The following is a 72,089-nucleotide window of genomic DNA, read 5'->3' as shown; positions in this document are numbered from 1 at the left end:
TGCCTCACCATTGCTAGGGCAATTATGGGGTCAAGGCTAGACTACTGCAATGCCCTTCTCTTTGGGACCTCCAACAAAAACATTGCTAAATTGCAGCTAGTCCAAAACAACGCACTGAGGGCAGCCACAGGTACCGCAAGAAGAGACCATATCTCCGAAATCAGAAGACAGGCACACTGGCTCCCTGTCAAAGAGAGATTTGTCTTCAAAACTCTCGCCCTCACCCACAAATGCCTTCACGAACTTGCCCCTCCATACCTGACACACAGAATCACCAAGCGCACTGCCACAAGACCCTTAAGAGCGCGCTATGCCAATACGATTGTCACGCCCACGATGCGTAAGGTGCGCGCTGGTGGCTCCAGCTTCCCCACCCAGGCAGCCATGCACTGGAACGCGCTCCCGCCCCATTTAAGATTGATCGAGTCACACCAAGCTTTTCGCAAAGCCATCAAAACCAGGCTCTTTGTTTAAATTGCCTCTCGCTCCACTATGAATATGCAAATGTCAGTTCCTCCCTCTGTGCTTGTTCCTGTGTAACTATGCGACCTTCGGTCACCTGTCTGTAAATCATAAATCCTTCATTTTCTGTAACAGCGCCTCGATGCCTTATGGGCTGCAAGCGCGCTTTACAAATGCAAATAAAAAAATAAAAAAATAAATAAACTGCAGAAGACATAGATAGCCTAGAACACTTCAAGTGATAAAATTGAAGGCAGATATGTTGCTACATGAACTTCCAAAGAACTGTGCTTCGACCTGCAGAGATCGATCCCTTAAACCTTTGGGTCTGAACTGGCTGGTGGTCAGCACATTTGGAAGGCCGGCATGAGGAAAGTTGTTGACCTTGGTGCAAAATGTCTATGGGAGAGGTAGGGAGATTTGGATGAATGTCAAGAGACAACTCTATCTAAGAGCTATGAGGAGTGTCGGAAGACCAATGCCCTTGTAATCCCCAGCATTGCAGTGTATGAAGGAGTGTTTTCAGGTCCTATGAACCACTCAGATCTCTTTCTGTTGAGGCAGATGTATAAATCACATGTATTGTACTGTACTTGTACTGCATTTGGCATTTATAGAGTGCCTTTTACCATTGCTATAGTCTCAAAGTGCTGGTAGTGGGAATGCCCTTGGTGGCCTGAAGTCCAGAGTGTTGGAGATCATGCAGTAGGATTGGAATGCATGTGTGCATTTGGCCACGATAAGGCTTAGCAGACGTGGCCATGCACTGGTAGAAGCAACTCATGAAGATCAGGCATGTGGAGGGGGGCTGAGATGGATCAGGAGATGGCATCAGTGCTAGAGACTTGATCTGTTTCCAGCATGCCCGAATATATTGTGAGTCGATAGTGGCTAAATTGCAAAGATCGACTATGGAAGTAAGTAGGGGGGAAGGAGTTGTCTCATCGGAGCCTCATATAACAATTTTCCAGATGCTGTTGGCCCGCCTTTTTCCCATGCTGGAAGAATGGGGTGCATTTTGTTGACTTGGGCATCATACGGGCGGGGTCCTAAAAGGGGGTTTCCAGATGTCATGTTTTTCCTGGGACACTCAGCTCCCCCTCTACCCACCCTAAGGTCACCGGTGCTGGATGGGCATCTGGGTCAGCCTAATTTTGTACTATGTACTCCAATAGTTACACTGATGACCTGCACCCAGGTGTCCTTTGGGTTCATGTCTAGCTTTGCGAAACTGTCACCCTGAGAAGATGTGGCCGGAATTTAAATTTCTAAGAGATCCTTCTCTTGGACTTGCATTCCCAAGGATCTGGGGTGCTCTCGATGTTTCTCTACCCCTTTTGTATCCACCAAACGGGGCACTGTGAGGACATGGAAAAATCTGGCAGTTCTTGCTTTCTTAGGTTTGTCTGATTTTTTTATTCTTTGTTTTTCTCACTGCATGGGACTCCACGTCCTGCTTCTCATTTTTGTTCCTTTTACTTTTGGCTTTCCCCCTCCTGCGTTGATTTCAGCACTCCACTTCTACTAGTTCTTCGTCGGTTGGAGCCGCTTCAGAGGTGGGTTTAGGCTGCAGAACTGGTGATTCAGTTGGGGGGACCAAACATTCCTCCTGTGCGGTTTGTGCCAGCCTTCTAAACTCCTCTAATGTGGAGTCAGAGAGAGGAGTATCATCGAGTATCGTGCCAAGTCTATCTTCCACAGGCTCTAAAACTCCCTCCTCTGCCTGGGAGAAGGTAATGATTCCATTGGCTAGTAACTGTGACACTCCTACCCAGATCTTTTCCCTCTCAACCTTTGCTTCCGAAATTGATTGCCTCCTAAGTAGAGGATACCTCTTTGGATTGCCTCATGGCCCACTCCTTCAGGATCTTTAAGGAAGGCAGTATTGTCGTATTTATGGCATTCCCAGGACCCCATTGAAGATTTGCATGCGCCCACTTCCTTAGTGAGTTCCATTAAAATTCCTGAGTGAGCCTGGACTTCCGATTTCAAAAGTTCAAACACATTTACCAACAAATTTAGTACAAACGGACAGGGTTGTATCACTCGGTGCTGGCTCACTCGAGTTAACCCCTGCATTATTCCTAGAACCCTGTTCCTGATCCTCCTGCCTTAGAAATTATACAGGCATTACAGGCTGATCTGAGCTAGGACTCCCCAGTGGGGATCTGATTAGTGTGCTCACTGCTGCTGAGGCTTGTCTCCCCACCTGGGGAAAAACGTCCCCCAGATTGCTATGTCGCGCCAACTAGTCCACCAGCCGGGATGAGGTATCACCCCCTAATAGCACCATGGGATCTAAGTCTCCCATACTCTGGCACTTTCTTAAAGGGAAGAAGTCACTAGTTTTCTGCTTGATGTTAGTGGCTCTGTGTGTGTACTCCGGGCCAATAACCATTAATTGGCCTGGGTCAACCACATTTGTTGGGGTCCTTCTGACATTTTGGGCTACATTGTCGTACTCCTGAGCATGAACTTCAACATATGTCATGTTGGCTTGTTTCAAACTTCCGGATTTTGCAGTTTGCGGGGTCTGCGGCTGTTGCCATTCCGTCACTCCTCCCTTCAATATTGTGCACTCAATCACGGGGACTCGCAAGTCATTCACCAATGCACCACTGCAGAGGTGGTAGTAATTAGAGGGCATTGAGCCCCGATGTTGCGTGTCAATAAGGCAGCGTGTTGTTATTAATTCTATATTTTTGCAACACTCCGGCGGTGTTTTTTAACCAGGGATAATGTTGACATCCCAGGCCACCCGCCAATATTTCACTCCTACCAATGGGAATGACAGTCTCGTGTAATGTCCCAAAAATATGCAATTATGCAGTTATGAAGGAAGAAGGAGGAAGCACAAGGGGTTGATGGGAAGGTTTGGCTTACGTATATAGTAAGCAAGTCAATTCACTGATATGTTAAGCACCGAGGACTTGCACTTACTATTTCCTGCCCGTCATGGGCTCCAATCTCCCGTTCTCCAGCAGGTTCCACATGTCTAGTGCTGCCGTTCAAAGCCTCCTGGCCACGGTGCACCAGCACACTGCAAAACACTCCTCGACACTTTGTGTTCGCTCTGCGGAGGGGATGAGGTTTTAATGATGTTCCACACACCCAGCTCCAGCAGAGGGTAGAGCGGGACAACACACTGCAGGACCTCCACACTGCAACACACCCCTCAACACTCTCACATTAGTGGAAAATGCACCGAGATTGAAATCTCACAGTAATGGGAAAATGCACCCATATTCAGAACAAACCGTAGTGAAAAAAAAACACCTAGTTTTAAAACTCACAGTAATGGGAAAATGCTCCTAGATTCAGACCTCACAGTAGTGGGAAAATGCACCTAGATTCAGAACTCACAGTGGTGGTAAAAAGCACCTATATTTAAAACTCACTCAGATTCTACAGTGTAATGAAAAACCACATAGATGCAAACGTTGGCAGTGTAATAAAATACCAGTTACACAGTTAGGCTAGATGCAAGTAGATATAGGATAATTTGCTATTTAGAGAGGTGGGGTTTTACTGGAATGCAGTAACTATTGTACTCCTCACCCACACCACACTAACCTTATCATTCGCTGTATGTTGTCTGCTTCAGGCGTCCCAGGCAAACAGGGGCAAACACAGGGTGGAGCTGCTTAGTAGGGAGCTGTCCTTTGCCTTGAGGCCCTTGGCATAGCTGCCCTGGGACCTCCAGCTATGAGGGCTTCCTGATGGCCCTGCAGCCAATCAGGGAGGGTGGGAGGCAAGAAACAGGACAAGGAGGGAAACGCAGTAAGGACGTGGGGGAATTACCTGTTTTAAAGCACACTTCAGAATTAAAGCACACGCAGTGCTGAATTAAATAAATAATATGAGTCGAAAGACGGCAGCCTGCTTTAAAAGCACACGCGGTACTGAATTAAATAAATAATTTGAGTCGGGAGGCAGCAGCCTAGTTTAAATGGGCTTCACCGGTTTGGATTTTGCTGCAGTCCATTTTGGTGCTGGAAAGGACAGATAGAGGGCCTGCCTCGGCAGGTGCTTAATGCCATGTCAATCAACTAGCATTGTAAATCTAATTACTCTAAGTCCATACATTATCTTCAGTGACAGAGAGGATATCTTTACCTCTCCTAAAGAAATGGAGTGCTGTACAACAAAGGGTTCTATTGGAAGCCAGGGCGGGTCCACATGGCCAAGACAATAAGCCTCGATCTCCACTGCCAAGCATGCATTTTAGTGGAGCAACAAACATTTGGCAAATTGGGCTTTAGCCCCACCTGAAATATTGAGTTACTTTGACTGGACCTGTCTGTCCTCTAAAGCTCTGCCAGGACAGGACTGGACATGACACATCGACAAATGATGATTGGGCCTACACTGTTATCAAAGGCCCAGTAATATAGAGCATTTCATTGCTAGCAACTACATTCATGTGCATCCATTTTCATGCAACGAGAATCGTAATGGGTCTTTAGCTCTTGCATGTCAGGAGTGTTATTGGAAAGGTAAGAGGGACAAGAGACACCTCAGTCTCCCAGCAGGCATTAAAGAGCTCATCCTAACTCCAAGATGGCTCACGGCACAGTGTAGACGTGCTGACGGCGCTCCCCGGACCCCAGGTGGAAAAAGGTGCCCACCACCCCCCCAGCGGGCCAGTAAAAAGCACGAAAAGGAGCCCCACAGCGTGCAATAGGAGAACCCATCCACGAGCAGAAGAGCTCCCCGGCAGACCGAGGCAGCCCCGGGCAAAGAAGCAGAGGAGGGGAAATCCGCCCAACAAAGGGCATCAGAGGTGTGGTTTGAGGACGTCTACTGAGGGCGAGGGAAGGACCCGCGGCCCGAGTGCCATCGGGAAGCGGACGGGCTCCCCCGGAGAAGAGCTAAGAAGGGACGGCGCCCCAGGAGACAGACAGACGTCGCACAGCAGCCCCAGCCAAGAGGAGAGAAGCAGGAACGGGAGCAGCAGACCTCGGCTGAGAGCAGGAGGGCCGCTGCGCCTGTGACCAGGAGGGTGAGCAGTCCAGAGAAGCAACAGAGGGAGAGTCGTCTGCCCCAGGAATCAGAGGAGCCAAGGAGCCAAAGCTGTGTTGGGGGAGGCGGACCCCTGGCACCAAGAAAAAGCCCATGATGAGAAGAAGGGACCGGCTGGGTCCCCCCCCTCGTGCTGATGGGAGTACTGCCCTGAGACCGGAGGGCCTGGAAGAGTTGTCGGTGAGGAGACGGTGAGTGGAGAGGCCCTGGGGGCAGCGCACAGAGGTGGAGGAGCCTCTGGCTGTGGAGGGCTTGGAGGACCGGTAAGGCCCTGCGAGGCAGGATGAGGGAAGCGCACAGGGGGACCACAAAGGTGCCCACCTCCTCCCCCCAAGTACTGAAAAGCAGGCCACAGAGCCTGCCAGGGCCCTACGGTGAGACACAGGAAGCGAAGGCCACCGCAGAATGGGGGGGGGCCCAGGGACAGAACGCCAAGGACACGGGGACCCTTCTCCACACAATTATAGACACAGCAAAGACCTCCCAGGAGGTAACCATCAGCCCACGTAGGAGAAAGAAGGTGGGGGAGAAGCAAGATACCCGGGGCCCCTACGCCACCGAGCTCCCATGTGCGGCGAACCACTCCACATCAGCTAGGCTCTCAATAGAGCCTGCCACAGGACATACCTGGGGAGGCAAGGGGGTGCAACCCCAGCAAGGAAGAACGAGAAGTGGCACCCGGGGCTTAAGGGGAACCAAGAGAGAGAGCCCAGGGCACACCGACGGAGTCTGGAGGTGGAGGAAACCCTTCTCTGATGGCGAAGGGACACCAACACACGCCCCAGAACCAGGCATGGGAGAACAAGGAAAACACCTGTGAAGGAGCCCACATGGAGGACCACACCAACAGACCCCGGGGAACAATGTCTACAAAAACCAAGGGGAGAGTTGGTAAGGTGGCACAAACCACGGAAGACGCACCAGGCACCCTCCCAAATATATGGCCAATGCAGGACACTAGGGACATGGCCAAACACAATCAGGAAGAAATGAACGGCCGCAGCACCTCGGAGGACGTGGATGCATCAGCCCTCATGTGAAGGCAGGACTTCAGGGTAGAAATGCTTGCACTGCAGAGTAGCCTGGCAAAGACATTCCAAGACAAATTTCAACTCATGAGGTCAGATCTAAACTCAGCCTTAGGGGAAATAAGACAGGACATAAGACAGTTGGGCGAAAGAACGGATCTCCTGGAAAAAGGCCTGCAAGCCAGGCCCGGCTCCAGGAATTTTCATCTGGGTGGGCCAGAGTTGTGATCAGGGGGGCCCACATTCCATTGGGTGTGGGTCTAGGAGTACCCTAAACAAAGTGCTGGCGTTGATTCAGATTTCCCAGATCCGTGATCCAGCAAACAATGTCTTCCCAGATCTGCAAAAATATGTTTGCACCCCTCTATAAAAAACAGTACATAGCAAAAGAGAAGCAATGAAAATAGTACTGTAATATCAATCTACCTATCTTCCCTTCCCATCTGCTCCCCCCTTTCTGTTATATCTGATCCTCCTTCACCTTTCATCATCCAGTCACCTTCCTTCAGCTGCCCTAACCACCGTTCCCATTTACCTCCCCTCCCACCCATTCACACCAGCACCCAGCACACCATTCCTTGCCTGGTTTAGGAGAATTATTGAGGGTGATGCCTCCTCTTCCTCCTCTGAGAGGGCTGAGCAGTGAGGCCCACAGTCTTTGTACCATCTGAGATGGTGTCCACCTAACAATACCTTCCTGAGCACTGTGGCTACTCCCAGCATTCCCCGGAAGAGATGCTTGTGCTCCCTCCATCTTGTTGTGAAAGATAGATCCCCCCGGCCCCTCAGAATACTGAAGCAAGGAATAGGCGATTTTGTTTCCTACAAAATTACATTTTCTTTCAAACGTCAGTTATTTTCAAAAACAGAACATACAATGTCCAATCAACACAGGTAGGCTTTTGATCTTAAGAATATTTCGAGCACAACATATACTCCAATAACATAAACATGTATATACAATCCTCCCTTTACCCACCCATTCCACAACCTCCTTCCCCCCTCCTTTCCAACTGAAACACTACAGTAGTCCCATTCTGAATGTCTCCCATCAATGGTTCATGTCCCAAATTCCATGTTAAACACAAAATGTTATTTAATTGAGTTGAGAGTGCACGGGAGTGCTTGGTGCTGCATCAGGAGGCAGACAGTGCTATTTGAGGGGTTTGCGGCCTTCTGGTATCGCTCCTGGTGGGGCGTGACCCTGTACATCATTGTCTGTTACATACTGTTAACACACTGGTTATAATATGCAATTGTCCATGATGACTCTTTGTTTGATGTGTTTACTTTGATTTGCTAGTGAATGGCACAATCTTATTCAATAAATGTGGCCTGGATATTTTCAAAGTTACATGTGAGTGTCCTAATGCGTGTGCTGTCCATCTATTAAACCATGAGTGAGGCTTTTTGGAATAGCTTATAATGCGAACTGAATCATTTCGAGGGGCACCTAATTTTAACAGGTAAGGCATAGTGAAATTAAAAGTATGCCAAGGATCACACACTTTGATCAAGTGGTAAAGCCATAATTTGAGCCTAGCCTGAAATTTAGATACTTGACCACACATCTTCTGAGCTCAAGTTGGTACAAATATGTGTTGAAGTTTGGCTTTGAATACCTAAAATAATACAAAATGTTATACAGATCACTTTAAAAAAATGCACAAGTCACATGATAAACCAACCTGTATTCATCATTGTAGAAACATGTTGATGAAAAGATTAAGGGGGGAATTATGTTTTGAATCCAAAATTGCAAAGAGTTATTTTCCTGTTTGCACTTTTTTGCAAAAGGGGCCATTCATTAATTTTAATTGTTTCCACCAAGTACTGGAAAAGTAAAGAGTAAAACATAGGCAAAAATTGCCTTTGCTCCTTACTTTACCATTACGTGTCTGGAAAAGTGTAAATCACTTCCACAATTAAGGATTATGGGAGCCATCCACAATGTATTCCTTTGGACTCTGCCCGCTTTTACTAGGTGTAAACGTCAGACAGATCCCATAGGAATCCATTGGTTTTCCCCAATGTAAAAATACATGCTGGTGGAACACCAATCGGATTTGGCAGGGGGACCTTGTTAAGTCTGATCTGCTCTCCAACTTCGCCTGTCAAATCATACAAAATCCAGCAGCTCATAAAATGTGGATCTAAATGCATTTCGCACCACTTCGTCCACACCGCTTGACCTGGAAAATTATCCCCTATGACTGTAGCTTTATTTTCCCCATCCTGAATGCAAACCTACAAGCTCCAGCATAGCAATTAATGAGAATTTACAAAACTACTCATACAGACTCAAAGTGAAATGAAACGCATGACAAAGTTACTGTTTCACACAGCTTGTTATGTATCCCCTTACATACTAATCACCCAACAATCTCACTTAAATAGCTTCTTAAAACCCTATATAACGTTTTTTAAGTGCTACAGCAATGGTCACTGCCTTTTACCTTTTCTCATCTCTGATCACTTCCTGTTGTAAATAATCTGCCTCTGAGACTCTCACTGGTAGGGCCTGTTTAGCCCTCCTGTTCTTATTCGAGGGGAGGGAGTAGAGCAGGGGGGCGGGGGGTTGGCATTGGCATTTGTCCCTTGTCCAATTTTTAAATCCACCTCTGATTGCACTCTTAAGAAAATATTTAAATACTGCTTTTTAGTTATAAAAGATATACACTTTTTATTCTTTGTCCGTAACATTATAGAAAACTCACTTCTTTTTTGTTATTTTACAGGTGTTCATGTTTCATTTCCAGAACTGCCTAAACACCCAGCACCCAAGATTTACATCATACTTTCCAAACAAATCCCACAACACACATGACCTATTTTGTTTACATGTAAACTCTGTAAATGTACTCAAACATAATGAGGTTATCAAGTCAGTGCTTATCAGTTTGAATCATGAAACGTTCGGTCAGAGTAGACTAGCCTTCCAAACAAAGATACATTCTATTTAGGTCAGAGCCCCACTGGTAAGTATGCATGAGAAGATTTGAAACTGGTCAATAGTTGCCAACCTAGCCTTATCATTTTCAGGTAGGGCCTTGTTGGACCAGCTCAGTGAGGTGCAGCTTGATTCCCTAGGCATAGCAAGCAAGACACCCACATCTGGGCATATACACGTTCACTTAGGGAGACACACTCAAGGCAATATGCACTGGCAGAGCCAACAGCTTGGGCTTTTGATTAGGCATGGATAGGCATTTGCCAGGTACTGCCATGAGGGTACCACCTGGCCATAAGAAAAAAAAGCTGGGAAATGCTGTCAGTAACTGGGCATATGATGGCAAATGTCTGCTAATACCTATACGAAAGCCAAAACTGCAGACTTTGTGATTGCTTTTTAAGACAAGACTTCAGTGCAAGTCACAGAGGCATTGACAAATATATTGTTTATAAAATCAACTGGCTGAAGACACACATTAAGATAATTTTACTACAACAGTAGCTCATTTACAGAGGCAATTAAGTAATTAAACAGTCAAAAGAATGCTTAGATATAACACTGACAGGCCCTGTACATCAACATGTTTGTTGTTACTTTGTGACAGAGCTTGCTCAAAGAGTTCTGCAAAGGTTAGGTTTTGGTGGTGAGGCATTGACATAGCCATGGCTAGTCATTAGGTGGGTAGGTGACCAGACACACCCATAGGATATGTGTTTCTCCTCACAGTTTATTGCCATGTAATCTGTGTTCCACAGCATGAGTTCTGTTGGTACCTAATAGGTAAAAAGTCTCTGAATCAATCAGAACCACCGCCATTGCTCTGGCCAGCCTTCCATACCATTGTTTGCATATCAGCCTTGGCCCTGTCACTAATGTCAGAAGCCCTTCCCAAACTGCTAAACCACAGAGCCTAAACATTAATGTGGTTGCTTGTGTTCCAGTGCAGATGCAATACGTCTTAGCAATTGAGATTAAACTGCACCTTTTGGTGGCAGCACCAAAAGTCATTTGCTAATGGCTTGTCCCCTTCTCTAATCGCACAGACATACTACAGAATTATGGCATGGAATGTTGCGCAGAGCAACAGTAGTGGTAATGTTTAATTCAAAGCATTGCATCTATCACTTTTTGATTTGACTATACTCTCACCTCCAGAATTACATTTTTGTTACTACCAACCTTATCTTTTCCCTTATACTCAAGTAGTTAATGCAGCAGAATATATACTTTGAATGTCATTTGTAAGGCCCCCCGTCAGTTGACGCACCTTCTGCAGGAATCTGTGTTAAAGCAACTTTACCTGTCATTTATTGTTTGATCTAGTTAACCATTTTATTAAGCATGATGTGTAAAACCACTATATTCCCACAAAAAAAACAACATACTTTAAATTACAGAATCCAAAATTTTGATTTTAGGTTTCAGAAAATGGTTGTAGGCACCCTGCTTGAATAAGTGTGCTACCTCACTAAGAGGTGAGAATGGCTGTGGGACATACATCATTGTCTAGGATAAAAAAAAACAATTCCTGGCCAGGCCTCCTGCAATTCAGCCTCTCAGAATGATGTCTCTGAGGTTGCTGCTGAATGTTTAGACGCAGGGGTGCACAAATGATTTTGCCAGATGGCCGAATGTACCCTACATGCTGCCTATAGTGGGCCGAAAACTACATGCGGGAGGAGAGGCAATTATTATTAAACACATGGAAAAAAATACATTTTTAGGTGTGCCGGTCTTTGTGTATTTCAAACGTACATTTTGTAATACAGATTTTCCATTTTTATAATTAATTTATTTCATAAGGATATATTGGCAATAGTGGACAAAGTAGACAAATCATTCAGGAGAAAAAACACTGCGCTCAAACATTTCACGCATTATGCCGCTTTAGATTTCAAGGCACAAGCTCATTATTTTGGACTGCTATTTGGACTGCTATACTTTGCTGTTTGAGTTGGCCATACTCTTGGGAGTATGGCCTTCGTTGAGTCAGGTTTCCACAAAAGGCAAAGGAGGTACATCTCTTAACTATGCCTAATTTAGCTTTATGATTGGGTTCACTCTTGCATGTGACACTATGCCCCATGGCCCCCACCTTCCAACCAAACACTATGCCCAATGGCCCCCACACCGCAACCAGACACTATGCCCCATGGCCACCCCCCCCAACCAAACACTATGCCCCATGGCCCCCACCCCCAACCAAACACTATGCCCCATGGCCATAATCCCACAACTAAAAACTGTCCCCCATGGCCCACACCTCCACACTATGCCCCACGGCCACCCCCCCACCCAAACTCTGCCACATGGCTCCCACCCCAAACCAACCACTATGCCCCATGGCTCCCACCTCCCAACCAGACACGATGCCCCATGGCCCCCACCCCCAACTGAACACTATGTCCCATGGCCACAACTAAAAACTGTGCCCCATGGCCTGCACCCCCACACTATGCCCCATGGGCACCACCCCTCCAACCAAACTCTGCCACATGGCCCCCACACCCAACCAAACATTATGCCCCATGGCTCCCGCCCACCAACCAGACACTATGCCCCATGGCCACCCCCACAAACACACTATGCCCCATGGCCTCCAACCAAACAGTATGCCCCATGGCCAGAATCCCAAAGCTAAAAACTGTGCCACATGGCCCGCACCCCCACACTATGCTCCATGCCCACCACCCACAACCAAACACTACGCCCCATGGCTCCCACACCCAACCAGACACTATGCCCCCCACCCCCAAATGAACACAAAGCTCCATGGCCACAATCCCACAGCTAAAAACTGTGCAACATGGCCCGCACCCCCACACTATGCCCCATGGCCACCACCCACAACCAAACACTATGCCCCATGGCTCCCACACCCAACAGACACTATGCCCCATGGCCCCCAACCCCAAATAAACACTATGCCCTATGGCCACAATCCCACAATTAAGAACTGTGCCCCATGGCCCACACCGCCACACTATGCCCCATGGCCACCACCCCCCAACCAAACACTATGCCACATTGGCCCCACCCCCCAACCAAACACTATGCCCAATGGCCCCCACCACCAACAAAACTCTATGCCCAATGGACCCCACCCTGCAACCAAACACTATGCCCATGGCCACAATCCCACAACTAAAAACTATGCTCCATGGCCTGCACCCCCACACTATGCCCCATGGCCACCGCCCCCAACCAAACCATATGCCCCACACCCCCCAAACAACATAATGACCAGTGGATTGCATCAGCGCAAGAGCCTTTTCACAAAGACAGTGAGCTAAATAGAATTGGGATCAACAAATGACTGTCTGCATCCCGGTTTCACTACAAACCAAAGTGTGTGATCCTGGGCAAATCATGCAATCGTACTGTGCCTTATCTGCAGTGATTCACTTCATAGCTTATGTTAGCATATCATGCTGTTATAAAAAACAAATCCTAATGACTATAGATTTGCTGCATCTATAATAACAGTGCAATTTAGGTATTTTGCACCACAAAGTTATTTGCTGTTAGGGAGAATTTTCTGTTTAGGCTGAATTTCCTAACCTAGTGAGTCCCCCAGCAGCTTTGCTGGATTTCTGGAGTTTGTTTTTTCCATCCTGCCAAGAGTGTGACCCTTTTCCTCTCACTCTTGGACATGTATGTGTGTGATTCCTTTGAGTTGTCAATGTGTTCGATGGGCTATGGGGTCTTTTACTCCATAGGGTCTCATAAGTTTTTCTATGTGTGTCACTCCGCACCCTACGTGTCGTGACACGGGGGCACCCTAGCTGGTCCCCCCACCATAGACTCCATACCCGGGGACTGACTACCGTCTCCCCGGGCATGTAAAGTCACCATTGGCTTTACTAGACCTTCGATTACTCCTGGATCTGTTACTCGAGGGGGCACTGTCCCGTCCCTCCTCGTCGAGTTTTGGCTGGTGGCAGTGGAAACTACTTGTTATGTTCGACCCCGAGCATAACCGCATGGGATCCGTCCCATTGTTGAAGATTGATACTGTTTTTTGTTAATCTCCAACGTACCACTGATCTACTTATCTTAAATAGGTTTATCGAGTGGTATTTACTGCCAGAACTCGGGTTGTAAAATGGCGTCTGTGTTTTTCTCTGTGACTCCTAAACCAAAGGTTGAGCCCTTTGTTCCACTTTTGGCGGGCCTCTGGACAGAAACCCTCCAAAGTGGCGCCATTCTGTCTGGGTTACCTCAGGGGTGTGGGAGGGGGTTTAGGCACCCTGGACCGAGTTGCCTTGCCAACTCAGGTTGCACTCTGGAGTGATTGGCCCAGGTGGTGAGCCTTCCCGCTCACCACTTAGCATGTATTGATTGACAAGCTAGGCTGAATGAATGGGGGACGTCTGCATAAAAGCAGGGCTTTTGGGACTGGATCTTCAGAACGTCGCCACTGGACCTAAAGGATCCAACGAGGGTAACGCTGAGCCGACCTGCACGACGACACCTCCGGTGGAGCCCTGCGGAACCGTCTCACAATCTCCCGACGACAGAAGAGATCTCCCTGCCGGAGAGGCTCTTTCCCTGGCTGGTGGGAACAACCAGTCTTCTTCTTCTTAGTGCTTTTTGATCGCCCTGGACGCAGTGGTCGAATTGCCCGTGCAGAGCACCCGGCAACCGGATAGCCACTACTCCGGCATCGTGATCGAAAGGTGGTGCCTTGTGACGAAGCCCTCCGCGGCTGGTTTCTTCCCTGGTGGTGCACCGGACATCTTCTCTTCGACGACGAGAGCATCTCTTCTCTTGGCCAAGACCCGTCGTGCATCCACCACCAGGAACAACTGCCCCCGCTGGAGTGGTCTTCCACAACAAGGTACCGTAACCGCCTGGCTTCCCTTATCGATCGGTTCGTGTGAGGTATCTGATTCCTCTCCGTTCCGTTGGGTTGCCTCCAAGCTTTATTCACTCTTTGTTCTGAACTGGTTCAACCTGTCGCTAACCAAACTGCTAACTGAGACTTGAACGCATCACCCATAGAGACTTTCCAGGACATCGTGCCTTACCTCTCACCGAGTGGGCCTGGCCACCGAACTGTAGGATCTAGTGTGATTAATGCCTTCTGGCCTTGCATTTTTACCTGCTTCAGTACGAACCGTGTTGACTTCATTACCTGCCTATCTCTTCTCTCCCTTCCTCACTAAATATTCGAGTGTCATCTGGGTTGAGGTATACACCTCTGTCTGAAAATAAGTGGTACCGTAAAACCCGGAGTTGTCGATATTGTGTTTCGGGGGATTGAGCTTTATTCCATTCTGCAGAGTAATTGTATTTTGATTTGTTTGCCGTGGTTCGCTTTAGTACTTTCCGTAGATGTTCTGTTATTAATAAATAACTTGCTACCTTTATACTAAAGCCTGGTTGCGTGTTTACTCGTTTTGCTGCGAAGAATTACCCTATCTTGTATGCTCCCTATGCTGACCAACTTTTCTTGAGAGAAGTCTGACTGCTCAGCCACAGCTACCAATTGAATCTGTGTGGTGCAGACTGCTACCAAGTGGGTTCATCGCAACACCTGTAGTCCTAAATCTTTTGCAGTGGTCCCAGAGGGAGCTGCACAGGTTTCCGCCTAACACTGGTGTACAGCGGTGGGATTAGTATCGAGTATACAGTTTAGAGTGTTTTTCGACGCTGTAGGACGACTAACCACAAAACGTTACAAAAGCAACTTTCAAAAAACATGTCTACGATGGAAATTTACAGCCAAGAGTCTTTGTCAGATAAAAATACTGAGAGTCTGAGAGCTCTCTGTAGACAAGAGAATCTTCCTGTAAAAGGCAAGAAGTTAGAACTGATAGAGAGATTGCTGGCGAACCAAAGTCTGGGTACTGGTTCAGAGGAACCAAACTCTCCAGCAACTGTAGATAACAGTAATGGTGTTGATCTGAATCGTAATTCTGATGATAGCGATGAAGAGGCTGACGAGGACGGCGAGGCTAACGAAACTGTCTCACCTGTTCCTCTACCTGCCTTACCAACTGTGCCTACGGGGCCAATACCAGGTCCCACGAGTAATTCTGCTTATTTTGAACTTGAAAAAATGAAGCTCGAATTAGAATATAAACGGTTCTTGGCTCAAGCTGAACGAAACCAAGAGCTCGAGTTCAGACGAATGAATGCCCTGGCTGAGCAGAAACAAGCTGAGTTAAGACTCAGGGAAATAGAGCTTAATCATGAGTTACAAATGAAAAAGTTGTCTATGGAAAATGCTTCTCTCTCCTCTGGTTCCTCTAGGAGCTCCAGTCCCAAAAGACCCCGGATGCCGAAGGAATTAGTGGGTATGTACGAACCGAGATTGGATGTGTTGGATTGGTTGAAACTGTTTGAATACAATCATGGGCTCCAGGACATCACCGGGAATGCGTTGCTTCCCTGGTTGTTCTCTAGGCTTCCTCCTGTTGCGACTGATGTGGTAATGGAATTGGGGGAGGTGGATAAGACGGATTACGAAAGTGTGAAACTAGCGTTGATAGCTAGATTCGGGAAGACCCCTTCCCAGTATCTTAAGAGGTTTAGAACCCTCAAAAAGCATGATGGTACCCCTTGGGCTACCTGGGTGAGTGAAGGGTTGAAAAACTTAGAGGGATGGATTAAGGGTTACAAAGTTAACACTTACGAGGGTATGCGAAATCTTTTTATGTTGGAGTCGATTTATGATGCCTGTTCTCCCGAGCTCAGACAGCACTTGGCTGATTCGAAGGAATTAGATTCCAGGACGCTAGCTAAGGCTGCTGACTTGTGGGTTGCCAACCGGGCTACTCACAAGGATTCTGGGGCAACTCAGAAAAAGGACGAGGGAAAACAGCCTAAAAAAGACTCAAAGGAGAATTCGAATAACTCACATTCCAAAGAGGGCCCCAAACAAAAGCAGAAGGGTAAGCCACCGGGAAAACCACAGCAGAAGAGTATGTCTTCTGGTGCCAAACCGGAAGGAGGTCAGAACAAGCCACCATTCCAGAAAGTATTCGGGAAATGCTTTGTTTGTGGCTCGACTGATCACGTGAAAGGAGATCCCAGATGTAAGGGTAAACCTTCAGGGGTCCAGCTTGTCTCCTTAGCCTTCGCTCCAGAGGAGGAAGTCCAAATGGCAAGTGGAAACTTTCTACTGCCAGCTGACGAACCCATTGGAGTCTCAGCCAGCGTTTCTTTAGTATCTTTGGGGTTGTGGGAACAACAGAATTTAGATGTCTATAATTCTATCCCCGATAATACTAAAGAGTATTATAAGGACAGTGTCCAGGTAAATGGTCAGGAGACGCCTGCCATTAGGGACACTGGGGCCAGCATAACTGTGGTGGATAAATCGTTTTTTCAGGCTGAGGATGTTGCTAAGGCACCCAAACGCCTCACCAAGTTAGCTGGAGGGCCTGTGCAGATGCTTCCCCAATTACCAGTTCTCATCCAGTGTAACGACATGACTGTAAAGATACCTGTCAGCATACAGAGTGAGGTACCAGGACGCGTACTGTTGGGTAACGATTTGAAAACTCTCGGAGTTGTATCGCATACTCCCAGACCTCCTAGTAAACGGTTACAGGAGCTAACCAGACCTGCAAGAGAGAGGACCCTGCGCGGAACTCTCGGGGAGATGATGAAGAAAGAAATCACTCCTGCTCCATTGGAAATGGCGGCCGCTGTCTCTAGGAACACAGAAGTAAAAGGGAAACCTAAAACTTCTAAACCGAAACCAACAGCCCACATTCCAATGCAGCCGACACGGACTTCCCCGCGGTTGTCCAACGTCACACCCGTAACTCCACCTCCAGCTGAGGCTGAGGGGGAAGTACAACCCTGTATGGTAGAATTAGACTCTGAAGAAGAGCTAATGGAAGGCCAAGAACTCATTGGAGATCTGGATCCTGTTGACCATCCTGAGCTGCAGTCGTTACTGGCAGAAGGTGGACCCAGCAGGGCGGACTTCAGTAAGGGACAGAGAGAATGTCCAACTCTGGAAGGTCTTCGCCGTCAGGCAGAAACTCAGGCTGAAGGGCAAGAGCCTGGGAAACATAGGTTGCACTGGGAAGATGGCCTCTTCTATAGTGAACCGACCGAGTCTGCACCTGGAGACTACAAACGCCTTGTAGTACCCCAAGAGAACAGACCACAGTTCTTGCAGTTAGCCCACGAGATTCCTTTGGCTGGTCACTTGAGTTTCAAGAAGACTAAGGAAAGGCTCTCGCTCTACTTCTATTGGCCAAAGATGGGGGCCGAAGTAGAAAAACACTGCAGAAGCTGCCATACCTGCCAGATCTCTGGTAAGGTTGGGTCCAAGAATGTGGCACCGTTAGTGCCTCTTCCCGTTGTGGGAGTCCCATTTGAGAGAGTAGGGATTGATATCGTTGGTCCCCTTGATCCTCCAACCTCATCAGGCAACAGGTTTATACTTGTTGTAGTAGACCATGCTACTAGGTATCCTGAGGCAATTCCTATGAGGACTGTTACAGCTCCGGCTGTGGCTAAGGCCCTCCTTGGTATTTTTACTAGGGTCGGATTTCCTAAGGAAGTTATCTCTGACAGGGGGTCAAATTTTATGTCCCACTACATGAAAGCCATGTGGAAAACCTGCGGGGTAACTTACAAGTTCTCAACGGCTTACCACCCACAAACCAATGGGTTGGTAGAACGGTTCAACCGAACCATGAAGAGCATGATAGGTGCTCTAGAAGAACCCCTTAAACGTAAGTGGGACCTTCTATTGCCATGCCTTCTTTTTGCTTATAGAGAAGTCCCTCAGGAGGGAGTAGGCTACTCTCCCTTCGAACTGCTCTATGGTCATCCCGTCAGAGGTCCATTGGCCCTGATTAAGGAGGGGTTGGAGAGTGCTCCTTCCCCCAAGCCAGTCAGAGTGACTGACTACGTGATAGGTCTCCGGAGGAGAATGTCGCACCTGATGACAGAAGCAAGCGATAACTTGAAAGCTGGACAAGCATTGGTCAAGCACTGGCACGATCAAAAGGCTAACATGGTTGAGTTCGCTCAAAACCAGCATGTTCTTGTTATGATCCCCACAAGGCAGAGGGCCTTGCAAGATAAATGGATGGGACCCTACCGAGTAGTGGGTAAGCTCAGCGAGGTTAACTATCTGGTGGACTTGGGCAACCCCAAGGAGGCTCCGACAGTCTTTCACACCAACCGACTTAAAGCGTATGTCTCACGACCTGATGTAGGAGCGTTGCTTCTAGCATCGGCCGAGGAAGAAGAAGAGAGTGAAGCTCTTCCGGATCTCCTCAGAGGCTTACCTTTAGATGAAAAAATTGAAGGAGTAAATCTCTCCTCCAATCTGACACCCGAGCAACAAGAAGAGTGCAAGTCTATGTTGAATCAGTTTGCCTCTCTGTTCTCGCTCTCACCAGGCTTGACCCCTTGGGGCCAGCACGAGATACTCACTGGTGACTGTCTGCCTGTCAAAAGCAGAGGATATCGCATGTCAGAAAACGTAAGAACCCACATCAAAGGCGAGGTCAGCAAGATGCTTGATCTCGGGGTAATAGAGCCCTCTACTAGTCCATGGTCTAGCCCAGTTGTGTTAGTACCAAAGGCCGGATCTAAAGAACTGAGATTCTGCGTGGATTATAGAGCTCTTAACGCAGTCACCACGACTGATGCCCACCCTTTGCCAAGGACAGATGAGTTGGTGGATAATCTTGGCGCCTCCAAGTTCCTCAGCACATTTGACTTGACGTCAGGCTATTGGCAAATAGCCCTGACCAACCATGCCAAGGAGAAAACTGCATTTTCTACCCCCGTTGGGTTATACCAGTTTACGGTAATGCCTTTCGGACTAAAAAATGCACCTGCTACGTTTCAACGGATGGTAAACCAGGTTCTAACCGGGATGGAGGACTTCTGCATGGCATACTTGGATGACATAGCAGTGTTCAGCAATTCCTGGGATGAACATGTAACCCACCTGAGAGATGTTTTGCAGGCTCTTGGACGAGCCAATCTGACCATAAAGGCGAGTAAATGCCAAATTGGACAGAGTAAGGTAGTCTACCTTGGGCATGAGGTAGGCGGTGGAGAAATAAGGCCTTTGCTCAGTAAGATTGAAGCTGTGCAAAATTGGACAACACCGACTACTCAGACTCAGGTGAGAGCCTTCCTAGGCCTCACCGGGTATTACAGGAATTTCATAGAGAACTATGGGACCATAGCTTCTCCACTGAATGTCATCTCCTCGCCCAAATTCCCTAAAAAGGTTAAATGGAACGAGGAGTGCAATCAGGCTTTTGAAAACCTGAAAAAGGCTCTTTGCCAAGCCCCAGTACTCAGAGCTCCTGATTACCGCCAACACTTCATTGTGCAGACAGACGCTTCCAATGTAGGGATAGGTGCCGTACTCAGTCAACTGGATGGGAAAGGTAGGGAGCACCCCGTTTGCTACATCAGCCGCAAGCTGAAGGATCCTGAAACAAGGTGGGCAACAATCGAAAGAGAATGCTTTGCTATCGTGTGGGCTCTGAAGAAGTTTAGGCCGTACTTGTATGGTTCTACTTTTGTTATTCAGACTGACCACCAACCCTTGAGATGGTTAATGCAAATGAAAGGGGAAAACCCGAAACTACTGAGATGGTCGATCTGCCTGCAAGGGTTCGATTCCACCATTGCGCACAGGTCAATGTGTCACCACCAAAATGCTGATGGTCTCTCTAGGATGTATATCATCGACTAGAGGTATGAGATTCATCCAGGAGTGGATTAAATCCTCCTGTCCCTTAGTCTGGGGGGGGCGAGTGTTAGGGAGAATTCTCTGTTTAAGCTGAATTTCCTAACCTAGTGAGTCCCCCAGCAGCTTTGCTGGATTTCTGGAGTTTGTTTTTTCCATCCTGCCAAGAGTGTGACCCTTTTCCTCTCACTCTTGGACATGTATGTGTGTGATTCCTTTGAGTTGTCAATGTGTACGATGGGCTATGGGGTCTTTTACTCCATAGGGTCTCATAAGTTGTTCTATGTGTGTCACTCCGCACCCTACGTGTCGTGACACGGGGGCACCCTAGCTGGTCCCCCCACCATAGACTCCATACCCGGGGACTGACTACCGTCTCCCCGGGCATGTAAAGTCACCATTGGCTTTACTAGACCTAAATTTGCTAACAGAACTAGTACCAACCATCTTATTATGGACGTGCTAGTAGGGGTAATTCGATTACTCCTGGATCTGTTACTCGAGGGGGCACTGTCCCGTCCCTCCTCGTCGAGTTTTGGCTGGTGGCAGTGGAAACTACTTGTTATGTTCGACCCCGAGCATAACCCCATGGGATCCGTCCCATTGTTGAAGATTGATACTGTTTTTTGTTAATCTCCAACGTACCACCGATCTACTTATCTTAAATAGGTTTATCGAGTGGTATTTTCTGCCAGAACTCGGGTTGTAAAATGGCGTCTGTGTTTTTCTCTGTGACTCCTAAACCAAAGGTTGAGCCCTTTGTTCCACTTTTGGCGGGCCTCTGGACAGAGACCCTCCAAAGTGGTGCCATTCTGTCTGGGTTACCTCAGGGGTGTGGGAGGGGGTTTAGGCACCCTGGACCGAGTTGCCTTGCCAACTCAGGTCGCACTCTGGAGTGATTGGCCCAGGTGGTGAGCCTTCCCGCTCACCACTTAGCATGTATTGATTGACAAGCTAGGCTGAATGAATGGGGGACGTCTGCATAAAAGCAGGGCTTTTGGGACTGGATCTTCAGAACGTCGCCACTGGACCTAAAGGATCCGACGAGGGTAACGCTGAGCCGACGTGCACGACGACACCTCCGGTGGAGCCCTGCGGAACCGTCTCACAATCTCCCGACAACAGAAGAGATCTCCCTGCCGGAGAGGCTCTTTCCCTGGCTGGTGGGAACAACCAGTCTTCTTCTTCTTAGTGCTTTTTGATCGCCCTGGACGCAGTGGTCGAATTGCCCGTGCAGAGCACCCGGCAACCGGATAGCCACTACTCCGGCATCGTGATCGAAAGGTGGTGCCTTGTGACGAAGCCCTCCGCGGCTGGTTTCTTCCCTGGTGGTGCACCGGACATCTTCTCTTCGACGACGAGAGCATCTCTTCTCTTGGCCAAGACCCGTCGTGCATCCACCACCAGGAACAACTGCCCCCGCTGGAGTGGTCTTCCACAACAAGGTACCGTAACCGCCTGGCTTCCCTTATCGATCGGTTCGTGTGAGGTATCTGATTCCTCTCCGTTCCGTTGGGTTGCCTCCAAGCTTTATTCACTCTTTGTTCTGAACTGGTTCAACCTGTCGCTAACCAAACTGCTAACTGAGACTTGAACGCATCACCCATAGAGACTTTCCAGGACATCGTGCCTTACCTCTCACCGAGTGGGCCTGGCCACCGAACTGTAGGATCTAGTGTGATTAATGCCTTCTGGCCTTGCATTTTTACCTGCTTCAGTACAAACCGTGTTGACTTCATTACCTGCCTATCTCTTCTCTCCCTTCCTCACTAAATATTCGAGTGTCATCTGGGTTGAGGTATACACCTCTGTCTGAAAATAAGTGGTGCCGTAAAACCCGGAGTTGTCGATATTGTGTTTCGGGGGATTGAGCTTTATTCCATTCTGCAGAGTAATTGTATTTTGATTTGTTTGCCGTGGTTCGCTTTAGTACTTTCCGTAGATGTTCTGTTATTAATAAATAACTTGCTACCTTTATACTAAAGCCTGGTTGCGTGTTTACTCGTTTTGCTGCGAAGAATTACCCTATCTTGTATGCTCCCTATACTGACCAACTTTTCTTGAGAGAAGTCTGACTGCTCAGCCACAGCTACCAATTGAATCTGTGTGGTGTAGACTGCTACCAAGTGGGTTCATCGCAACACCTGTAGTCCTAAATCTTTTGCAGTGGTCCCAGAGGGAGCTGCACAGGTTTCCGCCTAACACTGGTGTACAGCGGTGGGATTAGTATCGAGTATACAGTTTAGAGTGTTTTTCGACGCTGTAGGACGACTAACCACAAAACGTTACAAAAGCAACTTTCAAAAAACATGTCTACGATGGAAATTTACAACCAAGAGTCTTTGTCAGATAAAAATACTGAGAGTCTGCGAGCTCTCTGTAGACAAGAGAATCTTCCTGTAAAAGGCAAGAAGTTAGAACTGATAGAGAGATTGCTGGCGAACCAAAGTCTGGGTACTGGTTCAGAGGAACCAAACTCTCCAGCAACTGTAGATAACAGTAATGGTGTTGATCTGAATCGTAATTCTGATGATAGCGATGAAGAGGCTGACGAGGACGGCGAGGCTAACGAAACTGTCTCACCTGTTCCTCTACCTGCCTTACCAACTGTGCCTACGGGGCCAATACCAGGTCCCACGAGTAATTCTGCTTATTTTGAACTTGAAAAAATGAAGCTCGAATTAGAATATAAACGGTTCTTGGCTCAAGCTGAACGAAACCAAGAGCTCGAGTTCAGACGAATGAATGCCCAGGCTGAGCAGAAACAAGCTGAGTTAAGACTCAGGGAAATAGAGCTTAATCATGAGTTACAAATGAAAAAGTTGTCTATGGAAAATGCTTCTCTCTCCTCTGGTTCCTCTAGGAGCCCCAGTCCCAAAAGACCCCGGATGCCGAAGGAATTAGTGGGTATGTACGAACCGAGATTGGATGTGTTGGATTGGTTGAAACTGTTTGAATACAATCATGGGCTCCAGGACATCACCGGGAATGCGTTGCTTCCCTGGTTGTTCTCTAGGCTTCCTCCTGTTGCGACTGATGTGGTAATGGAATTGGGGGAGGTGGATAAGACGGATTACGAAAGTGTGAAACTAGCGTTGATAGCTAGATTCGGGAAGACCCCTTCCCAGTATCTTAAGAGGTTTAGAACCCTCGAAAAGCATGATGGTACCCCTTGGGCTACCTGAGTGAGTGAAGGGTTGAAAAACTTAGAGGGATGGATTAAGGGTTACAAAGTTAACACTTACAAGGGTATGCGAAATCTTTTTATGTTGGAGTCGATTTATGATGCCTGTTCTCCCGAGCTCAGACAGCACTTGGCTGATTCGAAGGAATTAGATTCCAGGACGCTAGCTAAGGCTGCTGACTTGTGGGTTGCCAACCGGGCTACTCACAAGGATTCTGGGGCAACTCAGAAAAAGGACGAGGGAAAACAGCCTAAAAAAGACTCAAAGGAGAATTCGAATAACTCACATTCCAAAGAGGGCCCCAAACAAAACCAGAAGGGTAAGCCACCGGGAAAACCACAGCAGAAGAGTATGTCTTCTGGTGCCAAACCGGAAGGAGGTCAGAACAAGCCACCATTCCAGAAAGCATTCGGGAAATGCTTTGTTTGTGGCTCGACTGATCACGTGAAAGGAGATCCCAGATGTAAGGGTAAACCTTCAGGGGTCCAGCTTGTCTCCTTAGCCTTCGCTCCAGAGGAGGAAGTCCAAATGGCAAGTGGAAACTTTCTACTGCTAGCTGACGAACCCATTGGAGTCTCAGCCAGCGTTTCTTTAGTATCTTTGGGGTTGTGGGAACAACAGAATTTAGATGTCTATAATTCTATCCCCGATAATACTAAAGAGTATTATAAGGACAGTGTCCAGGTAAATGGTCAGGAGACGCCTGCCATTAGGGACACTGGGGCCAGCATAACTGTGGTGGATAAATCGTTTTTTCAGGCTGAGGATGTTGCTAAGGCACCCAAACGCCTCACCAAGTTAGCTGGAGGGCCTGTGCAGATGCTTCCCCAATTACCAGTTCTCATCCAGTGTAACGACATGACTGTAAAGATACCTGTCAGCATACAGAGTGAGGTACCAGGACGCGTACTGTTGGGTAACGATTTGAAAACTCTCGGAGTTGTATCGCATACTCCCAGACCTCCTAGTAAACGGTTACAGGAGCTAACCAGACCTGCAAGAGAGGACCCTGCGCGGAACTCTCGGGGAGATGATGAAGAAAGAAATCACTCCTGCTCCATTGGAAATGGCGGCCGCTGTCTCTAGGAACACAGAAGTAAAAGGGAAACCTAAAACTTCTAAACCGAAACCAACAGCCCACATTCCAATGCAGCTGACACGGACTTCCCCGCGGTTGTCCAACGTCACACCCGTAACTCCACCTCCAGCTGAGGCTGAGGGGGAAGTACAACCCTGTATGGTAGAATTAGACTCTGAAGAAGAGCTAATGGAAGGCCAAGAACTCATTGGAGATCTGGATCCTGTTGACCATCCTGAGCTGCAGTCGTTACTGGCAGAAGGTGGACCCAGCAGGGCGGACTTCAGTAAGGGACAGAGAGAATGTCCAACTCTGGAAGGTCTTCGCCGTCAGGCAGAAACTCAGGCTGAAGGGCAAGAGCCTGGGAAACATAGGTTGCACTGGGAAGATGGCCTCTTCTATAGTGAACCGACCAAGTCTGCACCTGGAGACTACAAACGCCTTGTAGTACCCCAAGAGAACAGACCACAGTTCTTGCAGTTAGCCCACGAGATTCCTTTGGCTGGTCACTTGAGTTTCAAGAAGACTAAGGAAAGGCTCTCGCTCTACTTCTATTGGCCAAAGATGGGGGCCGAAGTAGAAAAACACTGCAGAAGCTGCCATACCTGCCAGATCTCTGGTAAGGTTGGGTCCAAGAATGTGGCACCGTTAGTGCCTCTTCCCGTTGTGGGAGTCCCATTTGAGAGAGTAGGGATTGATATCGTTGGTCCCCTTGATCCTCCAACCTCCTCAGGCAACAGGTTTATACTTGTTGTAGTAGACCATGCTACTAGGTATCCTGAGGCAATTCCTATGAGGACTGTTACAGCTCCGGCTGTGGCTAAGGCCCTCCTTGGTATTTTTACTAGGGTCGGATTTCCTAAGGAAGTTATCTCTGACAGGGGGTCAAATTTTATGTCCCACTACATGAAAGCCATGTGGAAAACCTGCGGGGTAACTTACAAGTTCTCAACGGCTTACCACCCACAAATCAATGGGTTGGTAGAACGGTTCAACCGAACCATGAAGATCATGATAGGTGCTCTAGAAGAACCCCTTAAACGTAAGTGGGACCTTCTATTGCCATGCCTTCTTTTTGCTTATAGAGAAGTCCCTCAGGAGGGAGTAGGCTACTCTCCCTTCGAACTGCTCTATGGTCATCCCGTCAGAGGTCCATTGGCCCTGATTAAGGAGGGGTTGGAGAGTGCTCCTTCCCCCAAGCCAGTCAGAGTGACTGACTACGTGATAGGTCTCCGGAGGAGAATGTCGCACCTGATGACAGAAGCAAGCGATAACTTGAAAGCTGGACAAGCATTGGTCAAGCACTGGCACGATCAAAAGGCTAACATGGTTGAGTTCGCTCAAAACCAGCTTGTTCTTGTTATGATCCCCACAAGGCAGAGGGCCTTGCAAGATAAATGGATGGGACCCTACCGAGTAGTGGGTAAGCTCAGCGAGGTTAACTATCTGGTGGACTTGGGCAACCCCAAGGAGGCTCCGACAGTCTTTCACACCAACCGACTTAAAGCGTATGTCTCACGACCTGATGTAGGAGCGTTGCTTCTAGCATCGGCCGAGGAAGAAGAAGAGAGTGAAGCTCTTCCGGATCTCCTCAGAGGCTTACCTTTAGATGAAAAAATTGAAGGAGTAAATCTCTCCTCCAATCTGACACCCGAGCAACAAGAAGAGTGCAAGTCTATGTTGAATCAGTTTGCCTCTCTGTTCTCGCTCTCACCAGGCTTGACCCCTTGGGGCCAGCACGAGATACTCACTGGTGACTGTCTGCCTGTCAAAAGCAGAGGATATCGCATGTCAGAAAACGTAAGAACCCACATCAAAGGCGAGGTCAGCAAGATGCTTGATCTCGGGGTAATAGAGCCCTCTACTAGTCCATGGTCTAGCCCAGTTGTGTTAGTACCAAAGGCCGGATCTAAAGAACTGAGATTCTGCGTGGATTATAGAGCTCTTAACGCAGTCACCACGACTGATGCCCACCCTTTGCCAAGGACAGATGAGTTGGTGGATAAACTTGGCGCCGCCAAGTTCCTCAGCACATTTGACTTGACGTCAGGCTATTGGCAAATAGCCCTGACCAACCATGCCAAGGAGAAAACTGCATTTTCTACCCCCGTTGGGTTATACCAGTTTACGGTAATGCCTTTCGGACTAAAAAATGCACCTGCTACGTTTCAACGGATGGTAAACCAGGTTCTAACCGGGATGGAGGACTTCTGCATGGCATACTTGGATGACATAGCAGTGTTCAGCAATTCCTGGGACGAACATGTAACCCACCTGAGAGATGTTTTGCAGGCTCTTGGACGAGCCAATCTGACCATAAAGGCGAGTAAATGCCAAATTGGACAGAGTAAGGTAGTCTACCTTGGGCATGAGGTAGGCGGTGGAGAAATAAGGCCTTTGCTCAGTAAGATTGAAGCTGTGCAAAATTGGACAACACCGACTACTCAGACTCAGGTGAGAGCCTTCCTAGGCCTCACCGGGTATTACAGGAATTTCATAGAGAACTATGGGACCATAGCTTCTCCACTGAATGTCATCTCCTCGCCCAAATTCCCTAAAAAGGTTAAATGGAACGAGGAGTGCAATCAGGCTTTTGAAAACCTGAAAAAGGCTCTTTGCCAAGCCCCAGTACTCAGAGCTCCTGATTACCGCCAACACTTCATTGTGCAGACAGACGCTTCCAATGTAGGGATAGGTGCCGTACTCAGTCAACTGGATGGGAAAGGTAGGGAGCACCCCGTTTGCTACATCAGCCGCAAGCTGAAGGATCCTGAAACAAGGTGGGCAACAATCGAAAGAGAATGCTTTGCTATCGTGTGGGCTCTGAAGAAGTTTAGGCCGTACTTGTATGGTTCTACTTTTGTTATTCAGACTGACCACCAACCCTTGAGATGGTTAATGCAAATGAAAGGGGAAAACCCGAAACTACTGAGATGGTCGATCTGCCTGCAAGGGTTCGATTTCACCATTGAGCACAGGTCAGGGTGTCACCACCAAAATGCTGATGGTCTCTCTAGGATGTATATCATCGACTAGAGGTATGAGATTCATCCAGGAGTGGATTAAATCCTCCTGTCCCTTAGTCTGGGGGGGGGCGAGTGTTAGGGAGAATTCTCTGTTTAAGCTGAATTTCCTAACCTAGTGAGTCCCCCAGCAGCTTTGCTGGATTTCTGGAGTTTGTTTTTTCCATCCTGCCAAGAGTGTGACCCTTTTCCTCTCACTCTTGGACATGTATGTGTGTGATTCCTTTGAGTTGTCAATGTGTTCGGTGGGCTATGGGGTCTTTTACTCCATAGGGTCTCATAAGTTTTTCTATGTGTGTCACTCCACACCCTACGTGTCGTGACACGGGGGCACCCTAGCTGGTCCCCCCACCATAGACTCCATACCCGGGGACTGACTACCGTCTCCCCGGGCATGTAAAGTCACCATTGGCTTTACTAGACCTAAATTTGCTAACAGAACTAGTACCAACCATCTTATTATGGACGTGCTAGTAGGGGTAATTCGATTACTCCTGGATCTGTTACTCGAGGGGGCACTGTCCCGTCCCTCCTCGTCGAGTTTTGGCTGGTGGCAGTGGAAACTACTTGTTATGTTCGACCCCGAGCATAACCCCATGGGATCCGTCCCATTGTTGAAGATTGATACTGTTTTTTGTTAATCTCCAACGTACCACCGATCTACTTATCTTAAATAGGTTTATCGAGTGGTATTTTCTGCCAGAACTCGGGTTGTAAAATGGCGTCTGTGTTTTTCTCTGTGACTCCTAAACCAAAGGTTGAGCCCTTTGTTCCACTTTTGGCGGGCCTCTGGACAGAGACCCTCCAAAGTGGCGCCATTCTGTCTGGGTTACCTCAGGGGTGTGGGAGGGGGTTTAGGCACCCTGGACCGAGTTGCCTTGCCAACTCAGGTCGCACTCTGGAGTGATTGGCCCAGGTGGTGAGCCTTCCCGCTCACCACTTACCATGTATTGATTGACAAGCTAGGCTGAATGAATGGGGGACGTCTGCATAAAAGCAGGGCTTTTGGGACTGGATCTTCAGAACGTCGCCACTGGACCTAAAGGATCCGATGAGGGTAACGCTGAGCCGACCTGCACGACGACACCTCCGGTGGAGCCCTGCGGAACCGTCTCACAATCTCCTGACGACAAAAGAGATCTCCCTGCCGGAGAGGCTCTTTCCCTGGCTGGTGGGAACAACCAGTCTTCTTCTTCTTAGTGCTTTTTGATCGCCCTGGACGCAGTGGTCGAATTGCCCGTGCAGAGCACCCGGCAACCGGATAGCCACTACTCCGGCATCGTGATCGAAAGGTGGTGCCTTGTGACGAAGCCCTCCGCGGCTGGTTTCTTCCCTGGTGGTGCACCGGACATCTTCTCTTCGACGACGAGAGCATCTCTTCTCTTGGCCAAGACCCGTCGTGCATCCACCACCAGGAACAACTGCCCCCGCTGGAGTGGTCTTCCACAACAAGGTACCGTAACCGCCTGGCTTCCCTTATCGATCGGTTCGTGTGAGGTATCTGATTCCTCTCCGTTCCGTTGGTTTGCCTCCAAGCTTTATTCACTCTTTGTTCTGAACTGGTTCAACCTGTCGCTAACCAAACTGCTAACTGAGACTTGAACGCATCACCCATAGAGACTTTCCAGGACATCGTGCCTTACCTCTCACCGAGTGGGCCTGGCCACCGAACTGTAGGATCTAGTGTGATTAATGCCTTCTGGCCTTGCATTTTTACCTGCTTCAGTACGAACCGTGTTGACTTCATTACCTGCCTATCTCTTCTCTCCCTTCCTCACTTAATATTCGAGTGTCATCTGGGTTGAGGTATACACCTCTGTCTGAAAATAAGTGGTGCCGTAAAACCTGGAGTTGTCGATATTGTGTTTCGGGGGATTGAGCTTTATTCCATTCTGCAGAGTAATTGTATTTTGATTTGTTTGCCGTGGTTCGCTTTAGTACTTTCCGTAGATGTTCTGTTATTAATAAATAACTTGCTACCTTTATACTAAAGCCTGGTTGCGTGTTTACTCGTTTTGCTGCGAAGAATTACCCTATCTTGTATGCTCCCTATACTGACCAACTTTTCTTGAGAGAAGTCTGACTGCTCAGCCACAGCTACCAATTGAATCTGTGTGGTGCAGACTGCTACCAAGTGGGTTCATCGCAACACCTGTAGTCCTAAATCTTTTGCAGTGGTCCCAGAGGGAGCTGCACAGGTTTCCGCCTAACATTTGCCACTTGGCTTACTTATGGCAACCTATTCTAAAGTCACTTCCATTGTACCTTCAAGTACAAAAAACTGATGATGCTCCTTGCAACGTCCTTTTCTGTGAAGTCACTTCTGTTGGTTCAATCCGTATGCAAGTGTAGGTGTTAAAATGCCAACTGCCACTAATGTTACCAAAAGAAAGTTGATGGGAGGGGAAGCTGCATGAATGAGGCCGTATGTATGGAATTGCGCACACTGCATTTGGGGGGAAAGTAGCAGGACTTTTTTTGCACCTCACCCGACACACTGTTGCAATGCTGGATACGCCCCGGCACACACCCCAAACTCCCAGCACACACACCGATAAAGAACATGAGAGTGCCCCCACTCACCGGCACTGTGGATGTGCTTGCGCTGCAGCTGGCGTGGAAAGGCTGAAATGCCTTCCGGCAACAGTCCACACCACGCCAGCTGCAATGCTGGCCCTCTATTGGTGTAGCCCATGCACTAGGTGACTCGTAAGAGCCACGTAGTAAATGCAGTCCACCAATAGAGGGTCAGCATTTCCCGGCCTAGCAAGTAAAAAAAAGACTTTCCTAACAGAGGACGCCCGTAGCTGCTTGCGGCCTGTCCTCCGTTAGGAGAGTCTTTCATCCTGGCGCGCCGCGAACATCAACATACTGGGCCGCACTTGGGCCGCATGTTGTGCACCCGTGGTTTAGAGTGATATCCAGCCCCCACTCCCTCGGTTACCAGTGGTCATTAACACCACTGGCATAGCCCCCTTTCTCGGGGGGCCAGAGGCCGGCTTTGGGGGGGCCTGGCCCCCCTCTGCCCCCTGCTGGAGCCGGGCCTGCTGCAAGCAGTGGATAAAGAGACAATGGCCAACAGTGAAGCCATAGAACACCTCGACATAGCCACGCAGAATCTAGAGATCCAAATGGAGGACATGGAAAATAGATCCCGCATGATCAACATAAGAGTGAAGATGCTTCCGGAATCGTTGTCGGACAGAGAGCTAAAAAGAGAGGTTCAGACCATCTTTGCTGGGATCTTGGGAGAGGAGACCCCGGACACTATAGAACTGGACTGCATCACAGAGTAGGAAGGATGGTTAAAGGCCCGGCCGCAAGGCCAAGGGATGTACTGGCGGCATTCAACAGGTACGCCCAAAAGGAAGCAGTCCTGAAGGCAGCAAGAAAGCGGGAACCAATAATGTACAAAGGACCACAAATAGCATTATTTCAAGACCTGGCCAACAGCACACTAGTAAAGAGACGACAGCTGGGTCCAGTGCTTAAAGTACTCGATAAGCAGGGGGGGTACAATATAAATAGACCTTCCCATTTGGCCTCATGTTTGACTGGGAAGGAGGACAAAAACGCATTACCTCGGCACAAGAAGGGCCTTACATCTTGCAACTGGACTTGGACGAGGCCCAAACAGGAAACGGAGCGCAGGCCACGGACAACAGACCAAGACCAAAACCATGGGAGTGGACCACAGCGGGAGAGAAAAGGTAAGAAGAGTGAAGTGGAGCGGACAGCCACAAAAGAAGAGATAGAAAGACACAGGTGGAATTAATGCACAATATAGGAGTGGTGGACCTCGAAAGGTGGGAATAGTGCAGGAGGAGGGGGCAACCATCTGGGAATTATAAAGGGTGGGAATGCCCGAGGAAGGCAAGGAGAAGAATCGGGAAGGGCAAGCACTTCCAAATGGGGGGTTATCGGTGGGGGGAGGGGGTGCAGAGAGGGGAACAGGTGTACCAGCTGGGGGAAATGGACAGTAGCGCAGACAAGGTGGGGAGAGGAAGCAAACTGCTCTGTAGGTCAGCCAGGTCAAGTCAACATAGTCCACAATTTCAGGGCGGGGGAGGGGGTGCTGAAGCCCCGTTAGCTCAATGGTGTTGCACCACTATTTGTGTTTAATAGCTTGATTACTTATTGGTAATCTTCATTACTCCTAACCCTATTCTTCCTCATCCCAGTACTTGTGTATGAGGCAGTATGCCTCATACACAAGTACTGGGATGAGGTAGAGGTACATGAAGGTAATGCCTGATTTAGCTACCTGTAATCTTCATTACTCCTAGTCCCACTCTTCCTCATCCCAGTACTTACCTATGAGGCAAGGAGCTTCATACGTAAGCACTGGGACAAGGAAGAGGGATGTGGAGGTAATTCTGGGCCAATTAGCTGATTTTGGAGGTTGGGGTAGGGGATGGGAGGGAGAGGGGATGTGTGGGGGGGTTGGGATTGTGCAATAAATCATAATGATCGCCCATGTCCATGCTAAGCAGGCATGATATGTGGTATTAGTGGCTAGAGAGGCATTTTGGTGCAGCCAGTCTAGTCATTCCTCAGTTTGGTATGACTTTTTTTAACTTGGCATTTCTGATAAAGCAGTTCTGCGACGTGTAATTACCTGGCTAGACTGGCATTTGCGTTCTGCCAGTCTAGCCGTTTCTTTCTGCGGCACTGTTTATTTTTCTGGGCATCTGTGATAAAATTATATGACATGATATGTCATATAAAATGCACCTGTACACAAGTTTTTTAGACACGACAAGATAAGGGAAGGAAAACAGAGGGAGGACAAGACAAATGATCTTACTAAGCCTTGTGTCATTCAGATTGTGCAAGTGCGAGAACAAGAAGTGCAAGCAGAAAGGGAGGGGGGAAGTGCAAGGAAGAGGGGAGGGGAAAACAGGGCAGCAATGCTCTGAGTAAGTGCAGACAGGGCAGCATATGTCTGGGTAGTGCAAGGAGAACAAGGGACTGTAGGGTTAAAGTTACAGCCCCAAACTGAATGGTAGGCCCGAAGGCAGTGCAAGGTTGACTAATCAAGAAAGAACCCGGACTCAGTGAGACTGAGGGCAGCCAAGCAACCAGTTGGTACAGCAGACAGGGAGGTCAGCACGGGAGGGAGAGAGAGAAATCAGAGGAGAAGAGGAACGTTTTGAGCTGCTTCCGGAACTTCAGGTGGACCGGCTCAAGTTTGGGAGGGACAGGGAGGCAATTACAGAGGGAGGCACCTGCAGGGGAGAGGGATCTACCCCCCCACTCTCTGTCTGATAAAGCATCTAACCTTTAGGGCTCAAAAAGGAAGGAATTTTAGAAGAGAGCATTGGATGTAGGGTGGATCCCAGCCCCAGAAAGCCTTGTAGACAATGCAAAGGGTCTTGAACTTGATCCTTGCAGCCACCGGGAGCCAGTGGAGAGATTTCATGGCTGGAGAGATACGGTCCTTGGGCTTGATAAGTCTTGCTGTCCTGTTCTGGATTAGTTGCAGAGAGCAGAGAGTAGAGGAAGGGAGATTGAGAAAGTGACTGGTGCAGTAGTCCAGCCTAGAGAGAGCCAGGGCTCTGGAGACAGTGAGCTTCTGAGGGAATGTGAGAAAGCGAAGAGTCCATTTAAGGAGGTGCAGCTGGTAGTGGGACTTCTTGGTGACATCTTAGATGTGAGGAGAGAAAGAGAGAGTGGAGTTGAAGATGACACCAGGAATGAGAGAGAGAGTCGAGTAGGATGAGGGGAGCCTGAAGGAAAGCTGAGTGTCATCCGCATAACACTGAAAGTTAGAGGAGAAGGTACAGATCAGGTGGGCCAAAGGGGCCAAGTAGAAGTTGAAAAACCAGGGTGAGAGGATAGAGCCCTGGGGAACACCACAAGTAGAGAGAGGTGGCAGAGTGAAAGGGACCAAGTTTGACCTGGTAGGGGCGTTCCTTGAGGAAGGAGGTCAGCCACTCTAGGGCCTGATCCATGATGCCCAGGTTCTCACGGAGTCGATTGATCAGGATGGCATGGTTGACAGTGTCGAAAGCAGAGGAAAGTTCAAGGAGGATGAGGACAGAAGGAATGCTGGGATCAAGGTTAGAGATCAGATCTTCACAGGTGTTCAGGAGAGCAGTTTCCATGCCTATGGCAGCTCTTAAGCCAGACTGATGGTCATGGGGACAACCAACAGATTCAGTGTGGAGAGTAAACTGGGAGATGGCCAGCTTTTCCAAGAGTTTGGGAGAGGGGAAATTTCCAGTGGCAAAAGAATGATTACATAAATCAGCCAAGGCTGGAGCAAGGGTTTCAATGTGGTCCTTGATGGTTCTGGAGGAGCAGACGAGCACCTGTTTCGATGACACTTTCATAGATGGGACCTGTCTAGAGACCTTGTCAGGTGTTAGTGAGAAAGTGGAGAAAGGGGGAGGAGAGGGAGAAATGGTCAAAGGGGGCTCAGAGAGGAAGAGGGAGAGGAAGAGGAGATAGTGGACAGGATGTCCTGAGTTTTAGCAGAGATGCGAGAGGCCAAAACCGTACAGAGGGCCTGTTAAGAGAACAGGAGAGGTAGAGAACGCAACAGGATTGGCCAGTTCCTTGCAGATTTTAAAGAGTTTGGCTGTGTTGTTAGAGGCCGCAGAGACGCAGGCTTGAATGTGTGCTCTCTTCTTGCTGAGTCTTATTGCTTCAACTGGCATTTTGGTGCAACCAGTCTCGGTATGCCTAAATGTGGTCTTGCATGCTTTACTGTAATGTAATTATGTGTCTACACTGGTCTGCATTGTGCAGCCAGTTGGACATGTTTTCATTGTGGCATGGCATTTTAATAGCAAAGCATTAATGTTCATCTGCACTGTTGGTGACTTGCATGTAGTGGATTGGTTTTACCCTACTAAACAATAGCAAACCCTGTGATTTGTTAGCCAATTGTTCTCAGAAAGTGTGCTGTATATTGCATTAAAATACATATTTATATCTTTTTCCTAGTGCAGTGTGCGGCATACCCCTTCTGCAGCATGCTCATGCGTATTGCACAAGCGTGCTAATCTAGGCCGGCCCAGATTGTGGCGGGACTCGTGATTTGTTGCCGAGTTGGGGCGTGGGGCCCCTCAATATGGCTCGCAGGGGGGCCCCCGAGATCCAGTGTTACACCACTGGTGCCTGTCTGCCACTATTGGTGGCCTCGCTGCACTTTAATGCAGAAAAATAAGGCAAACTATCTTTTGCGTCCGATTGTGTGTTTTTACTGAGTTGGTGATGATTATGATGCTGTTTCAACTTCTACTTACAGAAACATATGGAATTCAGGGAATGGCACAGCAAGGCCAACAGCTCATCCAATAGCTTCATCATATATGGATTTCCCAGTTTCCAGCCCTTCCATAGGCTGCTCTTTGGGGTCTTCCTCTCCATCTACCTCCTCACCATTACAGGTAATGGAATCGTATTTCTGCTTACAAGCCTCGATCAAAAGCTTCGTACCCCCATGTACTTCTTTGTCAGTCACCTCTCCTTCCTGGATCTGAGCTACATCTCTGTGACAGTACCCAAAATGCTGGCCAAGTTCGTGGTGAACAGCAGCATTATTTCCTTAAGCGGCTGCCTCTTACAGATGTATTTCTTTCTTTCTCTGGGTGCCACAGAATGCTTCCTGTTGACCGCGATGTCCTTTGACCGCTATTGTGCCATATGCCAACCTCTCCATTATGCCACACACATGACTAGAAGGCTCTGCACTCAGCTTGCTGTGGCTGCCTGGACTGGTGGGTTTCTCACTCCCCTGGTACACACCATTCTAGCCTCCAGGCTGCCCTTCTGTGGTCCCAATGTGATCCATCATTACTACTGCGACCACCCACCGCTGCTTAAACTGGCCTGCGCCGACACCTCCCTCAACGTAGCCATTGGTTCCTCCATTGCCTTTTTTGTTATAATGTCAACATTCTCCCTGGTTCTATTTTCATACATAAAAATAATTGGATCCATCCTGAAAATCAGTTCCCAAGGCGGGAAAAGAAAAGCTTTCTCAACCTGTACTTCCCACTTAATCGTGGTGAACTTATTTTATTTACCGATCATTTTCATGTACATTCGCCCAACGGCATCCTATGTTTCGGAGGTGGACTCGCTGGTAGCTATGCTGTATTCTTTTTTGACACCCACCCTCAACCCTCTGATATATACCCTGAGAAACAAAGACATCAAGGAGGCAGTCAAGAGGAAAATGACTCTTTTATTATTGTAATGATACTTTTTTTCACTTCTTGGACAATTGCAGAGACAATGTATTTCTTATAAACGTGCGTGCAAGCAACTTTGCAATGGTTTTGCTACACTGTATTGTGCATTGTAAAGTCTTTGACAAGGTTTTCTGTGTAGATGATGATTGATATCCAGAGCAGGGAGTTTTTGAGAGATGGCCACTTGGTATAAATCTGCGATAACTCTTGCTTTGATCTTATCCCTACCACGCGGCTTGGTCACCTCTTGGCAAGAAATATTCCCAAAATGTTGCTGTGACATTGTCCATCAAGTTTACCATCTTTGCACAACGAGCATGACCCGCATGCGCATTCCTGGTTTTACTCACATACACACAACAGCACATACACACACAAGATAAAGAAAAATATAAGGATTGTGTTTAACAAAATTGATGAATGTGTTGTTGTTTTCTAAGGCCGTACGGTGTAAATCTTGGTACCTTGAACACCAACCAGTGCAATAAATACCTGACTGTCTTTGGCTCCACCATGCCAAGTAAGGTTTGGGTTGCATGTGGTATTGTTTGCACAGGGGATAATTGTGCATTGTGAAGTGAATAATGGCTAAAACAATAGCCTTGCCGCTTTTTACTTTCGCCAGCCACATTAGTCTTAAGGGTACAACAAAACATAGAACAATCCTGTAAGCCAAATGACCCTATCAATGCGCGAATGATATCCTTCAGTCTGACTGGCTTGCAAAGAAACCCTCCTCAAAATGGAGTCTTCATTTGAAATTTCACGAACATTAACATTTCTATTTTGTTTCTCTCATGCATTGACATGGCAGCAGAGAGGGTGGACCTAGATTACCCCCTCAGGATCTTCTGATCTTAGGCCTGCCAACCGTAACTAGATTCTGCATCATTTTGCGATCACTCCATGGGTCAGAATAGACACAGTGTAGATGCCAAATTTTTCAAAGGGAAGACCTCAACAGCAGCACCATAGGGTCTCATTGCAAAAAAATATGTTTGCATGTTTTGCCGGTCACAAGAAATGTTATGGGAGGTTTAGGGCTTCCCGTCTTAATGGTTTGCCAGGGGGCTTCAGAAACAAATGTTTTTTTCTGAGATCTTTTTCTGAAATTTACAGAAAGAACAATTTTCTTTAGCTTCATCATACAGAATGCAACTAACACCTTCATTCCAGGTGTCCTTGAACTTGACAATCAAGTTCAAGGACAACGAAATAGAACTGTTTTCATTTTTCATTCACCTTCTGACTTGTGGTGGAGGTGTGACAGGTAAGGGAGGGAACTGAAGGGATAACATTCAAGTAGAGTATTTACTTTTGGGGAAAAGAAGGTGTACTAATTGTGACATCCCACTGCAGATTGCTGAGACAAGAGCCAGCCTGTGACGCATCTGTTGTTTTTTAAAATTGTATCCACTACCCCTTTCCCTCCCCTGGGTTCCTAACTCAACTGCAAATTCATGCAAGGCTGGGTTGGAAGTGCCTGGAGGGCGTCTGTAGGAGTAGCTGCTCCCGCGGAAGACGTGAGACAAACCTCGACACATGTCACGGGTCAGATCTTCTCTCTCTCTCTCTCTCTCTCTCTCTCTCTCTCTCTCTCTCTCTCTCTCTCTCTGTCTCTCTCTCTCTCTTTCTCTCTCTCTCTCTCTATCTCACTCTCACTCCTTCGCCTTCCCGTCTATCCCTGGAGGTGCCCCATCTCTTTTCTCTCCCACGTTGCCTCACTGACTTATGCTCTTCTTTTGCAGCGTCCATGCTCTCCGGCTTTCACTTTTCCAGCTCTTCTGCCCACAGGACTCTGGTGACCACCTCAAAGCTTGCAATGCCCTTGCTGTAGGCCTCGTTGCCTGCCTAGTTCCTTCCCTGGATCTCTGTGTGCTTTGGAATCCTGCCCATTCTTCCCCAACTCTCTCATCTAAAAAGCCAGGTGTTTGTCTTTACTGAACTGTATTGGAACATTCATATTGCCCTGATGTGATCACCCTACCTCCAGGTCCTTCCCTCCACCCCCAGAGCAGTGTTCTTGACCCCCCCAGCAGGTGCTATGGTAGGTGTGGAGGTTGGGAAAAGCATGCACCTGTCACTGTGCAACAGTAAAGAGAGCCAGCAACAACCGCGGTAGTCAGTAGGAAGCTGCTCTCAATTTCCAACACAGGTTTACCAATCTCACCTATATTTGTATTGATAGTCAACTGCTCATACCATCCAGTAACCCTTCATATGTGTATATAAAGACATGTACCATATATAACACCATATCAATACACAATGCATTTAGATAGATGCCCCACTCCTTAAGTTCATGTTCAAATATTTCTCACTGATTAATGAACACTCAATGAATGCTTCTTAGACTCTCATGTGAAAAATACATCTTTTACCATTATTATCATTAATATACACAGCACACTTAAAAAAAGAAAATCATTCATGGAAATACAGAACCATTGTCATTGCCTCTACCTCAAATCAAGACTAAAAATGATCAACCTTCTCCAAGAAATCAGAGTCACCGTAAAAACCAACTACCTACCTCACCAGAAAATCTAGCACCTGCCTCACCAAATCATGATAGGCAATCTCATAGAAGCACCTGCGTCAATCAATACCTCAATACCTTTCTCAATGTGATATCAAATGAAGGGCAAAACAAAATACCCCATACTCACTAACTGTAGAGGATAGAGAGGTGAGGGCTGGACAGGATTGAATACCTGGAAAAATCCACAAATAAAGGAAGCATTGAAAAAATGAACACAATTGTAAAATAAATTTTAAAAAGCCACCTTAAACTGCACTACAGGATTCACATAAAAAAAGCATCAGAAATAGGACAAAATGATTAAAAAAGAATTACATTTCCATTGGACTTACTGATGCCAGCATATAGCCAGTCTATAGTATATAATAAGGTTTCTGCTCTTAGGCTGTGAGCTGAAGTGTCTTTGGGGGGGAAAGCAAAGGTTTTTCCAGAAGCAGCTCAAAAATAATTCAAGTTCTGCTAATACATTTTTCAAAATAGCCAGAAACCAGCTTGGGGATTCAAAAATCCAGTAAAAGAATTAGGACAGAGTTTACCCCCTCCATATGGAAAGCATTTCTGCTCTTCTTCTCCTTCCAGCCATCTGCCTCCTGGTCTTCCTGCTCTGCTGCCCCGAACTGCTGTGTACAGTGGCTGAGCTTACTCTGTTACTTACTCTTCGGGCCATCCCTATTCCATGCCTACAATCCACAAACTTCATCCAGCACTGAACATTTTATAAACAGTATATCGAGGACACAGGCGTCATCAGTTACTAGGAATTGTGCCAAGAAATAATTTTTAGCTGACAGCACCTTTCTTGTGTAAATATAGGCCAAGGACATGTCATCATTCAGCCCTAGGAATTGTTCGAACAAATGTGTCAGTGATCTACAGAATCGTGTTTAAAACTGCAGAATAAAACTACACAAAGGACTGCATTTTGTAGTCCGCAATGTTTTCCATTATCTATGCTTTGTATTTTGCAAGAACATTGGCCTCCATCCCAGTAAACAGCAACAATGCACAGCATTGTTTAAACAATAAAATTGTGATGTACCCGGCTCAAGGACATTGGTGTGCAGCCCGGCAAATGAAAAAAACTCTGCTGTACTTCATTAGAACACGCAAAAGCAAATCTTGCGTCTTTCATTTCACTAAACATGAAAGTGTTTTCATTGCACTGTGCATTTACCAAGAAGGCCTGGTCTGTGGCTCAGATGACATGCTGTTTTAAGCATTGCTAATATGGGCAGACATAGGGAATACATGTCAGCCCTCATTAATAGTGTGCATGTGTATTGCTATTTCTGTTTTCAGCTTCAGGGTTTTTTCTGTCTGAACAGTGAGAGGTAGGAAGGGAAAGGTAGGTGTCAATGGGGCACTCCAGCTGAACTCCCTCTCCCAGTTAGGTCCTCATGATCCTTTGTGTAGATTAGAGTCAATTCTTATTTTCTCTGTGGGACTTTGGGTGTAGCATTCAGCCAGAATTCTAGGGTTCAGTAGGAAGGAAGAGGTTGGTGCCTGAGCTTTTAGGAATCTACTTCATCATGACAGGAACACCAAGGAGCAAATGTGCAGTAGAGGGCAACCATGAGCAAAGTCAAACAAGTTGACAAATCGCAGTGTGAGACACAAAGAAGCAAATCATAGTGGTCACACAAAACTAAGGCTGGGAATCCATAGGAAACCATACGCCATTTGAAATTGACATGACACTTACATATGGAAACGATTTTGGCTCATACCTTTGGAACCATTCCATGTACAAGCATGGCACTGGGTACATTTTGAGCCAAGAGGCTCCTCTTCAATTTGATGCCAAATGTATGTTATTTGTAATAATTAATACACTGATTAATATTGGTACACATAATAATATTTACAGCACAATTGTATTTCACATATGCAGGTGTGCATCTCAGAAAGGAGACTACAGTAATCCATATAATATTAATGTAGCAGGCCACGACCAGTAACGATAGAACAAACCCAATTCTGCCTTCACAAATATTAGGAGAAGTTTGGGCTCCACCTTTTTCTGTTCACAAGCATAGAACTTATAATTATTCAATGAATATTGGAGGGGTGTTTTCGTTAGGAGTGTCTGACTATGAAGTAGACCAATGGGAAGATCAGCCCAGTCACATAGTGTGACATAATTATGACATAAGCATGAGAATATTAGAAACTTTAAAAAGTGTGAGCACAGAGGTGATAGGATCCTGACATTTGAAAAGCTGCAGGAAAGAATACCACAAGGTATTATTATTATGGATGGATTAATCAGAGATAGACCACATGGATGCTGCATAAATAAATATTTCTATTGATATATGACTATATAGAATATGTAGTATTATATATGAGTTCTGGCCACAAGGGAACCCGCAAAGAAGGACAATCAGGAAGTCCTATCTTCATCAAAACAGTTCTAGAAGGGTACGGCTGACTGGGAGATTTTCAATCTGAAGGGTCCAGGCTACTCCTCAAGCTGAAAGCATCTTCTCAAATGTGACTATATGATTTTCCCAAAAAGAAATGATATATAATCCCTACAGCTATTATCCTGCTAAGACCCAGAAAGTGGGAGGTTGGGGAAGGTCTTATAAAAAAAACAGAAAATAAAGAGTGCAATCTCACTGCATGTAAAATAAAGAAGATGGCAATTTCGTCCTACTTAAAATACATTTCTGAGTTGTGTGCATGTTAAATAGCAGGCAGGAGTCAGTAATTCAGGTTAAATCAAAGAAGGGGTTTATTCAGGTTTTACGACCGAATTTGCAGCTTTTCTAACTCATATGACAAATAATGCAAAGTAAATAGGCTTCTCACTGGCACTGTGCATTCAGAACGAAATTGCAGTTTTTGGAACTTAAATCACCAATAATGCAAAGTAAATAGGCTTCTCGCTGGCACTATGCATTTAGAATCAAAGTAAAGAAAGGTCCCGCCTCCGATTTGCCTTCTTTAAATCAGAGTTAAAGTGTCCAGGGGAAGAAAGGTATAAATCTTGGCGAGGAACAAAACAAACTTCAAGTGTTCATTGTCGGCTTTTCAGTCCTGCACCTCACTTGCACTGGCCATATCACGGAGCATTCCCCTTTTTGCTGCCGGCTTTTCCTTGTGAGCCGTGTTTGAACAAAGAAGGAAAATAAAGAAAACAAAACCACGAACGTTCCTCCCAGACGGCGTTGTGCTCTCGCAATTAGAGCTCTGCTCGTAAAATGTCACAGGAGTTCCAAGAGCACTCTTTCCTTGCCGTCTTTGTCTTCGCTGTGGTTGTCCGGATCCCTGGTTTCAATGTGCGGCTGTAGGGGCTTTCTCGGTCCCAGGGATAGATTGACCTAGTATGCCCACTCGAATCCACTGACGTCCGGGCTCCACTCTTCTGCGCCTGCACTCGGCTCCTAGAGGAAAGAATCGGGAGAGCTAATGAGTTCCAGGTGGCTGTTTTTAACCGCTCCTCCCCTCCACCCTCTTCACCTTCAGGTGTGCGCAATTCCTTCCACCTTTCCCCAGTCAGCCCCTCCCTTTCCCTCTCCACCTCCCGAGGCGTCGGGTTTTCTGCTTCTTTGTTTTTATCATGGCTTAGTGCAACTTCCATATCCCGTACTTTGCCCACCTCGTATCTCTTCCTGCCACGGCTATAGGGAAAAGGGAACCTTTCCTTCCTGGTATGCAACCCCCTTTTATTCATTTTTGGTTTAAAAGGAATATATTTGTGCTGACCCAGAGGCATTATGGGAGATGTAGTCCGTGGTCCGACATCCCCTGTTGGAAAACTTCTTGTAATTCCTACCAGTGACATATTGACCTTTCTTGTGTTTTTATTAGTGGGAGTCACTGTTCTTGGTGACTCAGGATTAATCGACTTAACTCCCTGGTTGGAGTTTCCTTGTGGTTTTTCTGTTTCTCCTGGCCATTGCCGGCCAACCCCACGGGCACCGGGGTTTCCAGCCTCACAGTGCGCAATGATTTACAACTCTATGCCTTTGGCGTGCTACTCCTTAAAAATCATGAACTCATTAAAATATACCCTAAGTGTGTTCACAGACATAGTTAACCTTTAGCTGAGACATGAAGACACCCACATCAGAGCCTAATAAAGATTTTCTTTTTGATAATGTGTGTTCTGTGAAGGCTGTAGCTATTTACTACAGAATTGGAAATGAGAGCAAATTCAGTTGTGTCATTTCTATGTCCATAAAAATGGTGCAAATGTAAATCCCGTACTTCTTTGAAATTCATATCTAAAGCGAAAGGGAAGGGGTACTTATGCCTGTTCAATACATTCTAAAAAACATTTTCCCTAGTTGGTTGGGGGAACTGAAATTGTGTACTGTTAGGGAGAATTCTCATTCTATGGCTAATTTCCCTTACCTATAGAGTCCCCCAGCAGCTTTGCTGGATTTGAAGGGTTTGTTTCTTTTTACCTGCTAAGAGTGAGACCCTTTTTCCCACTCTTAGGCATTTCTGCTATGTGTGCTCTAGGCTATTTTTGTGTTTAATGTCTATGGGATCTTTTCTCTACCCCATAGGAACCATCTTTATACACATGTGTTACACAGCACCCTCAGTGCAGTAACACAGGGGTGTCGCAGCAACCCCCAAACATAGACTCCATACCCTGGGACTGACTACTGTCTCCAAGGGCATGTAAAGTCCCCATTGACTTTACTAGTCAAATCCTATGAACTAAACCAGTCCAACCCATCTTACTATGGAGGTACTGGAAGGGGTTAATAGTTTTTCCCCTATGTTCATTTTCGAGAGGGTACCCTAAAGTCCCTCTCACAAAAGTTTCTGGCTGGTGGCAGTGGTTACTACCATAAATATTCGACCGCGAATATTTCTCTATGGGATTTTCCCATTGTTCGAGGCTACCGCTTGTTCTGACAGCCTCTAACATACCGCTGGTGCATTTTTATATTAACTTTGCTCCAGTGGCTTTTTATTGCCAGAACTTTTATATAACTTCTTTCTCGTGTCTTTCTCTACAATCCTAACCCAGGTCGTGATCCTTTGTTTGTCCATTTGGCGGGCTTCTGCCCAGAAGCACTCCTTCCGGCGCCACTTAGTCTGGGGTGGGTCCATTGTGTGGGAGGGGGAGTAGGACCCCTGGACAGGGTTGCCTTTGCAAACCAGGTCGCACTCTATCCTGATAGGCTGGAGGGTCTCCCGCCAAGATGACCACTCCACTGTATGAGTGACAGCTAGGCTGTATGAATGGGAATCTTTTTGCATAAAAGCAGGGTCCTGAGGACTGGATGAGCAAGACGTCGCCACTGGAACTAAGAAGCCGAAGAAGAGAGAAGCCAAAGACATCTGCAACGACTGAACCACCGGTGAAGCTCTGCTGCAGCGTCTCACCACTTTTCTCCACACGACGAGAGAAGATCTACATCTGAAAGAGCCTTCTTCCCTTGAACTGGTGGGGCCAACCAGTTTGCCAATCGCCTTCCTGAACCTGCTGTGGTCGAATCACCAGTGCCCAGCGCTTGGAGACCGGATAGCCAGGCAGCTATCGACCCGGACCGCGATTAAAAGGAGCGTACCTTTTAAACTTCGTTTGGCAGCACCGCGGCTGGTTTCATCCCTGGGTAGTGCAGTACCTCGAACCTTCCTCCATGATGAGAGCCTCTCTTCCTCTGCTGGACTCTCGAACTGCAGGAACTACCAGGAACACCGCCACCGCATGAGCCACTTCTTCATTTTAAAGGTACATTGTTACGCCAGGCCACCCTTTCTTCGTGGTAGTACTAAAGGCGTTTTAAATCCTTTACCTACCTGTTGGGTTGGCCGCCCCCTTCTCTTAACATTGTCCTTTCAAACTTTCGCAACCACCATTTCAAATATTGTTAACCAAAGACTTGACTGCAGCTACGAGAACATTTTGTTCCTCTGCCCTTGCCCTGTACCACTAACTTTGGCACAGGCCTATTGACTCTGGTCACATTTGTTAGACCTGCCTTCTCGAGATTGATTCTCCATTCGAACTGTGTGGTGCACCCCTTTCTTATAACTACTCTTTCTTCCCCCTATATAATCATTGTGAAGTGCCATTTTGCTCAGTTTTCATTCTAAGTATTGCTTATATTGATGCACTGTCTTACCGAACTGGTTCACAACTGATGGGAAGTGTTGTTAGGGTATATAAGAGCATATTTCTGAATAACTTGTGCTTTCCCTCCCTTTTGAGTAATTGTTAGAGGATCCCTTGTGTGTAGTTGTCACTGTACCGTTTTGCTCAGTTTTCACTCTGGTTCACTTGGTCTACAATTCGTATAGGCAGTGTGTATATTTTTCCTTGACTTAATTTAACTTGCTTGAGACTTGTGATACATGTGTTTGATTAGAAGTGTATAAAATAAATATATATATACTTTTTAACTACAAAGCTTTGGTCAGTGTTTCCTTGTTCCATAGTCTAATGGGCCTAATGTTTAAACCCTGAATACTGCTCATCTCCCTCTTGAGATAAGTCTGACTGCTCAGCCACAGCTACCAACTAAATCTTTGTGGTACAGACTGATACCAAAGGGGATATATTGCTCTCACCTTTAGTCCTAATCTTGTGTAGCGCTCCCTAAGGGAACTGGCCAGGATTCTGCCTAACATGTACGTTCTAAATTGGTAGCACGGTTTCCCTAACATCAAACCTAAAGAGGACAAATGCAATTCACTATGCGCTTCAAATGACAAACACATACCAGCAAACCTCAGCACCATATTTACCACCATACCTGCGTGGAGGGCATGCAACAGTTCACTAATAATGGCATGTGTTGGTATTATTTGCAGAAAGCAAAAGTCCTATGCATGATATGCAATGTAACTTTATTTTGCAGTTTAAAGATGATGGCATTATGAGAGAAGCTAACACGTTTTGAAGGGTCCAGTTACTCTTATAACACATCTGCCATTTTGACTTCTATGTTGCATGTTTAAACCCAATGGCCCGTAAGGAGCTGAGTTACAAGTAGAATGTTTTAGCTATTCAGACCTCAATGTATACACAAAATTGATTATGAAAATAAAGGTTTGTGTTGTGTAAGAAATAGTGAGATTAATGCAGGCAGGTCATATCCGTTTTGGTAAGCAAGCTGTCTGTGATTGTGTAACATTGTGGTGACTTCTTGTATATAAAGTTGGGGATGATCTTTGCCTTGACATCGCCTTTACTTCATTTATTTAAATAAATTCGAGTTTTGATCAGAGTGCCTTGTTTCTTGCCCAGAGTTGTGGGGTTGGACTGTATAACTAGAGGGCATTCGATCGAGGTGCCCAGTTGATGTAGTAGCCATAGATTAATCAAAATGTATATTACTCATCAATGTCTTTCATGGGAGTCAAGTCTAGAATATGCCCAGTCTTGAATCTTGGAGCACTGAAACACTCTTAAAAATGACATTGGGCCTCATTACGACAATGGAGGTAGCCATGCCGCCTTTTGCGGCATGGCTACCCCCATACCGGGTACCGGGTACCGGGTCCGAGTTCCCGGGGCATTCCGACCTTGGAGCACCCGGTATTTCCCCATCCAAGCAACCCAGACCTGGTACATCCCCATTTCAGCCCCCATAGGGCTCAATGGGAATGGGGAGCATGCTAACAACGGGCCCGTTAATGACGGGCCCGTTGTTAGCATCCTGGGCTGCTTGCGGGACCCGCTAAGGACGCCTGGTTTTACCAGGCGTCCTTAGCGGGTCCCGCGAGCAGGCCTCGTAATGAGGCAGTAAGGAGTTAATGGGGCCGGCAGCTCTACCGGCCCGTTAACCCCCTACCGCCAGGGTCGTAATGAGGCCCATCGTTTTGAGCTTTTAATGTTTCTTATATAGGGTTTACCAATTCAGATGACATGAATAAAACAAAACATGTAGGAATTAACTTGCAACAGCTAGCAACAACAGTTTCCTGACTGAATCAACTATTACTGCCTCTGCAGTCTCTATTTACAAAACAGTGAGAGAAGGAAACATGGAGCAGGGTAACAGGAGATCAGTTAGAGTTGATAGGGTTACCATTAATGAGAAATAAGGGAAAGACAATGTTGACAAAGCGCCATCTGCAAAGTTGTACTTTCCTGTGCTTTTTATTTATTTTGAAAATGGTATGTGAGGGTGAATTTTGTAAGAAATATTTCTTTTCAAAAGAAGAATACTTTTGCCATATGCTTTGTAGTTACAAAGTGTGTCGGTGGCTGCATGCATGTTGACCTCTGGCCCAAGGAACGAGTTACTTACACAATGACATCCATGTAGTGGACACCTCTTCACTTCTGCGGTGCACAGTCTAATAACATACAACCAGCTCAGAGTTAAAATGGCAAATCCTAGGACCAGATATTGTAGACAGCTTGACAGGCACACATGGTAGGATTAGAAACACAGTTATGGCCATGCTAATTTGAACTAACAGTGCCATTCCTCGTGTGGGCCTGAGATGACAGTGAGGAAGCAGTTACCCTTCTAGAGCTGATGCAGATTGTTTCATCCCATTCACAGGCACTTTTTGTGTCCCCCGAAGGGACATTTCACACTTCATCTATATGTAAAGGGTGGTTTTCATAGGCTAGTAAAATGATCGATGTCACTTGCAGTTAGAGTCCTCTGTTCTCTGGACCAGGAACCGGGCCGAAAATGGGAGCTGAGGGACTGTGTATAACTCCATTTTATAACTCCCATCATGCATGGTATCCTCAAGATTGCATGTATCTCTTCTGTAACTAAGCTTGCCACAAGTAACAGCGCCGCGATGCGCTTGGGCTGTATGTGCGCTATACAAATGTAAAAATAAATAAATAAATAAGATTAAAAGAGGGAGGTCACACCAGAACGGAGGTGTCCCCTATTGAATCCTATAGGGATGGCGGGGTACCCACCAACTCCCTCCTATATCTATGGACAAAAACAGTGGAAGTGCCCAGCTACAAGGTGCACTTTCCAGGGCATAGGTTATGTTTTATACAAAACTAAAATAAAATAACATAACTTTTTTTTTTTTTTTTATTGAGTTAGCTGTTATAAACAACTTTTCAATATACAAAATTAGACAATTTAAAAAGATAAATACACAAATCATTTGGTTACATTCATAGATAATGTACATACTCAAGCAGCCAAGTTGTCGTAACGATGCAAAAAACCAAGGCCAAGACCAAAGCATACAACATACTTCAACCGGATTATCCTTAAGCCTTAGACTCTGGATCAACTACAATCAGATAATTCACAGAACTAGGTTTCACCAGAGATCAAACAAATCATAATAATCAATAACATAACTTACGTTTGGAGTTTTTGATGACTCTAAATTGCCTTCCATAGGAGGGAAGACAAATTATCAATGGACGGCGAGCGAGAGAGATGTCCTTCAGCATACCTGGATAAGAGGGGAGATTGACTGGCAAAAAGAGAAGGTTACCTACTGTTGAGGACAAAAAATGAGGACAAAAAATCAGGAAACCATGATACTCATTGTTGTATTGGGTGCATCAGACAAATTCAACCTGTGGGATTAGAAGCAGAAAAAAGCTTCAGAGTGGGTTATTCTTTAAAGAAGAAACTACATCATCCTAGAAGCCTGGAATGTCTGCTTCTACTTAACAAACAGAAAAGGGCTTTGAGCCGATTTGGACCATGAGCAGTCTTTGAACCAGGTTCGAAAAAAGTGTATTCATGCAAAAGAAGCTATCGAGCCCCTTTGAGCCACCTCATGACGTAACCATACCAAAATGCATCTTTCCACTCTCGAGCCACTGCTGGAGGCAGTTTATCTGAAAGAAACCACCACAGTGCCTGATTGCCATTGAAACGCATGCTAAAAGACACCGCCATAATAAGTGAGTACCACCAGGCCACCTCAAGGCCGTCAATCAGAGCTTGAACCCAGGCAACCTGCTCAGAAGACCAGTTCAATGCAGTGTAGCCATCAAGCATCAAGAGACTAAGGTAAAGAACTAGTAGACTAGGTCATAGTCCCAGACAAACTAAGTACCCTGACTGCAGCCACCTTTTCTCTAACTGGGTTTCAATTAAGATTTAAATGACTGTGTTTGTGTTTTGTGTTGTCTCTTTCTCAAATCAGTGTCTTGTTTAGATGTCAAAAGCAGTGGGTGGTTAAAGTGTTTGGTATTAACTGTTTGCTGTTTTTGTAGAAACCTGCTTGAAGAGTCCTTTTTATTTCAGTTCTTACCATAAGGTGGTTCTTCCTAGCATTTTTGTTAACGTACCTCTTTCGGTAGTAATGACTACTCAAAGCCCACATTTCCAAAGGAAAACAAAGTATACTATCAGCTTTTGTCTGTTTAAAGTACCATTATGATTCAAACACATTTGAGTCGGATTGTTGTGCAGTTTCGAGCATAGTAGGATTGTGCTTCTTTAGGGCAGAGAAGAATGTATTTTTGCCACAACAACATTCTGGAATACACGCCAACTGAAACAAAAGTCCTTTTCTTAAATTAGTACCCGGCGAGGGAGAATCAGAATGGAAGAACCATTCTGATTCGCCCTTGCCGGGGCTTTACCCTGCCGGAAATCCCTGGATTCCATGCCTATGTGGCAGCCCCTCAGCCAATGAGGAGGTTTGAAGCAGTGCCATCCCCACTCCATGCCTCCGCACTGCTCGAGGCCGCCTTCGTCCCCCGCGGGGGGTTCAAGGTTGGTTTTTTTTTGTCCTCCCTCATCACCACCTGCCCACCCCCACTTACCTTATGCCTGCTTTGTCCCCATTGGGGGATGATGGCAGCCTCCAGCCGTCTGGAGACTCGAATTGGGGACATCCACATGGTTGGAGGCTTCCATCGTCCCCCGACGGGGACCCGGGTACGTTTTATTTCTTCTTTTCTTTTTTTCCCCTCCCTCCCTTCCACCCTCCCAACCCCACTTACCTTCTTCAGTGTCGTCTTTCGGGAACGAACGCGCTGGGAACATTTCTGTTCCCAGAGTGTCCGCTCCCGATTGCCACCATGGAATGGGAAAACAGACTCCGTTTTCACTTTCCCGGCGGCCATTTTCTTGGTCGTTTCATTTTTTTTTCTGTCCCAAAATGCTGTAGCATTTTGGGACAAAAAAAAGGCTTTTAGTGCCCCGGTCACGCAGATCTTGCGGGCCAGGGGTACTAATAGCTATATGCCCCTCACGGCGGGGGCATTACCGACTCTGGTAATGCCCCCGACGCTCAGGGCATATTGCTTAAATAAACTGCAAATTCAATGCCTTCACCTCTGCTTTTTGTTCCAGCTGTTCTGCAATTGTGGAAGAAAGGTATGTCTTGCCAGATTAATCAACTAATGAGCAAAGAAAGACACCATTGACAGGGTTTTTAAAACAGTAAGTTTTATTGTACTCCTGATTCTTTTAAAAATTTAAGAATTGTTTTGCTTTTGTGATTTGCACTCCATATTTTTTTTTTAATTATGTTTAAATGAATTGTCCCTATTTTTTAACATAACTCAAGCTGATCCTTAACATCAATCAAGGGTATCAATCTGCTATGAAATAAATTCAATCTTGCCTTGACCTTCTGAGTGAACCCCTAACATGCACAATGCATCTAAAATATTATAGCTTTATAGCTCGGGCCATTCACTCGGTCTTCCCGGCCCATAACGCCCGGTACGGCCTGAGCTGCAGGTCTATAAAGCTATTAGAAAATCCTCAGTGTTTAATTAAAGCAGAAAAAAATGAGAAATGATACATAAATGTTTGTATGTATGCAAATGTTGGGCTAAACTATGCTGCCTGTTTTACGGCTGGCATTATGTTACCGATGCACACTAACTGCTTGCACTCTGAACGGTAGTGATGATGCAGGGGAAATCTCTGAATGGGGCAATGCGGCTACTCTGCCTTAGAGTTCTATGTGAACCCTGAGTAGACAGTAACCAAAAGGCTAATTTGGGCAGTGAATGAATGAATGACTGTTTCCACTTGAGATAATGGTAGATCAGTTTGGTGGTATTAGCACAGCAAATACTGCCAAATCTTGAGTGGAGCACAAAACGATATTTCTCTTTTCGTCTAAAATAATCTGTGGCAGAGAAAAACTGCATTGTGTTCATTCTGGGACCAGGCAGAGCATGACGGTTATGCCAATTAGTTATTGTTTAAAAAAAATAATAAGTTACCTTGCATTGAAGTATTTTGATGCAATGGCTAATACCAAAGAGTTCTACTCCTTTGTGGTTTGTTTTGCTAAACCGTGATTTTCCAAGAAGCTCAGGTGTGATGGCTGAGACCCATCTGATCTGAGAACACGATGTGTGATCTGAGTTGTCATTCGCACACCATCAAGCATCACCGAATAAATGTTTTTAAATACATTTCCAACCATAAAGGCAAGTGCTTGTGAGCACCGTTATTGAAAGTAGCATTGGAAATTTTGAAAATATTCTCTCGGATAGGAAACTGCACTAACGACGCTGCATCCTTTGTAAAAAAAATAAATAGGGAAAACGCAGAGGATACAAAAGGAATCAAGTTCCGGCACACAGACCTTTAACTATTTCAGTTCTGTGTGTCATGTTTCTTTGCAGTTACACCCGCGAGTGTAGGCGGCGGTGGCTTTGCTTAGCATGTGTAATGCATTTACGCCCTACAAAGCTGCTGCTGCATCGGAGCTACACTCCAATTAAATATTTCCGTGCTATATCCAATCGGCTGTCTTTACCAGTTCGTATAGCCCGCAGATTGACCAATCAGGTGCTTGGAAACACTGTTAGGGTGTTCTAATTATGGTCGCGATTATCAGGATTGACTGATGAATGATCTGCCTTTTCCGTCATATGAGCCTGCCACGTGATCAGCTGTAATTTCATACATGCCAACATTCTGTAACCAAAAATCTGTAGGAATCTTAAAGTTTCAAAAATAGTCAGGCGAGGAGGTAATGATAGGAATAGGGCGCGTCAGCAGCCCATTGTCATTGAATGATCCCGCCGCTGCGGGTGCATTCAATGACAATAAGGCACCTGCCACGCCTTCTGCCATCACGCCAGCTCGGGGGAGCCTTGAATGACTCACCCGAGTTGACGTGGTGGGGGGCTAATGGCACCTTTTGTGAAAGGCACCCGTGGCAGAGGGGCGCCCTTAGCCCACCGCCGTGGGCGCCTTTTACATCAAAGGCCTGCATGCTGCGCCTTCTCCCACTACGCCAGCTCAGGGAAGCCCTTGAAAGACTCCCCCAAGCTGGCGTGGTGGGGGGCTAATGGCACCTTTTGTCAAAGGCACCCACAGCGGAGGGGCGCATTTAGCCCACCACCGTGGGTGCCTTTTACATCAAAAGCCTGCATGCTGCGCCTTCTCCCGCTACGCCAGCTCGGGGAAGTCCTTGAAAGACTCCCACGAGCTGGCATGATGGGGGGCTAATGGCGCCTTTTGTGAAAGGCACCCGCGGCGGAGGGGCGCATTTAGCCCACGGCCATGGGTGCCTTTTACATCAAAAGCCTGCATGCTGCACCTTCTCCCTCTACGCCAGCTCGGGGAAGTCCTTGAAAGAGTCCCCCGAGCTGGCGTGGTGGGGGGCTAATGGCGCCTTTTGCCAAAGGCACCAGTGGCAGAGGGGCGCTTTTAGCCCACTGCCGTGGGTGCCTTTGACATTAAAATCCTGCATGCCGCGCCTTCTCCCGCTACGCCAGCTCGGGGGAGCCCTTGAAAGACTCCCCCGAGCTGGCGTGGGCAAAAAATAAATATGTAAAAAAAATATATATATAGATATATATAGATATATATATATCTATATATATATATATTTTTTTTTTTTAACTAAAAAATTCGGTATTTGGTGTCAAAAAATCAGTAGGCGGTAGGACTGCTTAAAAAGCAGTATCCTACCGCCTAAATCGGTAGGGTTGGCAAGTATGCAATTTGCCTTTTCTAGCACAATGCACTTTGGTGGGCAGCATAGCAAGGACGAATAACCGAGTAATCAGCGGATCATTAACCGTCCCAGTATTTTTGTTAACTCTGTCACTGACAGAAGGATTTACAGCTCTGGAACCGGCCATATGGGTTGTTTGTCTAGGGACTGCCCAGGTGGCTAGCTGCTCATTTTAATATTATTTTAATTAAGTGCAAAGTAGCATGATGTGGAGTGATGACATGCACTCATGAGTGATGACAGTCTCCCAGCTAGATGTACAGGAACCAAGGCTTCTCCTCTCCTTGACTTAGCAGTGCTGAACCGAGCTGGTATCGTGCTGGGGTTTGCTGAAATAAGACAACCTTGAATGTAGCCTCTGCGCCCATGTCTGTGGTACCAGGTGCACATTAGGGCAGGCAGTGAATCACATTCTTAATTGGCAATTATCAAACCCAGCACCTGATGACGTCGAGCGAAGAACCCCACATGGAAGAAGATGGACAGGAAAAGCTAGGACCAATGACCTGGCATCCCATATGGAGCAGGCCACCTATGTATAGGGTCACAGCAGCCAGCTCTTTGGATATGTACCCTATGTGATGTATGTCATTATGACGCCTTTTGCCCTTATAAGCTGCCATCTAAGCTGGTTTCGTTAGAGCGCTCCATGGCAGCAGAGTTCCTTGCTATTGGGTACCAGATTTATATGAGAATAAATACTTGTTCTCCTTGCAAGAGGTGTGCTGGGTTTTTTCCCTAGTGGGTCGTATTGTCTCTGGTGTGAGAATACCATACTCCCCAGGCCCTGGGTTATGTAGCTGGGGAGTTGGGGGTGGGTGGGGGTAACATGATCCAAACATCACACTTTTTGGACCTTCCTAGGGCTGCCAATGAAGGGCAGTGAATAAGGGCCTTCCCTGTGTTCCTGTTCGCTAGGTGCCAAGCCCTGCACTGCAGCACCCCCCCCCATAGACGTTAGTGACCACAGAGAAGAAGCTATGGGGCGACGTAACATACACAAGTTGTTTCTTTACACATTCTGTCCCAACTCTGAGACATACATTTTGCTGTTGTCAGAGTCTGTCACTTTAAACCTCTATGCAGTGACTTTTTAAATGTTTTAATTTTGCTGCTGTGAGAGCGTGTCACCTTAAACCTCCACACTGTGTTTTAATTTTGAATTTTACTGCTATCAGAGTTTGTCACTTTAAACCTTTGCACGGATTTTTTTTACTTTTGACTGTTGCTACTGTGAAAGTCTGTCATTTTAAACCCCAGCACTGTTTTAATTTTGGACTTGTGCCGCTGTCAGAGTCTGTCACTTTAAACCTCACCATAGTGACGTTTTCATTTTTGAAATGTACAGTTTTGAGAGTTTGTCACTTTGAATCTTTTGCACTGTGATTTTTTTACCACCTTAACCGTTAAGAGTTATAATTATTTTTACTTTGAATCTAGATATTGTGAGATTCTGCCACCTTGAACACTGATGCTCTAAGTTTCAACCTTGAATCTTGCCACTGTGAGATTCCTCACTATAAAGTGTGATGCTCTGAGTTTCTAACTTTAAACTCTACAATTTTAAGAATCTGTGCCTTCAACCCCGTTATGGTGGGATTTTACCAGTCCAACCCTGCTATCACAAGATTCTAACTTTGAACCTCGATGCTATGAGTTTATGTCAACTTAAACTTTACTGCTGTGAGTCTTAACTTTAAGTCTTTCTACAGTGACACTGTATCACCTTAAACTATGATGCTGTGAATTTCTACTTCGAATTTTGCTAGTGTAAATGTAAATCTTAACTTAAAATCTTGAGGTGGTGAGATTCAGTCATGTTAAAATGTGATGCACCAAATTTTGCAGTGGTGGAATTTTACAACTTTTACGTTGCTTCTGTGAGCTTTAACGTTTAATCTTGCCACTGTAAAACTCTTTAACTTTAAACCAAGACACTGTCGGGCCGATTCATGGAATTAATGTGCGCTGAAATTTTCGGCGCAAGCGTGCAAAAGCGTACGAATCGCAGCGCAAGTGCGAAAATCGCAGCGAAACCCACGCACAGCCATTCATGGAAGTCTGTGCGCGTGTAAATCCCAGGATGTGTGCCAAAATTCTGCGTGGTGCACACGTCTCCAAACAGCGTGCGCTACGCGCACAGCGAAATCGTACATAGTGCAACGCACACAACAAAAGTAGGCGGAACAGGGGGCGTGACACGCAGAATGGGGAACAACGCATGAAAATGTGGGCGTCACGGGGTAGCACAGGAGGCAAATGCGCGGAACGCCCACACGCACGTTCAAAACAAACACGTATTCATGGAATCGAACGGGGCTAACGCGTGCGCCAAAAAATACGTGTTAATCCAGAAACACGTACGCCTCCTTCCTGCTGGCGCAGCATAAAAGTGCACGCAAACAACAAACAAGCTCAGACGCCAGGATGAATATACAGTTCCTAGCAGCAGTGGTCGTGGGATACCGCAGGAGGAGGAGGAGGATAGTCAGGCCCAGAATTTCTACACCCAGAACCAGCCTTTTTGGGATGCCTGTTGACCAGGTGTATGGGAGGTAGAGGTTTCCACCTCACATAATACTCGACCTGGTCAGTGAGTGGGAGGATGACCTCACATCACCCTCCCTGTGCTCCCAAGCACTCAGCCCCCTGGAGAAGGTCCTCAATGTACTGCACTTCTTGGCCACTGGATCATTTCAGCGGACAACTGCTATAGTGGGGGGGGGGGTGTCACAGGCCACGCAGTCACGTTGCCTACATCAGGTGTTGGCCATCATGACTGCACGCCCATCAGTCCGCAGGCACATATACCTGCCCAGAACACCTGCAGAAAGGCAGGCTGTCGTCCAGGATTTTTACGGGGTGGCACAATTCACCAAAGTGCTAGGTGCCATTGATTGCACCCATGTGGCTCTACTTCCCCCCAGGGCATCAGAGCACATCTACAGAAACCGCAAGCACTGGCATTCCATCAACGTCCAGGTAGTGTGTGATGCCAAGGGAATCATCACCTCAGTATATGCCAACTATCCAGGGTCCACCCACGACAGTTTCATTTACAGAATGTCAACCCTAAACCGGGACCTAGAAGCTGGGCGGCATGGCGATACATGGCTGCTCGGTGAGTATAAATGCCTCTGCACATGCATGCATGTCAGATACTGAGTAATGTCACAACCCCACTAATGATACCCATCATCACCTCCCCAGGGGACAGTGCCTACCCTCTGAGCACCCACATGATGACGCCAATTCGGAACCCCACCACGCCACCCGAGGTAAGATACAACACAGCCCATATTGCAACCCGGGGCATAGTGGAGCGCACATTCGGAGTGCTCAAGTCACGCTTTCGCTCCCTTGACCGTTCTGGTGGGCAGCTACTATATACTCCCCCCAGTAGTGTGCAGGATCATAGTGGAAGCATGTGTCCTCCACAACGTTGCAACACGCTGGGGCCTGCCGGTGGACATGGTGGTAGCCCCACATCCCAACCACATGCACGCCACCTGCGCATGGGAGGGGAAAGGGCATGTGGTGAGGCAGCCCGTATGCAGATGGTGGCCAATTACTTCACCTAAAATCACACCCCTGCGGAGTGCACACAGCCCTGGCACATACCAGCTGACAATCAATGATGATGACATAAGGGACAGTCAACTGTCACTACCATACCAGCCTGAGATTGGCCACCTGGAAGTGCTACATTGTGTGCATCCCTACCTACTTAAACACAACCAATGATGTGTGATAAAAAGACACACATTCATGGTGCATGAATGACAACCCCCTTGCAAAATACAACATGAAAATATTGCAATGTCACCCAACCCCTCCCCATCTCAGCTACCCAACACACCATGGCATGTCATGCATTGTGAAAGCAACCAAATGAATGCACAACACATGACACAAGTGTCACAAAGTGCACTGTCCGAAATGGAAACAGGCCACAGACAATATGCTCCCAGTAATCAATAAGAAACAGCACACATGAACCAATACTTACCAGCAACACAATACAGAAACACAGTATGAAAAAGTGGCAAAATATGACAGTACAAATTCAAAGTAGTGCAAGTCTTACAACCTGAATACGCCAGCACATCGACCCCTTCCATCTGTACAGTGTTACTGCCACGCAAATGTCTCAGTGTACTGCATACAACATGAACTCCATCTGCAAAGTAGACAGCCTTGTGAAGACATGAGGAAGGAACCTGCAAATTAGGAGGAAGACAAGGATGCACAAGCACATATCAATACACCATGCAGTGTAGAAAACAACAACAATATCCACTAGGAATGTCTACACAGTATTGACTATAGACTGCCCACACAGCTCATGGGAGCCCAACGTCACTGTGTAATTCACTGTCACTTGGTCACACCCTTTGCAAGCCCATGGCAACGGGAAGCAGGAGGGGTGTGTGTCTCACGAACCCAAGCATCTAACCCTAACTCAGGACAAGCCTGCATGTGCCCAGCCAGAATACAGTGGATGCCCACGTGAGCCACACAAGGCAACACACTGTAAAAATATTTTATCAAAAATGGCCATGTGGGGGCCAGGGTGGGTGGGGGAGGCCACCCAGGAGGTTCAAGGACAGGGTGCACACCAACACCCACCTGCGTGGATGTTGTGAAAAAAAAATACCTCCTTGGGCTCATGGCCTGCACGACTATTCTATTGTGGAAGAACTGCTGTCACTCTCCTCACCCTCTGCTGCTGCATCAGGAGGTGGTAGCACTATGGGAGGCAGCCCACGCAAAGCCCGGGTATGGTCCTCAATGGCAGCAAGCATGCGGGTCTGGAAGGTCTGATTCTGGAGGATTAATGTGCAGAGATCCCCTTGCAGCACCTCACGGGTTGCCTGCATTTCTGCACGCATGGCCTCGCATGATGCCCGGATCTCCTCACGTGTTGCCTGCATCTCAGCTGAGAGTGAACGTGTGAGCTGCTCCAGCTGCTGTTCTGCCCTAAGATTAGTGGAAGCCTCAAGGTCAACCAGAGTCTGCCTGAGGGTATGTAGTTCTTCCCTCAGGGCTTCCCTGTGGGCCTGGGACTCTATTGATATCGATTGGCGCAGAGTCTCCAGTGCCGCCCATTGGTCCCTGTTGGACGCCAACATGTCTTCCCTGTGTGATTGGCAAATGGAGTCTGTTGCCTGCTGTTGTTGCTCCATGTGCCTTTCAGGGGGGATAATGGAAGTGGCCACCCTCTCCATTGCTTGAGCCATCATTTCTGCTGATGCTGCATGTTGGGTTGCAATACCGTACATGGAGTTTTCCCATACAGTATTGCCTGGTGGTGCACAGCCACCGCGTCAACGGGCACCACACCTGTTTGGGGCAAGGCGATCTGCACCTTGCTGTGCTGGCACTGCCTGAGGCTGCAGGACTGCATTCCCCCTCCGATCTGCTGGCCCAGGAACAGGATCAGATGCTGTGGAGTGAGATCCTGCATCCGTAACCGCCAAAGGGGGACATGAGTGGGACATGAGTGGGGGACTGCTGGCAGGCACCCCTCAGTGCTGGTGGGGTGCTGGGGGACATGAGTAGGACATGAGTGGGGGCCTGCTGGCAGGTGCCCCGCACTGCTGCGGGATGGGGGTGCTGGGGGGCATGAGTGGAACATGAGTGGGGGCCTGCTGGCAGGTGCCTCGCACTGCTGGGGGGTGGGGGTGCAGGGGGACATGAGTGGGGGCCTGCTGGCAGGTGCCCCGCACTGCCGGGGGGTGGGGGTGCAAGGGGACATGAGTGGGGGCCTGCTGGCAGGTGCCCCGGACTGCTGGGGGGTGAGGGTGCTGGGGGACATGAGTGGGACATGAGTGGGGGCCTGCTGGCAGGTGCCCTGCACTGCTGGGGGGTGGGGGTGCAGGGGGACATGAGTGGGGGCCTGCTGGCAGGTGCCCCGCGCTGCTGGAGGGTGGGGGTGCAGGGGGACATGCGTGGGACATGAGTGGGGGCCTGCTGGCAGGTTCCCCGCACTGCTGGGGGGTGTGGGTGCTGGGGGACATGAGTGGGACATGAGTGGGGGTCTGCTGGCAGGTGTCCCGCACTGCTGGGGGGTGGGGGTGCAGGGGGACATGAGTGGGGGCCTGCTGGCAGGTGCCCTGTACTTCTGGGGGGTGGGGGTGCAGGGGGACATGAGTGGGACATGAGTGGGGGCCTGCTGGCAGGTGCCCCGCACTGCTGGGGGCTGGGGGTGCTGGGGGACATGAGTGGGACATGAGTGGGGGCCTGCTGGCATGTGCCCTGCACTGCTGGGGGGTGGGGCTGTAGGGGGACATGAGTGGGGGCCTGCTGGCAGGTGCCCCGACTGCTAGGGGGTGGGGGTGCAGGGGGACATGAGTGGGACATGAGTGGGGGCCTGCTGGCATGTGCCCCGCACTGCTGGGGGGTGGGGGTGCAGGGGGACATGAGTGGGGGCCTGCTGGCAGGTGCCCCGCACTGCTGGGGGGTGGGCGTTCAGGGGGACATGAGTGGGGGCCTGCTGGCAGGTGCCCTGGACTGCTGGGGGGTGGGGGTGCTGGGGTCATGAGTGGGAGCCTGCTGGCAGGTGTCCCGCACTTCTGGGGCGTGGGGGTGCTGGGGGACATGAGTGGGACAGGAGTGGGAGCCTGTTAGTAGGTGTCCCGCACTGCTGGGGGTGGGGGTGCAGGGGGACATGAGTTGGTGATCAGAAGTGCAAGCTGACATGTGACTTGGCTGGGGGGCATGCCCATGGTGGATGGGCTGCCTGTGGGACATGACCAGGGGTGCAGGGTAGTCCCCTGTGGTGTGTGGGCTGCCTGTGTAGAGGGAACACCTGGGAGGACCCACACTGCCAATTCACATGTAGGACTCCCTGCGCACCCCAGAAATACACGTACCCTGCTCAAATCACGTGTGAGACTTCACGCGAACCCCAGTTATACATGTACCCTGCTCTCACAGGGCCATTCGCGTGTGAAACTTCCCGCGCACCCCCGAAATACACATACCCTACACAAATCGCGTGTGAGACTTCACACAAACCCCAGTTATACACGTACACCACTCGCACAGGGCCATTCGCGTGTGAAACTTCTCGCGCACCCCCGAAATACACGTACCATGCTCAAATCACGTCTGAGACTTCACGTGAATCCCAGTTATACACGTACCCCACTCGCACAGGGCCAATCGCGTGTGAATCGTCCCGCAAACCCCAGTTATACACGTACCCCACTCGCACAGGGACAATCGCGTGTGCAACTTCCAGCGAACCCCAGTTATACACGTACCACACTCGCACAGGGCCATTTGCGTGTGAAACTTCCCGCGCACCCCCGAAATACACGTACCATGCTCAAATCGCGTGTGAGACTTCACGCGAACCCCAGTTATACACGTACCCCACTCGCACAGGGCCAATCGCGTGTGAAACTTCCCGTGAACCCCAGTTATACATGTACCCCACTCGCACAGGGACAATCACGTGTGAAACTTCCCACGAACCCCAGTTATACACGTACCCCACTCGCACAGGGCCATTCGCGTGTGAAACTTCCCGCACACCCCGAAATGCACGTACCATGCTCAAATCGCGTGTGAGACTTCCCGCGCACCCCAGTTATACACGTACCCCACTCGCACAGGGCCAATCGCGTGTGGAAGTTCCCGCACACCCCCGAAATACACATACACGGATCCAATCGCATGTGAGACTTCACGCCTACCCCAGTTATACACGTACCCCACTCGCACTGGGCCAATCGTGTCTGAAACTTCCCGCGTACCCCCGAAATACACGTACCCGGATCCAATCGCGTGTCAGACTTCATGCGAACCCAAGTAATGCACGTTCCCCGGTTGGCGTTTGCTGTTTGGCAGCCCTGTAAACTGGTCCAGGGTTAGCGAAGCCCTTTGCGCTAGATTTTGGATTTCGATGGCTTTTCCTTGTGCTAGGGGCGTTCTTGGGGGCGGTAATTGATTTTAGCACACGCCGCTGGTGCAGTGATTCGCACGCGCACACTGTGTGCCAGCCACGTGCGCCACTTGTGTGCGATATTATATGAATTACCCCCTATGAGTTTCTAACTCCAAATTTTACTGTTACCAGTCCCTAACCTTGGATCTTGATGCTGTGACACTCTGTCACTTTAAACTTTTATGCTGTGAGTTTCAACTTTGGATTTTGAACTTTGTAGTTTTGAACTTGGTAGTTTGGGCGCTCTCTCTACACTTCTAAACTCTGACACCTTGCTATATGGGCATTTGAATGCTAATACTCTGAACCGTGCTCCCAACTGTAACCACTTTATACCTCCCCCATCGAACCGTGGCACTGTGAAGCAGGGGCCCCGCCATCATGACAATATTTACAACTAAGAAACAATGACCACAGAGAGTCTGCCCTTGGGATGGTCTGCCACCAGGACAGTCTCTCCCTGGGATAGCTCTGCCCCAAGGAAAGTTCTATGCCTGAGATACCTGTGTTATGTTATGTTACTTACATTTATAACACGCACGTACACCCGAAGGCATTTTGGCTTGAGTACAGTCACAGTATTACAACATCAATCTAGGAGACTAATGAAAGAGAAGAGTTTTTAACAAGCGACAGAAGTGCAGGTGGTTCGTGGTCAGCCAGCCTCAAAGTTAAGGGAAGACCATTCCATAACTTACTAGCGGCCACCGAAAAGGCTCGACCGCCCACTCTTTGAAGATGAAATCAGTGGACAACGACAAAACAGCCACTACTTGACTGAAAACGGTGGGCAGGAATATAAGGAGTAAATGTATGCAACAAGAAATCGGCACCAGCCTGGTAGCATGCCCGGTGAACAAGAAAGAGAGATTAAAGGATTATTCTTTGTTTCACTGGGAGCCAGTGCAAAGAACGTAGCATTGGGCTAAGGTGGGAACCATAAGGGGTGGCTGCGGCTGTCCGAGCAGCCAGGTTCTGCAGCAGTTGCAGGCGATGGATTAGGCCTAAGGGGATTGAACCAGGTAGAGAGCAGTACAATAGTCTAGCCTGCTGAAAATAAGGGAAGCCACAACTGGAGGGCAAGGAACAGGAGGAAGAAAGGGCAGGATCTTCCGAAGGATACTCAGTTAGAAGTGGCCACCTGTCACACTGCACTCACCTGTGATGCCATTGAGCCATTGACAGAGAAGCAGAGAGGTAGACCCCAAGATTTTTAACTACCATCACTGGAATAGGAAAGTCACCCATTGAAGATGGCCAGAAGGCTGAGGACCAAGAACATGATTCATAGGAGCACCCACCACCAGGACCTCAGTCTTGTCCCCGCTGGTTTTGAGCCAATTGGCGCCCATCCACACCCATACGTCCACCAGGCAGTCACACTGACGGGTCGCCACCTCCTCCCAGTCCCGATCTTAATGGACGAGGATCTGCATATCGTCCGCGTATGAGTTGCACCTGAAGACGTGAGAGCGGATGAGGTCAACCAAAGGCTGTACATAGATGTGTCCCTTTAGTTACTTGAGCACCTGAGGCAGTCCTGTCTCAAGATATTTCTGCCCCTGAGATAGCTTCTTTCCCCTGGGCTAAGTCTGCACCTGGGATAGGTTCACCCCTGGGATAGGTTTACCCCTGGGATAGTCTCTTGCCTCTGGGATAGCCTTTTGCCCCTAGGATAGTCTCTTGTCCCAGGGATAGGGTTTGCCAAGGGACAAGGCCTTTGCCCCTGGCATAAGGGGATAAGGTGTGCGCTCCTGGTATAAGGTGTTTGCCCCTGGGATAGGTGCCTCCCCCTGGAATAGGTGTCCACTCTTGGGATAGGTTTCCTTTGCGATAGAACTAGCCGGGGATAGGTACACTAGGAGAGATACCCCCACATTCTGTGGGATGAAAAAAAGAGGAGAAGCCTTGTAGACAACCAGACCATCACCAGGAGAGACAAGAACAATCAACCTAACCATAATAACAGACCCAGAAACAAACAAGAAACATTCCCTCCAACCAACAAACCCACACCACAAAAATGCCTCATACCAGAAAAGACTGACACACAATAAATAACCAAAATAGACAAGATGGTACAAGACCAGCCATCTCAAACAACCACATAAGAGAACCAACCGACACCAAGAAATAGCACACCTAACTGCCCACTGGAAGTGAGCCAGTCACTGGAACAAGACTAAAAACATTCTACCTGTCATGCTACCTATCAAATTACCACCCACTCACACATCCAACCTTCGACAAGCACATTAAACATACAAGGAGAAATGTGGGACACACAGTGGACAGACATGAAATACTCAGAAGCACGATTGAACAAACTGAACTCAATGCACCGTTCATTACAAGAAACTGGAGAGAAGCAAAGAATCACTAAGAAGAGCTGACAATCTGCCCCGAAGAAACATCAAATGTGAGGGCATCTTGGAGTAAGACACAGACAACAGTTTCAAAGTTCAAAGTTAACACTTTTATTAACTTAAATGTTAGGATGGAAAAACACCTATCTTGTCCTTTACTATGGTGGCATTTCCCTACCAAACCAAAACTAAGGAAAGTCAATGTTCACAGGTTCAATTTAGGAATATGTTTGTGTCCAAAATCTATCCTTGCCCTCACAACTTATCTCATACAACGTGTAGGGATGTCAGCGACCAACAAAATAGTGTTCAGCATACAGTTTGGAGCTTGGTCCAGCTCGCAGCTTTCTTTCAGCTCCCTTCCCCAAGTATAAAGCAGTTCTTAACAAAAAGTCCTAGGATTGCCTTAAGTCCCAAAATAATAAAGGATTGACCAGTCTTCGTGGTTCCTGTCCCCAAGTTCCAAAACACAATTCAAAACACAAAATATCCTGAAGCTCGGTCCGCAAGAAAATAAGTAGTTCAGATCTCAGGGATCCCTTTGCCAAGATATCATTTCAAGGATGTACTGTTATGATGGTGTTTCCCAATTTTCATAATGTTCTCTGCCACACTTGCACCCTCTCTGCATAGCTGGTCTTTGCATCACAAAGGGCCTAATTCACAGAAGTGTTTTATGATGGCGAAAGTCCATTGGAAAACGATCTGTAAATAAGGGCCAAAATGTCTTGGTTGGAAATGATACTTAAATTCACATTTTAAAGTTAATTTGCCAAAGCCCCATTCACTTTGGGTTAGAATACACATTGGCCTGCTGGCCTGGTTAAAGGTGTTTTCATCTTCGAGTTAATTAGGCATTGGTTCTTTTGAATGAACACATTGTTGTTCTGTAAAAATAATCTATATGAACGTTTGCTTGCAGTGTAAGTTTCATTCACTTTAGGAAGTGGCATACTGAAAAATATGTTATATGGTAAAGCTTCATTTCTTTTAGAATCTTCTCAAGTGATAGTTTTCTTTCAATGCAGCATTCCAAATTGTTCAGATATATTGCTTAAACATTGTTCTCCATTTGGCATTCAATAATTCTTAAAGGTTTTCATGTAAGTAACTCTGTTGTTATTTTCAATGCGCCATGCTGTAATATATCTTTGTATTTTGCCTTTAATATACCCAGCATTCAGAGACTTTCGAAAACTTGCTTTTATCTGCACACGACTACTCCGTAACAAAGTATTGACTCCTTTTCCAGAGTTAACTAGTCCTGTTGTTTGCTGGTTTTCAAGGATTTAAGTCAGAGACCTTTGTAAACGTGTCTCACCATTCAATTGACCACACCAATATAAAATATCCTTTCGTGTAGGATCAAACACTCGCATACCAGGTTTCTGATTGCTTAGAAACTCACTGGTTGCTTCGATGCGAGTTCCTGCTGCATAGATCTGGTCTTTGCTTCAGGGCTCCACCTCCTGCTCCTTAGGAACACCTGAGTCAGCATCTGGCCCCATGAGGAGGAGCACCTCGAGCAATAGGAAAAGGGGCACACTTCCAGCAAAGCTCCCCTGTCAAGCCTCCTTTGGTTACACAGAGTCACAGCTCCCAGGCCACTCTTCCCTGAATAAGCGTGTGCCACATGAACAGCCCCTCGCTATTCCTCTTGGCCTCTCTGCCGCTGCTGCAAATTCATCGCCACTGCTCCTCTCACTGCTTTCTCCCTCTCTCTTCTTTGGTGGGGCTTCTTATACAGCTGCAGCCTTTTAACTCGCTGCAGGTGCAAGTACAAAATTAGCCCTCCCTAGTCATCATTAGGGGGACATGCATGACCTCTACTGCTCGCACCGGGTCTCTTCCTCATACCAATACCTAAGTGGGGAAAGTAACTAGTCTTCATTACTCCTGGTTGCCTCTTACTCGTCCCAGTAATTTTCGAGTTATGTATGAAGAAGTCAGGGGAGTTGATTTTTAATATCCCATGAAGACGGGGAAGGGTTGAATTGGACCTTTTTAGGGAAAGGGGGTACTATGTCTCTCCCAAGGGCATCCCACTCCTAGTCCCCACAGACCCTCCACCCAGGTGATCCTCCCTCGCTTGTCCACCCCCAGGGTCAGGATCTAAGATTGATGGCCTTTCCCTGGCCACCTGCACAGAGGATCCATGGTGCACATGAGTGAGAACACCCTCAGGTTTCTCACACAACCCAAAATGCAACCATTTAGATCGGCACAACATAGAAACAGAAGCAACAAAACCAGATGCATTATCAAAAGATGAAACTAATCAACACCAACTCAAATCATCGATGCCATCCTCAAAGGACAAACAAAAACCAGAAAACAAAAGGACACACTGCAACCTAGTCAATGGCAGATCATTGGCAAAACACACCATGAGATATACAACTTCTAAGTGAGGGAGGAACATACAGTCTAGTCCTCTCTGAAACATGGTTAAATAAAAGTAATTGAACACAAATCCCTACCCAACAACTTCAAACTGAAACAAGCCAACAGAAAGGAAAAGGTGGAGGAGGTCTTGCTGTTGCTTGCAAAGATCTTCTCAAGATGACAACAGCACCACCTGTTACACTCACCTGGTCTCTGCGGGGATGGTGGGGCACGGTTGGAGCCCTCCCTGGATTCGGCACCCCTGGATCGATTCTCACCCCCTGCTGCTGCCCAGTACACTGTTCTGGATGCTGATACTGCCCCTGCGGGCACACAAGAGGTAATAAGAAGGGGGTGGAGGTATCATGACTCTCTTCGGGTCTTTCGTGCCAAAATGAGGTGAGTAAGCGTTTACCCATATAGGCTCACCTGGTATTTAGTGAGGGCGAGCTCTCCGTCCTGCTTCTCATCAGCAGGGGCACTTCCTGATGACCCAGTTGCTTCACTGGTCCATTGATGTGGTGGCCCAGGCCGGCTGTGACCGAACCACTTTGAAGGTAAGAGTTTTCGTGTTGATTATTGTTCATATGTACCGGGTTGGATGACTGAAACACAGGTGACACCCATGGAGACGGAGTCAACTACCCTAGACAACCCCACCAAAAACCTCACCCCCTCCCCCTTAGTTGCCACCAGGTACCAAGTATCAATTGAATTGTCGAGATACTGACAAATCACCCACTAACTGAATGGTGGACATTGGCAGGTGCTCTGGCCAGAGGAGTAGGAATGGAGGACAGGTGAGGTTGTGAGGGAGGCTGTTTGAGGTGGGGGACAGATGTGAAAGGGACAGTGAATGCAAGATGGGCCCAGACCAGATCAGTGGCGCATCGGGAGAGACCACACAATCCCAGCACCTCAATTCAGGATAGAGATGCCAACTAACCAACTCCACTAACCATTTCCCCCTTCTGCACACTCCTCTCAAACTCCAAACCAAACACAACCACAAACCTGCAGCACAACAAACCGCACAAATTTCACTACATTCCAACAACACAACAAAAACACACATAGGGCCTCATTACGACCCTGGCGGTATGGAGTGAACGGCGCCGTAAAAGGTGCTGGCGCCGTTCACTCCGTACCGCCGCATTACGAGGTCCCTTCGCGGGACCCAGGAAGCAACGCCTGCGAAAACCAGGCGTGCTTACCGGGTCCCGCGAGGGGAAGAGGGAGCAAACAACGGGCCATCTCGTAATGGCCTGTTGTTTGCTCCCTCTCCCATTCCCATTCAGCCCTATTCAGGCTGAAATGGAAATGGGGAAGGATCGTGTCCGGGTCCTTGGAGGGAGGAATTACCGGGCCTTCCGAACTCGGAATGGCCCGGTAAGTCCTCATTCCGAGGACCCGGACCCCGATGCAATTTCGTCGGCAGCCATGCGCCAATAGCAGCATGGTTACCGCCGAACTCGTAATGAGGGCCATAGACTTCCACAACTGTACTTAACGACTACCGGCCGAAAAACACCCCAGGCCCAGCCAACGGACTCACCGGGCTGAGGCCGCCAACAGCATATCCCTGCTCTCTTGCACTTTTCCTGCTTTCTCCCAATAACTCACCCTCCCTCCCTTTTTCAGCGTTGCCAGTGTGGCAGGGGACCACCCCGGTGGTGATAGTGCACAGTACAAATGTCATTTAACATTAACATTAACATATGAGTATTAATTCCATGTCACATGATTTAAGTTAATTCTCTTATAATGTCTCTTTCTCTCCTACAGGTGACGGTGACCCAGCGGAGCCGTTACACCGGTGCAGGACTTCGAAGTGTTCCCCAAGGGGATGGCAAGTTGGAATCTTAAGGTAAGCACGAGATGCAATGGCGCGCAAATTTAAATAATGTTCCTATCAGGTTTCTAACCTTATTTGTTCTTTTCTCCTGCAGGAATGGTCTGGCGGCATCCTGAGAAGAGTTGCGGAGCGCAGACCTGACGGCGGTGAAAGTATTCTGTGACCACGATGAAGCTGACCAGTGAGTTGGTGCTCGAGTCGAGAGTCAGGTAAGTGCGCTCTGGCCGGTCAAGGATGGAGTCACTGCGAGCAGGTAAGAGGCGCTTCAGCTATGATTCGGCTGGTTCTGATGGAGAAAAAACAGGTAAGTGCGCCTCTGCCATGGTTTTGCTGACTCTGCAGGTAAGATGCTTCTCTGCGATAGTTTTGCTGTTTCTGCAGGTAAGATGCCTCTCCGCGATGGTTTTGCTTTACAACAGGTAGGTGGTTCCTCCGAGATGGGTCATTGGAGAACAGGATGGATGCTTCGCCGGGAGGGTTGCAAAGGAACATAGGTAAGGTGCTTCTCAGGCGGCGATGAGCGTTACGCTGCTTGGGCAGAATAACGCGAAGCTTAGGCCTGCGGGCGGGGCAGGCTTAAATAGCCTGGTCTCCACCATGCCCCCTTGCTCTGCTAGATGGTTCGACCCTGCCACTCCCAAATGCTTCTGCACGTGCAGCTTCTTGGATTCCTATGGCCATGCCCGGCCCATATGGGAGTGGCTCACTGAGATGAAATGGAATAGCACATGCCCAGGGATAAAGGTGTGCAGAGCACGCTTTGTTATGAGCCTGACGACAAAGGGGTCATGACTGGGTCCAGCTGGACCCTTTAGGGGATGAGGACTGGGGTTCCAGTCCAGTGGCCATGACAACACTCCCCTCAAGGCCCCTCTCACGATGGTCCTTCCCCCTGGCCTTGGTTTGGTGGGGTTATTATGATGAAACCGTTTAACCAGTCGTGGGGCATGGACGAATTCACTGGGCTCCCATGTTATGTCTTGCGGTCCGTAGCCTTTCCAATCAATGAAGTATTACAGCTTGGATCAAATCCATATCCAAAATGTCTTTAACTTCGATTCCGGTTCCCCTTCTATGACGGCTGGCTCGGGTGGTGTTTCAATATGAGTATCTGGCTTCATTGGTTTCAAGAGGGGGACATGAAATACCGGATGAATCTGCATGTTGGTTGGTAAGTCTAACTTCATGGCTGCTGGATTAATAATAGCCTTGATGGGGTAGGGTCCCAAGTACCTAGGGCGGGAGGCCCGGGGTCCTTCCAAAGGGATGTTCTTTGACTCCAACCAAACTTTATCCCCAACTTGGTAATGTGGGGCTTCTTTTCGGTGCCTGTCCGCACATTTTTTCTGTTGTTCTTTAGCCCTGCTTAGTGTTTCTGTAGCCTTTTTTAGGGTTCGTGAGATAGTCTCGTCTAAAGGTTTTGACAGCTGGCATTTCCAAATCGTCAGGAGAATCAAAGACAGATGTTCGAGGATGACGACCTTGGACTGTATAAAACGGAGTCTGTCCGGTGCTTGTGTGGACTGAGTTATTGTAGGCAAATTCCATTAACCAGAGAAGGTTTTTCCAAGGTTCCTCTGTTTGTTGCAGCATGCACCAGAGGAACGTTGCTCTAAGGTCTAAGGTCTGCTTGGTCCTTTCAGTCTGGCCATTGGTTTGAGGATGGTGACTCGTGGATAGCTGGAGGTCAATATTGGCTATTTTGTAGCATCTCCTCCAAAGGGCAGAAACAAATTGTGTTCCGTGATCAGAAATTAACACTGACGGGAAGCCATGTAGTCTTACAACTTGTTCTAAAAGCACTGTGTGAAGTGCGGCAGCAGTTGGAAGCCCCTTCAGTGGAATAAAATGGGCCATCTTGGAGAACAAGTCTACAATAACCAGGATTGTATTGAACCCGTTGCAGGAAGGAAGGTCAGTAATAAAATCCATCAATAGTGTGGGCCATGGTGCCAGCGGCACCTCCGATGGATGTAATAGCCCCGCAGGGCTTTGCTTTTCAGATTTTTTTTGCGTGCACATCCCACAGGTGGCGATGTATTGAGCAACATCCTTTCTCCAGGTTGGCCACCAATAACCCTTTTGGATTTTGGCACGAGTCTTGGTGATCCCAGGGTGCCCTTCCACTAGTGATTTGTGGTAATTCACTATTATTTGTTGTTGCAAGGTTTTGTCGTGGATATATAGCTTTTCTTGGAAATAGGTCAAATCATCCTTAATGGAGTATTGATTTCCTTGAGCTAGCCATTCCTGTTGTGCAGTTGGATTCATTCGGGATCGAAGATCAGTTTTCAATTCTTCCCAACAGGAGGTCGCAGCGATTTGATTCTGGATTCGTACTTCGGGTATAATGGCCACAGACTCGGTTGTAGCAAAGGCTTTTTTGTCTTCCCCCATGTGGGATAGAGCGTCGGCTTTCCCATTGCGTACCCCTTGTTTGTAGGTAATTAAAAAATCATATTCTGCAAAGAAAAGAGCCCAGCGGAGCTGGCGCAAAGACTGGGCCTTGGCTGTCTTTAAATATTGTACATTTCGGTGATCTGTAATAACCGTGACCGTATGTCAGGCTCCTAAAAGATAGTTCCAAGTCTTGAAGGCTCCTTTGATAGCTAACAGTTCCTTATCGGTAATTGCATAGTTCAACTCCGGCACAGAGAACTTGCGGGACCAGAAGGCTATGGGATGCAGTTGTCCAGTATCCGGATCTCTCTGTGATAAGACGGCTCCCATGGCAATGCTAGAAGTGTCTGTTTCAACTACATATGACAGGTCAGGACGGGGATGCCGAAGAACTGGTACTGAAGTGAAGGCCTTTTTTAGTTTCAGGAAGGCCTCTTCTGCCTCAGGAGACCACAGGAATCTTTTATTCTTCTTCAGTAAGGAAGTGATTGGATGGACTATTCGCAAAAATCCAGGAATTAATCGTCAGTAAAAGTTAGCAAATCCGAGTACGCTTTGCACTCCTTTGATGGATGTTGGTGATGGCCATTGTAGAATTGCGTCCACTTTGCAGGTATCCATATGAACCCCTTGTGGTGTAAGCATGAAGCCCAGAAATTCGACTTCTGTGACGTGAAAAGAGCACTTTTCCAATTTGTCAAACAGCCGATGTTGACGTAGTTTGTCTAAAACTGCTCTCACATGGGTGACGTGTTCTTCCTTGGATGATGAATAAATGAGGATATCATCAATGTACACGAGTGCACAAACGTCCAACAATTCGTGAAGTACATCATTCATGAAGAACTGAAATGCAGCAGGTGCATTGCATAATCCAAAGGGCATGACCTGATACTTGAAAAGCCTGTACTTGGTGCGGAATGCCGTTTTCCATTGGTCCCCCTTTTTTACCTGCACGAGGTGGTAGGCCCCTCGTAAGTCCAATTTAGTGTAGATCTGGGCGTTCTTGACTTGATTGAGCAATTCCGGGATAAGTGGTAAGGGATACCGGTTCTTTACAGTGATTTGGTTCAGAGCTCTATAGTCTATACAGGTTCTCAAATCACCTTCCTTCTTAGGTACAAAGAATAAAGCTGAAGAGGCAGGGGACTTAGATGGGCGGATAAAATCATTAGCTAGGTACTGGTCCAAGTAAGATTTCAGGTGCTGGTTTTCTTGCTCAGTTAGAGCATAAATTTGACTGCACAGAATTTGTGCCCCCGGCACCAGATCGATTTGGCAGTCGTAAGGCCTGTGAGGAGGAAAGTATTAGTCTGTTCCTTCTGGAACACGTCCTGATAATCCAGATATTCCCGGGGTTAGAGAGCCAGAAAGTCCCAAGATGGATTTGGTGTTGAGTTCTTTGATCTTCTCTTCTTGGTGGAAGCAAACGTTGCTGCATTCTGGAGGAAAAGTCAGCACTCTTGTTCGCCAGTCCATCCTTGGTTATGTGTTTCCAGCCACGGCATTCCTAAAATCATCTGGACCAGATGACATTTGAGACCCGTCCACTGCTGTAACGTTTTCTGACTTGAGCATTTGCTGAAGAGGAAGTCCTATTCGTTCGGCCAGGTTTTGATCAATATAATTCCTAACTGCGCCACTGTCAATATATGCCTCCAAGGCATGTACCTTTGTGGGTTGTTGATGGTTGACCAAAAGTACCGAAATGACCAGGTGTGAGATCTGTACAGATTCCTTCTTTTTGCTCGACAAGTGGACCCCTACACTTGCCGAGCACTGGAGTTTTCCTGATCTTGTTCCTTTTCTTCATTCCCATTATCTGATGCCCCTACAATCCTTTTGGGGGGTTTTATAGGGCACTCCCGAAGGAAGTGTCCTGCTTTTCTGCAGTATAAACATAGTTGTGCTGTCTCCTCTTCTCTCGCTCTGCCTTGGAGATAGGAGCACGTAATCCTCCGATCTGCATAGGTTCGACTGGTTCATGGGTTTTGGCTGAATTATCCTGGGGTCGCATATAGACAGACCTCCCTTCGTTCCTTGAACGGTCCATTTGTCGATTCTGCAGTCTGTGATCTAGTTGTAACGTCAGATTTATATACTCTGCACATCTTTCTGGAGGATTAACCACTTGGGCAAGCACATCTTTTAATTGCCCATGCAAGCCCAGATAATAGAGCGTGGTCCGCTTTTCTTCCGGCCAATTTGTCTGTGCCATGAGGCGATTGAAGGTGGCGATATAGGTAAGCAAGTCTTGGCTCCCTTGTCTGAGGGACAACAGTTCGATGTCCAAAGCTTGACCTTAGGTGTGTCTAGCAAACAACGTTTCCATTTCTAGTTGGAAATCCCCAAAGTTTCGGAGCAGAGGATCATCCTGGTTCACTAATAGTATCGACCAGTCTGCTGCGCTTCCTCCTAAATAGGAAAGGACAAAAGTAACTTGTGCGCTGACATTTGGAAAGGCCCCAGGTCAGCACAAAAAATGAAGACGGCATTGATTCATAAATATCGCATATTTGTTTGGATCGCCAGTGAAACGTTCAGGTGGGGCTAGCGGCACTGCTCCCGGAAGTACCAACTGGACTGGTGGTGACGGCTGCGATATAGGAGGTTGTGGCACCCCAGTTAGCGGAACCGGTCCTGCATGGACCTGAAACATTTGTTTTGCCAAATCATCAGTTTGTTCCCGAGCTACAATTAAATCTCTTCATAAGGCATTGGTCTCTTGTCTAGAAGCTTGGACTTCAGCCCGCAATTCCCCTAGTAATTGGGCCAGCTAATTGGTTTCCGAGGTTTCCATAACGACCAGGCAGAGATTCAGAGAGGCTTCGCGTTTTGTTACGCTCACCTGGTCTCTGCAGGGACGTTGGGCACGGTTGGAGCCCTCCCTGGATTCGGCTCCCCTGGATCGATTCTCACCCCCTGCTGCTGCCCAGTACACTTTTCTGGATTCTGATACTGCCCCTGCAGGAACACGAGAGGTAATAAGAAGGGGGTGGAGGTATCGTGACTCTCTTCGGGTCTTTTGTGCCAAAATGAGGTGAGTAAGCGCTTACCCATATAGGCTCACCGGGTATTT

General features: G+C 47.6%; 1 protein-coding gene across 1 annotated transcript; it reads left to right on the top strand.

The window, feature by feature from the left end:
• The first annotated feature begins 31,121 nt into the window (after nucleotides 1-31,121).
• LOC138528100 (olfactory receptor 6N1-like) lies at nucleotides 31,122-66,621 on the top strand. Its single transcript, XM_069639551.1, has 4 exons — nucleotides 31,122-31,151; nucleotides 34,697-35,646; nucleotides 36,086-36,170; nucleotides 66,541-66,621. Exons 1-4 carry the CDS (start codon nucleotides 31,122-31,124, stop codon nucleotides 66,619-66,621), a joined length of 1,146 nt encoding a protein of 381 aa, XP_069495652.1.
• The last annotated feature ends 5,468 nt before the right edge of the window (nucleotides 66,622-72,089 follow it).

Source organism: Ambystoma mexicanum, chromosome 7q (genome assembly GCF_040938575.1).
Source record: "Ambystoma mexicanum isolate Mex_15411 chromosome 7q, UKY_AmexF1_1, whole genome shotgun sequence".
In the NCBI taxonomy this organism is placed as follows: Eukaryota; Metazoa; Chordata; class Amphibia; order Caudata; family Ambystomatidae; genus Ambystoma; species Ambystoma mexicanum.
The sequence above is the reverse complement of the archived record's forward strand: the minus strand, read 5'-3'. Positions and strand labels throughout refer to the sequence as shown.

Excerpts from the sequence above, each read along its gene's own strand:
- LOC138528100 (XM_069639551.1), top strand. The coding sequence starts at position 31,122 with ATGGGAGTGGACCACAGCGGGAGAGAAAAG. Across the intron at positions 31,152-34,696 it reads ACCACAGCGGGAGAGAAAAG|AAACATATGGAATTCAGGGA; the intron begins GTAAGAAGAGTG and ends TTCTACTTACAG. Across the intron at positions 35,647-36,085 it reads AAAATGACTCTTTTATTATT|GCCGTACGGTGTAAATCTTG; the intron begins GTAATGATACTT and ends TTGTTTTCTAAG.